Source organism: Bufo bufo, chromosome 1 (genome assembly GCF_905171765.1).
Source record: "Bufo bufo chromosome 1, aBufBuf1.1, whole genome shotgun sequence".
NCBI lineage: Eukaryota > Metazoa > Chordata > Amphibia > Anura > Bufonidae > Bufo > Bufo bufo.
The window spans coordinates 409,782,919-409,855,007 of record NC_053389.1 but is presented as its reverse complement, the minus strand read 5'-3'; positions in this window follow the sequence as shown (position 1 = coordinate 409,855,007).

The following is a 72,089-nucleotide window of genomic DNA, read 5'->3' as shown; positions in this document are numbered from 1 at the left end:
TTATCCCTGATTTCAGGCCTAGTTGCTCTTTCCTTCTCGAAGACATTGTATGGTGGGGGGTTTCCCCCACTCCCCATCGTGACACTGCCCCGACATCGGCTTGTCCCTGACTATGGTTTTGCATGATCCCTTGGTGCTCTTCATCGGTATCTTTAGTCCCCTGCAGGTCAGCAGTTGCTGAACAAAGACTTTTATAAGAGGTAGGGGCCTGGTGGTTTCTGTGCAGTGGAGTCCAGATCCCTGTAAAGGAGCTAAAGGGTGAAGACGCGAGTCATAGGGAAAACATCCTTAGGAGTAGCCCTAAATAAAATCAGTTCAGTGGCACAGAGGATCCACTTTCATTACCAGAGGGAAAGTTAACAATGTTAATGAGGACCATGGCATGGAAGATTAATGTGATTTTGTTAATAAGAAGATTAATGTCATTTTATTTATATTCTGTCTATACAGAAAGCATATGACAAAATAAGTAGCTGATTTTGTAACATTTATTTATTTTGAGAACAATGGGTTAATTAAATTTAAAGTTGGTTAAATTTAACTATTTAAGAGTGCTATCTAATGATCAAATTAAGTTACTAGTCTAATGTCATATACCATTATAACAGATTTTATTTTATTTTTTTTTCCATTGATTTTATAGTGTAAACATATGGCACTGTTCAGAGAATGTCATCATTTTTATGCAAAATGTCCCTAATAGGATAGTGCCACCATAACCTTAACAGCCTGTGCATTTGTTAATTATGCAGAGCACTAAACATCATGAGAATATGAAAAGGGATGGTGGAATTTCCTTTCTTATGAAATCCTCCATTGCTATAAATTTATAAATAAGCATTAATATATAAGTATCCTTAAAAAAAAGCTACAAGTTATCCCACAATGACAAAAATCTATAAAAAAAATAATGATAGATAGATAGATAGATATACACATATATATTGTTAATAGAATGTGAACAGTCAGCTCTGTTGGCAATAAGTTGGTCAAAAAGTGTCCCTCTGCTGGGACCCCCAAAGGTTTTCAACAATATAAATAGTGTTGAGCAAGGCAAATTATTCAAAGTGGAATTCGGTCTGAAGTTTAGGAAAACTTCGATTTGCAGCGAAGCCAAATTTCCTTGCGCTTTGTGGTAACAATTCAACTAAGGTTTTCCTAAAATGGCGGCTGCACATGTTAAAAAGTGAAAGTAAGAAGTCTGGGAACGCAAGATCACCCATAATGCCGTGCAGCCAGCCAATCCGCAGGTAGCCATTCTCTGTGATGTCACAGCCCTATAAAAGCCTCATCCCGCATGGTCTCCGACATTGTCCTGTGAGCTGAGCATAGAGAGAGACGTGACAAGCGTTCATGTGCTAGGGACAGTGTTGCCCCAATAGTCTAGTGGCCATGTTTAATCCATCCACCATGTTCTGCCATCTTGTCTTAACCCTAATATGTCACGGATGTTGTTGTAGAAACTGGAAGTCACAAATAAACAACAGACTGACTTGATCCCAAACTAAGGAACAAATGGGTAAGCCCTATAAAAGCCCTAGAGCTCTCCCTTACTGCTCAGCCCATGCAAAGATCTCTATGATAGATAATTGCATGTCCTCGTGCCTCGACTGTATGACACCTGAAAACCCTATAATAGTGAGGGGACACAACCACCGGCTCCCTGCATTCAATACGGAGGAAGCCAGGATCACCTAGAATCAAGCCAGCAGAAAAACACAAATAGAGGAAGAGACTTATCTGAGGAACCAGCAGTTGCAGCTTCTAGCAGTGAGCACAATCCAGGAAGTAGTATAAACCACACAGTGAGGCAGTATGGGAGGGGATATAAAGGGAGTCAATCAGTGTGAATAGATGACAGCTGGGGAAAGGAAAAGAGATGAGAAAGTGAAACCAAAACAAAAGAACTTCATGCAGGAGGTACAGAAGAACGTCTGTCAGAGCTTCTTAGAGCTCTGGCGGTGACATAATAATTTTAAAAGCAAAGTTTTAAAGTTAACACAAACATACACTAGCGTTATGGAGTCTGTTATGGCTTTCCGTTATAACATGGTTATAACGTAAAATAAAGGAATCCATAAGACGGAAGGACGGATCCGTTCTTCTACCCAAAGACTTGTATTATGACGGAATGCAAAACGGAAGCCTTTAAAGGATTCCGTTTTGACATTCTGTTATTTTCCGTTATAACCATGTTATAACCATGTTATAACGGAAAGTCATAATGGACTCCATAACGCTAGTGTGAACCCACCCTAACTCTGTCCTCCAACTTTGTTTACTTTGAATTCTGATGATTATGTGAGGACTGGAAAATAGCTGCAGTGCAGAATCTAACATGGTCTGATGTAGTTAATTTCCTAACTTGTCAATAAGCTATAATAGCTATCTCCATGACCCATGTGAGTCAAGCTTCCATCTCACTTAACATCACGATAAGGTAACTTACACCTACACAAGTAACATTATTGTCATTTGTGAACTAACTCGTGCATAAACTGTGTGTGCATCATATATCTGATAACCTTTATGGTTTCAGCATGATGTACAGCTTTTATTATAGTTAATTTACAATACCATATTCTGTGTTTCCTAGATGTTGAAAATCACTGAAGACTGAAACACCAGGCAAAAAACAAAACAATTCAGCCTTTGGCCATAGTCACATTGCTATTCATGTTCCTTTAGTTTCATTCATCTGAATGGTGCCATTACAGAGATTCCAGGCTGTACCCTACTAAGCTAGAGCTGATGCCTGTGCTGTTATAATAACAGAATGGTGCTGTCTTCAGTCCCCTCACAGTCAGTGGCATTCATGACCTGGGTGGCTTCTGGAAGACAGAAAGTGTTATGCTTACAAGTTTGCCATTAATTACTGCTGGCTAAAAGGGGTAGGGGTGGGATTCTTCTGGGATTGTGGTCCTTTGCTTGCTAGTGTACCTCAGTCTTTCAGTACTGGCTCCTTGTGCTGTGGGACCTGCAAATGAAGTATGGATCTCATGTTAAACCAAGTTTGCAATCACGCGGAGGCAAACAGACTGAACTGGCTGCAGTCCCTCCTGTCTCAGCTTGCCTTACTACCATTCAAGTCTGAGGGGGGTTCCTCCACCCTCACCTCTAGGCCCCTCACCCCTAAGAGACTGCACCATTTCTGTCCCCCTAGCAGGCTCAGCCCAAGCCCTATGCGCCAGCCCCACCAGAAGAAAGCCCCTGCTCCTGGCCCTGCTAACATCCCACAACCAGGACGGTCTTGTTGGGTCCAGCAGGCCAGGTCCCCATCCAAATCCTGTCTAGTGACCGCCGGCAGGTCGTGACTAGAGATGATCTAATTTTTCAAGAATTCAATTCGCTTATTCGCCGATAAAAATTATTCTTTTTGGTTAGATCTGAATTTATTTGCGGCGAATTACGTTTAAAAATGGGTATTTCCTGGCTGCAGAGAGCCATTATTGTGGTGTAGAACACTGTGCCTTGCAGTAACACTCATAGGGAGTCTGCTTTGGTAGTGAAATAATACTGTGAGTCCATATAACATGTAGCTGACAGGCGTCACACTTAGGCTGCATCCACACGTCCGTGGAACACGGACCGTGTGATACCGGCCTGGATTTTTTGCTATGGATTGGTTGCTATGACGCCGTGCGCTTCCTGCTGCCGTCGCTGTACAGTGATACACTGGTATAGATCATAGCAGCAGCAGGAAGCGCATGATGTAATAGCGTGTTCCACGGACTTGTGAATGCAGCCTTAGAATCACTGCACACTTCACTTATTTGGGCAGTGACAGGGCCAAAACTAACCAAATAAAGTATGAACTCAGCCTTACAGGTCGATGTTAGTGTCAAGAAGCGCACTCCTTTTACACCGTCGTCAGCTGATTCCACATACAGCCAGGTCCATAAATATTGGGACATTGACACAATTCTAACATTTTTGGCTCTATACACCACCACAATGGATTTGAAATGAAACAAACAAGATGTGCTTTAACTGCAGACTGTCAGCTTTAATTTGAGGGTATTTACATCCAAATCAGGTGAACGGTGTAGGAATTTCAACAGTTTGCATATGTGCCTCCCACTTGTTAAGGGACCAAAAGTAATGGGACAATTGGCTTCTCAGCTGTTCCATGGCCAAGTGTGTGTTATTCCCACATTATACCAATTACAATGAGCAGATAAAAGGTCCAGAGTTAATTTCAAGTGTGCTATTTGGAGGTGGCAGCGGCATGAGTAGGCCACAGAGTGGCATGATGCAGAGAGATTGTGGAGTTGGCAGCAGCATGAGAAGGCCACAGAGTGGCACGACGACGAGAGATTGTGGAGGTGGCAGCAGCATGAGGAGGCCACTTCAGCTCTGCACGATTTAACCACCTCAGCCCCCATGGCTTAAACACCCTGAAAGACCAGGCCACTTTTTACACTTCTGACCTACACTACTTTCACCGTTTATTGCTCGGTCATGCAACTTACCACCCAAATGAATTTTACCTCCTTTTCTTCTCACTAATAGAGATTTCATTTGGTGGTATTTCATTGCTGCTGACATTTTTACTTTTTTTGTTATTAATCGAAATTTAACGATTTTTTTGCAAAAAAATGACATTTTTCACTTTCAGTTGTAAAATTTTGCAAAAAAAACGAGATCCATATAGAAATTTTGCTCTAAATTTATTGTTCTACATGTCTTTGATAAAAAAAAAATGTTTGGGTAAAAAAAAAAATGGTTTGGGTAAAAGTTATAGCGTTTACAAACTATGGTACAAAAATGTGAATTTCTGCTTTTTGCAGCAGCTCTGACTTTCTGAGCAGCTGTCATGTTTCCTGAGGTTCTACAATGCCCAGACAGTACAAACACCCCACAAATGACCCCATTTCGGAAAGTAGACACCCTAAGGTATTCGCTGATGGGCATAGTGAGTTCATAGAACTTTTTATTTTTTGTCACAAGTTAGCGGAAAATGATGATTTTTTTTTTTTTTTTTTCTTACAAAGTCTCATATTCCACTAACTTGTGACAAAAAATAAAAAATTCTAGGAACTCGCCATGCCCCTCACGGAATACCTTGGGGTGTCTTCTTTCCAAAATAGGGTCACTTGTGGGGTAGTTATACTGCCCTGGCATTCTAGGGGCCCAAATGTGTGGTAAGGAGTTTGAAATCAAATTCTGTAAAAAATGGCCAGTGAAATCCGAAAGGTGCTCTTTGGAATGTGGGCCCCTTTGCCCACCTAGGCTGCAAAAAAGTGTCACACATCTGGTATCTTCGTATTCAGGAGAAGTTGGGGAATGTGTTTTGGGGTGTCATTTTACATATACCCATGCTGGGTGAGAGAAATATCTTGGTCAAATGCCAACTTTGTATAAAAAAATTGGAAAAGTTGTCTTTTGCCAAGATATTTCTCTCACCCAGCATGGGTATATGTAAAATGACACCGCTAAACACATTCCCCAACTTCTCCTGAATACGGAGATACCAGATGTGTGACACTTTTTTGCAGCCTAGGTGGGCAAAGGGGCCCATATTCCAAAGAGCACCTTTCGGATTTCACTGGTCATTTTTTACAGAATTTGATTTCAAACTCCTTACCACACATTTGGGCCCCTAGAATGCCAGGGCAGTCTAACTACCCTACAAGTGACCCCATTTTGGAAAGAAGACACCCCAAGGTATTCGCTGATGGGCATAGTGAGTTCATGGAAGTTTTTATTTTTTGTCACAAGTTAGTGGAATATGAGACTTTGTATGAAAAAAAAAAAAAAAAAAATCATCATTTTCCACTAACTTGCGACAAAAAATAAAAAATTCTAGGAACTTGCCATGCCCCTCACGGAATACCTTGGGGTGTCTTCTTTCCAAAATGGGGTCACTTGTGGGGTAGTTATACTGCCCTGGCATTCTAGGGGCCCAAATGTGTGGTAAGGAGTTTGAAATCAAATTCTGTAAAAAATGACCAGTGAAATCCGAAAGGTGCTCTTTGGAATATGGGCCCCTTTGCCCACCTAGGCTGCAAAAAAGTGTCACACATGTGGTATCTCCGTATTCAGGAGAAGTTGGGGAATGTGTTTTGGGGTGTCATTTTACATATACCCATGCTGGGTGAGAGAAATATCTTGGCAAAAGACAACTTTTCCCATTTTTTTATACAAAGTTTACATTTGACCAAGATATTTATCTCACCCAGCATGGGTATATGTAAAATGACACCCCAAAACACATTCCCCAACTTCTCCTGAATACGGAGATACCACATGTGTGACACTTTTTTGCAGCCTAGGTGGGCAAAGGGGCCCAAATTCCTTTTAGGAGGGCATTTTTAGACATTTGGATACCAGACTTCTTCTCACGCTTTGGGGCCCCTAAAATGCCAGGGCAGTATAAATACCCCACATGTGACCCCATTTTGGAAAGAAGACACCCCAAGGTATTCAATGAGGGGCATGGCGAGTTCATAGAAACAAAAAAATTTTGGCACAAGTTAGCGGAAATTGATTTTTGGGATTTTTTTCTCACAAAGTCTCCCTTTCCGCTAACTTGGGACAAAAATTTCAATCTTTCATGGACTCAATAAGCCCCTCAGCAAATACCTTGGGGTGTCTTCTTTCCAAAATGGGAAATTTGTGGGGTGTTTGTACTGCCCTGGCATTTGAGGGTCTCCGCAATCATTACATGTATGCCCAGCATTAGGAGTTTCTGCTATTCTCCTTATATTGAGCATACGGGTAATGAGATTTTTTTTTTTCGTTCAGCCTCTGGGCTGAAAGAAAAAAAATTAACGGCACAGATTTCTTCATTCGCATCGATCAATGTGGATGAAAAAATCTCTGCCAAAAAAAGAAAAAGGAGGGGAAAGGCGTCTGCCAGGACATAGGAGCTCCGCCCAACATCCATACCCACTTAGCTCGTATGCCCTGGCAAACCAGATTTCTCCATTCACATCAATCGATGTGGATGAATAAATCATTGCCGGGATTTTTTTTTTTTTATATATACAAAGTGTTTGCCAAAGTATATGAACACCGCCACCTCCTCAGCTCATATGCCTCGGCAAACGTATCTTTTACTGCAAAGGAGAAATCTCGTCTTGCAGCGCCGCATACACCGACTTGCGTGTAATCTGACAGCAGCGCAATGCTTCTGTCAGAATGCACATCAGTGCTGCAGCTAGTCGATCGGTTGGTCCACCTGGAAGGTAAAAAAAACAAAACAAAAAAGAAAAAACCAGGCCGCAACGCAATAACTTTATTAACTTTAGAACAGAACATATTAACTTTTTTTTTACTTTTTTAACTTTTTTACTTACCGGTAATTTTTTTTTTGTTTAGTTTTTTTTACCTTTATAGAACAAACCTCTCCTTCCCCATGGGACAATGTGCAAAGCGCAAATCGCCCAAAGATGTGGCGAAGTACATTATGCACTTTATCCCAGGTGAAAGGAGAGGTTTGCAGCAGCTGTGAGTAAAAGGGCCCTAATTGCCCTGTGTGCCTGTCCTGTGAGATGCAATCCCTATGCTAGGTGTACCTGTGTGTGGTACTTCCGGAAACACTCACCAAAGCATGGGCAGGGTGGTCAGGACAGTCAGGACAGAAATAGTGGGTGTCACGCCTTATTCCACTCCTGCTACAGACACGACATTTTTTTCGGGGTGGCGATTGGGTTGAGGTACCAGCAACGACACTGGGGAAATGTCGCTCGTGTAGACGGCTAACTACACTGGTGGATGGGGCCACGGAACCTCCTGGATACAGGAGGTTCTCGATGATCTCTTCCTGGAATTTGAGGAAGGATCCTGTTCTCCCAGCCTTACTGTAGAGAACAAAACTATTATATGCAGCCAATTGAATTAAATATACAGACACCTTCTTATACCAGCGTCTGGTGCGTCGGGAAACTAAATAGGGAGCCAACATCTGGTCATTGAAGTCCACCCCTCCCATGAGCGCATTATAGTCGTGGACTGAGAGGGGCTTTTCAATGACACGGGTTGCCCTTTCAATTTGGATTGTCGTGTCTGCGTGAATGGAGGAGAGCATGTAAACGTCACGCTTGTCTCTCCATTTCACCGCGAGCAGTTCTTCATTACACAAGGCAGCCCTCTCCCCCCTTGCAAGACGGGTGGTAACGAGCCGTTGGGGGAAGCCCACGCGACTAGTTCGCGCGGTGCCACAGGCGCAAATCCGTTCTAGAAACAAATGCCTAAAGAGGGCCACACTTGTGTAAAAATTGTCCACATAAAGATGGTACCCCTTGCCGAATAAGGGTGACACCAAGTCCCAGACTGTCTTCCCACTGCTCCCCAGGTAGTCAGGGCAACCGGCCGGCTCCAGGGTCTGATCTTTTCCCTCATAGATCCGAAATTTGTGGGTATAGCCTGTGGCCCTTTCACAGAGCTTATACAATTTGACCCAATACCGGGCACGCTTGCTTGGGATGTATTGTTTGAAGCCAAGGCGCCCGGTAAAATGTATTAGGGACTCGTCTACGCAGATGTTTTGCTCGGGGGTTTACAAATCTGCAAATTTCTGGTTGAAATGGTATATGAGGGGCCGAATTTTGTGGAGCCGGTCAAAAGCTGGGTGGCCTCTGGGACGGGAGGTGGTGTTGTCGCTAAAATGCAGAAAACGCAGGATGGTCTCAAATCGTGTCCTGGAAATAGCAGCAGAGAACATGGGCATGTGACTAATTGGGTTCGTGGACCAATATGACCGCAATTAATGCTTTTTAGTTAGACCCATGTTGAGGAGAAGGCCCAGAAAAATTTTAAGTTCGGAAACTTGGACTGGTTTCCACCGGAAAGACTGGGCATAAAAGCTTCCCGGGTTGGCGGATATAAATTGTGTGGCATACCGATTTGTTTCTGCCACGACTAAGTCCAAGAGCTCCGCAGTCAAGAACAGCTCAAAAAATCCCAGGACCGAACCGATATGAGCCGTCTCAACCCGAACTCCAGACTGGGCGGTGAAAGGGGGAACTAATGGTGCGGCTGAAGTTGGTGACTGCCAATCAGGGTTTGCCAGCACCTCAGGGATTCTAGGGCCTCTACGGGCCTGTCTGCGCGGTGGCTGCGACGGGGTAACTACTGCACGTGCCACCGTACCAGCTTCAACTGCCCTTCTGGTGCTCGCCACGTCACCATGTTGTACGGCAGTGCTGGTACTAGGTCCAGGAAGGGCTGCGCTGCTGGTGTATGCCTTACCACGTGATCCGGCAGCGACAGCCCCACTCTGCTGCTCTTGAAACGGATCCTGCATAACCTGTGGTCTAGCGACACGGGGCCGGGTACGCCTGGTTCTATCAGGGACCTCCACCTCCTCGTCCGAACTTTGGGTCAGAGAGCCACTGCTTTCCACAGGTTCATATTCTGACCCGCTAGATTCGTCAGATGAGGGTTCCCATTCCTCATCCGACTGGGTCAGAATCCTGTAAGCCTCTTCAGAAGAATACCCCCTGTTTGCCATTTGGACTACTAAATTTAGGGGTATTCCCTGAGACTACCCAAGAAAAAAAGCAAACCTGTCTTACAAAGGGGAGGCTAGAGAAGTACCAGAGGCCGCTGCGGTTGATAAAAAATATCAAAACTGATTTTTTTATCGCCGCAGTGCGTGTAAAGTGAATGTGCAGTGATCAAAAAACAAAATTTTTTTTGTCACTGCAGTGGGGCGGGTGTGGGTGAACGCACGTGTGGGCGACCGATCAGGCCTGATCGGGCAAACACTGCGTTTTGGGTGGAGGGCGAACTAAAGTGACACTAATACTATTATAGATCTGACCGTGATCAGTTTTGATCACTTACAGATACTATAAAAGTACAAATGCTGATTAGCGATACGCTAATCAGCGAATAAAAGTGACTGCGGTGCGGTGGGCTGGGCGCTAACTGACGCTAACTACCTAACCAAGGGGCCTAAACTATCCCTAAAACCTAACAGCCAATACTAGTGGGAAAAAAAAGTGACAGTTTACACTGATCACTTTTTGTCTTTCACTAAGTGATTGACGGGGGCGATCAAGGTGTTAATTTGGATGATTGGGGTGATGGAGGGTGATCTGGGGCTAAGGTGTAGTGTTGGTGGGTACTCACAGTGAAGTCTGTTCCTCTGCTGGATCCAACCGACGAAAAGGACCAGCAGAGGAGCAGAGAAGCCATATAACAGATCATATTTACTAATATGATCTGTTATCTGGCTTCTGATTTGATTTTTGAAAATCGCCAGCCTGCCAGCCAATGATCGTGGCTGGCAGGCTGGTGACAAAATACTTCTTTAACTTTTGCCGGCCCGCGATGCGCATGCGCGGGCCGGCAATGCACGAAATCTCACGTCTCGCGAGAGGACGCACCGGCGCGTCCACCCAGAGAAACAGGACCGCCGCAAAGAACTACAACTCTAATACCATGAGTTTCTGCAGAGAGATCCAGGCTATTAGGAACAACCAATAGTTTCCTTTATTGCCAGGTGGAGGTGTCGTGGCCCGGGATAACATCACTCAGTCTCTTAATTTGACCACGGCATCTGAGGGGTTAAAAGTCTGCAATCAATGTTATCACTGATTGTAGACATTAACCCTGGGTACCTACTGTCTGAAACAGCAGGCAACTAATGGCTTTAGTGCCTGCTTCAGTTCATAGCAAGCACCAACTTCAAAGACCTGACATCCACCGTACAGGTATGGGGGTTGAAGGGTTAATGGCTCTATATTTAGTTCTATTACTCAAATACAAAAACATCATTTCTTTCCGTAATATTAAAGATTGTCATCCGCTTGATAGTGTGTTGAAACATATCCCTCATATTATCCCTGTCGGAATCTTACTTCCATGCTTTTAGATAAACCATTAAGCCATTCATCAAGTGGAATACATCCAAAACAGTAGCAAAATTAATATTCACCAGCTGCAAACCCACTGGCTAAGATATTACTTTTTCAGATTTCATTTTCCCAAAACATATTAAAGAAAATTGCTACTAAAATAATATGTTACCTATAAATATGAATTACTATTATAACTAGGAAAGCAAAATAAAATGTTTGGATCTACAGTATATACAGTTAAAAGAAAAAGAACCCTTTAGAAATACCTGGATTTCTGTAATTTATTCCTAGTAAAATACAGCATGGTATGAACGTTATCTAAGTCACAATTATTGACAAACACAATCTAATTACCTAATAACACAAAAATAGTTGCACCGTTTATGTCTTTGATTGTATACATTGAATAAACATTAACAGAGTAGGGACAAAAAGGGAACCCTTGAATTCATTAGACCAGTAGATTTCCCTTTAGCAGCAATCACCTTCACCAAATTTTTCATGTTAATGAAAAAAAGGGGACATTTTTTAGCATTATGGTTTGGGCCTGCGAATGTGTTTTTTTTTTGGGTCATTACTTGTAGGATGCCTTGCATGCACAGGTCTCACCCAATGTTTCTTCAGCCTGAGTAAGGATGTAAGGACTGCTGATCTTACATTCTCCTGTAAAAAGTGTTAATACACCTTAGACTTTATTGTTCCCTCAATAATTGCAAGGCATCCAGGTCCTAGGACAGCAAAACAGGCCCAAACCATAATGCTTTCTCCACTATGCTTCACAATTAGGATGGGGTTTTAGCATTGGCGTACAGCAGTGAGGAGCAAATCGATTCTAAAAAAAATTGGATTTGTCATGATTTTCACAGACATTCTTCCACAGGAATCCATTTCACATTTAAAATTCAGTACACTACTGAGGCAAACAGGGCATAGAGGGTGAAGATAGAGAATCGCATGACCCTAGGTGGGACCCTGGCCAGAGGGTTTGGCCACAATGCTTTGCAGTCAGCATAACAGCCAATCAGGAGGGAGGATATTGGCTGGTCTATCAGGCTGTATGTTATTTGTGAAGCACAGATGCCATTATGAGCTCCACCACTGATGTGTCTGTCTGCCATGTCTCTCACAGTCTACAATTAGACACACAAGCCAGTTGTTTTAGGGTATTGCAAGAACAGTGTAGGGATTATGAGAAAGATTCATTTAGTTAGGTAGATTGAATTATTAGGAAGAAAGTAAGGATTTATTATTAGGGACAGGATAGGGTGAGTTATAGTTGTATGTCTTAGGGTCCATTTGTCATGCCCCACTCTGACGATGTGCGGAGGTCGGCCAGGATTGCAGCACGAGTTTAGTGTTTGTTTTGGAGTCGTGCTGGATCCGCCCCTCATCAGGTGCACTGGGTGGAGTCATTAGTTTAAATAGCTTCTCTGCCCAGTGCCCTGAGCGGATTATATTCATCATTGTGATCTTGGAAGCTAGGAAGGAAGGTTGGCTGTCTGCTCCAGCTCAGGAAGATAAGTGTTGTTTCTAGTTGGTTGTTTTGTGTCATCTTTCCCATCCAGGTTCTGTGCGAGCAGGCTGCTCCTAGTTCCCACTTCACCATATCAGGGAATTCAGGGTTTTGTCAGCCCAGGCACGGGGACATCTCAGATCTACCATCAAGATCTGTAGATGGGCTGAGCAGTGCAGAGAAAGAGGTCAGGGATTAGCTAGGAGGTGACCCTTCCCCTGTCTCTCGCCCAGAGCCTGGTTGGTTCGTTATCTGTCATACTGAGTGCACGCCCGCCGTGACATTATAATCCGCCATACTGTGACTGCCATCACTCAGCGCTTTTGTGATGGCGTCAATTGATGCACTGTACAAAAAAGATGGTTTGCATCTTTCTCTCAAAGGAACAAATGTACTCAGTGAACAACTCCAAGAATTTGCGAAAGAGTATTTAAACTAGGAAGGGGGGGCAAAAGAGTGAAAATAAGAGTCCAATTGCCCCCCGAAACAATGCCAGAACAGGTCAGAAGCACAGAGGTTAAGAAATGATAAGCTCAGAGTCCTTTCTACAAATACTCGCAGTTTAGGTAAAAAAATCAATGAACTTGGGTCAAAAATGGCATCTGAGAATGTAGATTTAGTGGCTGTTACGGAGACATGGTTTAATGAAAGAAATGACTGGGACATAACCATACCAGGGTACTCTTTATATAGAAGAGACAGAGAAGGCAAGAAAGGAGGAGGAGTGGCCCTGTATGTGAAAGATAGCATTAAATCTAACCTAATACAAGTTAATGAGGCCAACATAGAGTCAGTTTGGGTTACGTTGCAGTTTGCTAACCATGCAGTAACTCGTGTAGGTGTGATATATAGACCACCTGGTCAAGTTAAAGAACTAGATGATCTACTAGTTGAAGAAATAGCTAAAATGACAATGAAAGGAGAAGTTATCATTATGGGAGATTTCAATCTTCCAGATATAAACTGGAAAACCAAAATAGCAAGTTCTACCAGGAGTACAGATATTCTAAATTCCCTACTGGGGTTATCTCTACAACAAGTGGTTGAGGAGCCAACCCGGAGGGAGGCCATTTTGGATTTGGTATTCACAAATGGGGATTCGTTATATGATGTCATTGTAGGCGAAACCTTGGGATCTAGTGATCACCATTCAGTGTGGTTTAATATAAGAACTGTGAAAGAGTCCCACCACACAAAAACAAAAGTTTTAGATTTTAGAAAAACAGACTTTTCAAAAATGAAATTAGTCATAAATGAGTCCTTATCAGACTGGAACGGACTACATGGAGTCCAGGAGAAATGGGACTACTTAAAAGGTGCATTATTGAAGGCAACAGAAAATTGCATTAGACTTGTCAGTAAAAGCAAAAAAAGGAAGAGACCACTGTGGTACTCAGCAGAAGTGGCCCAAATCATTAAAAATAAAAAGCTAGCATTTTGTAATTATAAAAAAAAACAGAGCAATGAAGATAAGGAAATCTACAAGATTAGGCAGAGAGAGGCCAAGCAAGTTATAAGAACTTCTAAAGCGCAGGCAGAAGAAAAACTAGCTCAGTCTATGAAAAAAGGGGATAAGACATTCTTCAGATATATAAATGAAAAAAGGAAATTAAAACAGGGAATAACTAAATTAAAAACAAAGGACGGAAGGTATGTAGAAGAGAATAAAGGGCTAGCCGACTGCCTTAATGAATACTTCTGTTCAGTTTTTACAAAAGAAAAAGAAGGAGAAGGACCTCCACTAGAAAGGATGACTAATAAATCATTTGATGCATGTATCTTTACAGAGGAAGATGTTCTAAGTTTGCTGTCTAAGGTGAAGACAAATAAGTCACAGGGGCCTGATGAGATACACCCAAAATTATTAAAAGAGCTTAGTGGTGAGCTGGCAAAACCGCTAACAGATTTATTTAACCAATCATTAGTAACAGGAGTCGTCCCGGAAGATTGGAAATTGGCAAATGTCGTGCCCATTCACAAGAAAGGTAGTAGGGAGGAATCGAGCAACTATAGACCAGTGAGTCTGACATCAATAGTAGGCAAAATAATGGAAACCCTATTAAAGGATAGGATTGTGGAACATCTAAAATCCCATGGATTGCAAGATGAAAAACAACATGGGTTTACTTAAGGGAGATCATGTCAAACAAATCTTATAGATTTTTTTGACTGGGTGACTAAAATAATAGACGGTGGAGGTGCAGTAGACATCGCATATCTAGATTTTAGTAAGGCTTTTGACACTGTCCCACATAGAAGACTTATCAATAAACTGCAGTCATTGAGCATGGACTCCCATATTGTTGAGTGGATTAGGCAGTGGCTGAGTGACAGACAGCAGAGGGTTGTAGTCAATGGAGAACATTCAAAACAAGGTCATGTTACCAGTGGGGTTCCACAGGGATCTGTACTGGGACCAATTTTGTTTAATATCTTCATAAGTGATATTGCAAAAGGCCTCGATGGTAAGGTTTGTCTTTTTGCTGATGATACAAAGATATGTAACAGGGTTGATGTTCCTGGAGGGAAACGCCAAATGGAAAAGGATTTAGGAAAACTAGAAGAATGGTCAGAACTCTGGCAACTGAAATTTAATGTGGATAAGTGCAAGATAATGCACCTGGGGCGTAAAAACCCAAGGGCATAATATAGAATATTTGACACAGTCCTGACCTCAGTATCTGAGGAAAGGGATTTAGGAGTAATTATTTCAGAAGACTTAAAGGTGGGAAGACAATGTAATAGAGCAGCACGAAATGCCAGCAGAATGCTTGGATGTATAGGGAGAGGTATAAGCAGTAGAAAGAGTGAAGTGCTTATGCCGCTGTACAGAACACTGGTGAGACCTCACTTGGAGTATTGTGCGCAGTACTGGAGGCCATATCTCCAGAAGGATATAGATACTCTAGAGAGAGTTCAGAGAGGAGCTACTAAACTAGTACATGGATTGCAGGATAAAACTTACCAGGAAAGGTTAAAGGACCTTAACATGTATAGCTTGGAAGAAAGAAGAGACAGAGGGGATATGATAGAAACTTTTAAATACATAAAGGGAATCAACTCGGTAAAGGAGGAGAGCATATTTAAAAGAAGAAAAACTACCACAAGAGGACACAGTTTTAAATTAGAGGGGCAAAGGTTTAAAAGTAACATAAGGAAGTATTACTTTACTGAGAGAGTAGTGGATGCATGGAATAGCCTTCCTGCAGAAGTGGTAGCTGCAAATACAGTGAAGTGGTTTAAGCATGCATGGGATAGGCATATGGCTATCCTTCATATAAGATAGGGCCAGGGACTATTAATAGGATTCAGATATATTGGGCAGACTAGATGGGCCAAATGGTTCTTATCTGCCGACACATTCTATGTTTCTATGTTTCTATGGTTGACCGCATGCAGGGTTTATCCCTAGAGGTTGCGGATCTGCGTGGTACGGTCACACAGTGTCCGAGGTTTCTGGCATCAGGTACAGGTCAAATTGGTGGGGAGCCTAAAGTCGCTCTTCCTGACAGATTTACACGGAGTACGGATGATTTTTTCCGCTTTAAAGAGTCATGCAAATTGTACTTTCGACTGCGTCTATTTTCGTCAGGTAATGAGGATCAGAGGGTTGGCATCATCATGTCTCTGCTTAAAGGGGACGCTCAATCCTGGGCTTTTTCTCTGCCGCCCGGTTCTCTGGCTCTCCGGTCAGTGGAGGAATTTTTCCAGGCCCTGGGATTGATTTACGATGACCCAGATCGGGTCTCGATGGCAGAATCGAAATTGCGTAACTTACTGCAGGGTGAACATACTGCAGAGGGTTACTGTACAGAGTTTAGGAGGTGGGCTACTGAGTCGGGGTGAAACGACCCCGCGTTACGTAGTCAGTTTTGTCAGGGGTTATCTGAAAGGTTGAAGGATGCCCTGGCTTTTCATGAGTATCCGGATACTTTAGAGAATGCAATGTATTTGGCTATACGGTTGAATAGACGTATCCGAGAGAGGGGTAAGGGTCCCTCCGTGCAGGGGATCCCTCCTGCGTGTGGTTTTGTTTCTTCTTCTGCACAGGGTGATATTGCTTATAACTCTGGAGTAGCGGAGGAACCCATGCAATTGGGTCAGATTTCTTGCCATTCTGATAGTAGAGAATTATGTTACTTTTGTGGAAAGAGGGGTCATTTTTTTTTTTGTCCTCATGTTAAATCACAGGTGGAAGAGAAAAAGAAAAAGGAAAAAAAAAACTCCCTCACACTTGGTAGTATGAATGGTGTGGTGGAGCAGACAGCTATGCAAGCTCCCTGCAGTTCCCGTTTTCTCCTTTCAGCTTTGGTGGCGCTAGAGTCAAAAAATGTGTTTGTTGATGTATTCCTTGATTGTGGTGCTGGGGTAAACCTAATTGACTTTCTTTTTCTTCAAGGCCTGGGACTAAGTACTTGCACGTTAGAGAACGAGATTCGTGTTTTTGCAATTGATTCTTCCCCTCTTTCTCAAAGGAGTCTCACTCACATTGTTCATGGTATTCATTTAAGGGTGGGTGATTCACATGCTGAAATTATTTCTTGTTTTGTCATGAAGGATTTGCCAGCTCCTATTGTTTTGGGGTTACCATGGTTGACTAGACATAACCCAATTATAGACTGGCAAGCAAGACAAATCATTGGTTGGAGCGAGTTTTGTTCAGATAATTGTCTTGTCACATCTATTTCTGAAGTGTCCATTATTACGGCTTTACCTCCGTATCTCTCGGATTTTGCGGATGTCTTTTCGGAGGGTGGGGCTCAGGAATTGCCCCATCGGGACTATGATTGTCCAGTTAATCTCATTCCTGGCGCTAAGTTGCCAAAGTCTCGGCTTTACAACCTCTCTCAACCTGAAAGAGAGGTCATGCAAAAGTTTGGCAAAGGGTCATATTATACCATCTAAGTCTCCAGTGGCAGTAGGTTTGTTCTTTGTGAAGAAAAAAGATGGATCACTGAGACCGTGTTTGGATTTCCGGGAGTTGAACCGTATTACAGTCCGGGATCCATATCCCCTGCCCTTGATCTCTGATCTTTTTGATCAGATTGTTGGAGCCAAGGTGTTCTCCAAGTTGGATTTGAGAGGAGCCTACAATCTGATCAGGATCAAGGAGGGGGATGAGTGGAAAACGGCCTTCAATACGCACGAGGGTCATTTTGAGAACCTGGTGATGCCTTTTGGGTTGACGAACGCGCCAGCAGTATTTCAGCGATTCGTCAATGACATTTTTCATCACTTGGTGGGGAGGTTCGTAGTAGTTTACCTGGATGACATTTTAATTTATTCTCCTGATCTGAAGACCCATCAGGATCATGTGAGACAGGTTTTGACGATCCTTCGGGAGAATAAGTTGTATGCCAAATTGGAGAAATGTTTGTTTGCGGTGCAAGAGCTTCCATTCTTGGGATACATGCTTTCTGATTCCGGTTTTTGTATGGATCCCGAATAGGTCCGGGCGGTTCTGGAGTGGGACCGACCAGAGAATCAGAAAGCTTTGATGCGGTTCTTGGGGTTTACAAATTATTATAGGAAATTTATTTCGAATTATTCTACCCTAGTAAAACCTCTTACTGATATGACCAAGAAGGGCGCCGATGTCTCTGTCTGGTCGGATGAGGCGTTGCAGGCCTTTTCGGCTGTTAAGGAGCGTTTTGCGTCCGCTCCCATTCTGGTGCAGCCGGATGTGTCTCAACCATTCGTAGTGGAGGTTGATGCATCAGAGGTGGGGGTTGGGGCGGTGCTGTCACAGGGTTCATCTCCTGGCAAGTGGGTCCCGTGTGCCTTCTTCTCCAAGAAGCTCTCGGTTGCCAAAAGGAATTATGATGTTGGAGATAGAGAGTTGTTGGCTATCAAGTTGGCCTTTGAGGAATGGCGCCACTGGTTGGAGGGGGCATCTCACCCCGTTACGGTGTATACTGACCATAAGAATTTGGCTTACCTGCAATCTGCCAAGCGTCTGAACCCTAGGCAGGCCAGATGGTCACTGTTTTTTACCAGGTTCAATTTCGTGGTTACCTTTCGCCCAGGGGTCAAGAACGTCAAGGCAAATGCCTTATCTCGCAGCTTTCCTGGGGGAGGTGATTCAGAAGATCCGGCGCCGATTTTGGCGGATGGGGTGGTGGTCTCCGCTCTGTACCCTGAATTGGAGATGGAGGTGTTGGGAGCCCAGAAGGGGGCTCCTGGTTCTTGTCCCCCAGGGAGGTTGTTTGTTCCTGAGGGCCTACGATACAAGGTGTTCAAGGAACATCACGATACTGTTCTCGCTGGACATCCTGGTGGTAAGTCCACCTGTGATCTGGTGTCCCGGAGGTTCTGGTGGCCAGGGTTGCATAAGAGTATTGAGAATTACGTGAAAGCTTGTGAAACCTGCGCTCGGTCAAAGGTTGCTCATACTCGACCGCCTGGTTCACTTCTTCCATTGTCTATTCCATCTCATCCTTGGACGCATTTGTCTATGGACTTTATTACGGATCTGCCGAGTTCCTCCAGGAGAACAGTGATTTTGGTGGTGGTTGACCGTTTCAGTAAGATGGCTCACTTTATACCACTAACTAGTCTGCTTAACGCTAAGATTTTTGTGGATAATATTGTGAAATTGCATGGTATTCCCTCGGACGTGGTCTCTGATAGGGGCACACAGTTTGTCTCCAGGTTTTGGAGGGCGTTCTGCTCTCGACTTGGCATTCAACTTTCATTCTCTTCGGCTTTTCATCCGCAGTCGAATGGTCAGACGGAGCATACTAATCAAAACCTGGAGACCTACTTGAGGTGCTTTGTGGCTGAGAATCAGGAGGACTGGTCCTCATTCTTGTCTTTAGCAGAATTTGCGTTGAATAACCGTAGACAGGAGTCCACGGGTAAGTCGCCATTTTTTGGCGCATACGGTTTCCATCCCCAGTTTGGTACCTTCTCTGGGTCTGGTTCCTCTGGGATGCCAGAGGAGGAGAGATTCTCTTCTGCCTTATCCTCTATCTGGTGGAGGATTCAAGAGAATTTGGAGAGGATGGGTGAGAGGTATAAACAAATGGCTGACAAGAGACGTATGACTGGTCCGGACCTGTGTGTGGGTGATCTGGTGTGGTTGTCCACTAAAAATATCAAATTGAGAGTCCCATCATGGAAACTGGGTCCAAGATTTATTGGTCCGTATAAAATTTCTGCGGTGATCAATCCTGTGGCGTTTCTGCTGGATCTTCCGCAGACTTGGAGGATCCATGATGTGTTCCACAGGTCTTTACTAAAAAAATATGTGAGACCGGTGGAATCATCGCCATTGCCTCCTCCTCCTGTTCTAGTCGAGGGAAACTTGGAGTTTGAGATCTCCAGGATTCTCGAATCGAGAGTTCTTCGGGGTTCCCTTCCCTTCAGTACCTGGTGCACTGGAGGGGATACGGTCCTGAGGAGAGGATGTGGGTTCCGGCGTTGGATGTCAACGCCAGCCGACTGGTGAGGGCTTTTCATAGGTCTCATCCGGATAAGGTTGGTCCAGGGTGTCCGGAGGTCACCCGTAGAAGGGGGGGTAATGTCATGCCCCACTCTGATGATGTGCGGAGGTCGGCCAGGATTGCAGCACGAGTTTAGTGTTTGTTTTGGAGTCGTGCTGGATCCGCCCCTCATCAGGTGCACTGGGTGGAGTCATTAGTTTAAATAGCTTCTCTGCCCAGTGCCCTGAGTGGATTATATTCATCATTGTGATCTTGGAAGCTAGGAAGGAAGGTTGGCTGTCTGCTCCAGCTCAGGAAGATAAGTGTTGTTTCTAGTTGGTTGTTTTGTGTCATCTTTCCCATCCAGGTTCTGTGCGAGCAGGCTGCTCCTAGTTCCCACTTCACCATCTCAGGGAATTCAGGGTTTTGTCAGCCCAGGCACGGGGACATCTCAGATCTACCTTCAAGATCTGTAGATGGGCTGAGCAGTGCAGAGAAAGAGGTCAAGGATTAGCTAGGAGGTGACCCTTCCCCTGTCTCTCGCCCAGAGCCTGGTTGGTTCGTTATCTGTCATACTGAGTGCACGCCCGCCGTGACACCATTCACACGTCCGCAAAATGGGTCCACATCCGTTCCGCAATTTTGCGGAACAGGTGCAGACCCATTCATTTTCAATGGTGCTGGAATGTACTGTCTGCATCCGCATTTGCGGATCCAAACTTCCGTTCCGCAAAAAAATAGAACATGTCCTATTCCTATCCGCAATTGCGGACAAGAAAAGGCATTTTCTATCAGAGTGCCAGCGATGTGTGGTCCGCAAAATGTGGAACACACATTGCCGGTGTCCGTGTTTTGCGGAACCGCAAAACACATATGGACGTGTGAATGGACCCTTATAGTCAGGGCTGCTGGAGTTGTTCACAAATCACATATGTACAAACTGCTGCACTTCTGCACAGAGATTCTTAAAGAGATAGTATACTTGCTAGCAGTTTTTTCCCCCAAATCCTTTGCAACAAGCATATTTTAGTGTATCAACAGCAGCTTAATAGCATACATTTTTGTTGCACAAAGGGGACATCCAATTGTGCCTTTTGTTTTTTAAATGTGCAAATAAACGTGTCAATAGCAGTGTACCGTTTGGTCCCACTCAGGGAATGTCCTATTGCACCTGTGTAAAAAACCTATTGAATATTTTCTATGTTTATAAGTGAGCATTGCGAGAACCATATTTTAGTAAATCAACAACAGTGTATTGCATATTTTGGTCGCACCCAGGGGACTTGCTATTGCACCTATGTCATTTTTTCCCCCCAAAAAAACGTATTGCAATATTTCAACCATCTATAAGTGAGCATTGCAATAATTGTATTTTAATTCAGAACAAGCCAATGTTTCTTCTGATCCTACTGTGTGTGTGTGTGTGTGTGTGTGTGTATAAACACGTGCAGGCACCTGCCCCTGTTAATTTTTGTACCATTTGTTCAGAAGAAGTCACTGCTTCTCCCGATACTACCATGTGTGCTTAAACACCAATAGTGTTGGGCGCGAAATTTTTATCGCGAATATTGGCACTTCCCGATTTCGTGAATATTTAGAATATTAGCGATATATATTCGTAATTATGAACATTTGCTTTTTTGTTTTTGTTTTGTTTTTTTACAGTACACATTCTAGATTGTGGTCCAACTACAGTGACGAGTAATTGAGTGGAGCGCGAATATTCGTAACGCGAATATTCTTGCTATGTGAATATCGCCACTTCTAGAGGAAGAATGAGGCAAATAGGTTAGCAACATTTTCGCAAATATTTAGAATATAGAAAAATTCGTATTGACGAATATTCAATATATTTTTTTTTCACAGTACACATTACAATGATCTGTACTGTGTAAAAAAAATTGATTATCCCTCCAGATTGTGGTCCAAAGTCCTAAGGCTCCAATATTACTTACAGTGACAAGTAAGTCAGTGAAGCGCGAATATCGCCACTTCTAGAGGACACTAATCCCTCCTACTAATCTTTTAGCTTGTGGGCCAATGAGAAGGAGTCAAAAAGGTTAGCAACATCACTAACAACCAATAAGAAAGTTGCCCACCCCTTACTATATAAGATTTTTTCACAGCAGCCATTTTGTGCAGTTTCATGCGGTGTTGGTTGTGAGAGGAGCTGAATACAGTCCTTTGCTGTGCTTTTTTTTAAAGCAAATCAAAAATCTAATTGATACTGCACTGATAGTGTTAGATAGGGTAGGTTAGTGTAACAGATAGGTTCTAGTTTAGGGTATATTGATAGTTAGGTGAAAGATATAATCCATTTAGTTAATGTGAAATAGTATAGGTTAGGGAACAGTGTAGCTGTTCTAGTGCAGAGTGTAGTGTAAGATATAGTTGTAATGCAAGGCACCAACAAAACAAACCAGTGAGGATGAAGTCAAAGGGGTTTGTTAACAAAATAAACAAAGTCCAGGTAAACTTCACTTGGCAAATATCAGGCAAATAAAAAACAAAGGAAAGCCAGGAGTAGTCCCCATCCATGCATAAGTCTCTGTGCAACTTGCCAGGTAAACGGATGCGTCAAGGAAAGTCCCGAGTCCTGGGTCCCACTGGAACGAATGGAGTCCCAGCAATCTTCAGTCAGTAGCTAGCAGTACTGACCTGCACCTGGATAAGGAAATATAACAGTGGGCACTGATGGCCCTGGGAGGCCACCTTTTATGTGCCTGCTAACAAATCCCAGGGCGCCAAGTGTCCACTCCCCATAGGTCATGATCCTGCTGTGTACAAGGCTTTGGTCGGTCATTAGTCAATTAGACCAATGCCGGCCTCCTAATCTACTTTGAACTTGCAGCCAGGTGCTCTCCCATTCGAATGGAACTCTGGCACCCATTGGACCTCCAACAGGGGTGGAGTCTGGATGAAGGGGCGGAGTCAGCCGCCGATTTGAGAAGTGATACATGAAAGGTGTTCACTCCTCGAATCGATGGTGGAAGAGCAACCTTGTACGTAACTCGGTTGATCTTCTGCTTCACCTGGTATGGACCAATGAATCGAGGACCCAACTTGGAAGATGGCTGACGCAGCGGAATGTTCCGGGTGGAGACCCACACCTGATCTCGTACCTTAAACTTTTGCTCTACAGTGCGATGATGCACCCCTCAAATTAAGTTTGGTGAAGATCTGGGCCCCTGCCACCTGAGAAAACAAATCATCAATCAGAGGCAGAGGGTACCGGTTCTTCACCGTGATCCGATTGAGGGCGCGAAAATCGATGCAGGGTCTCAAGCCTCCATCCTTCTCCACTAAGAAGAACCCGGCTCCAGCGGGGGAAGTGGATGGACGAATGAAACCCTTCTCGAGATTCTCTTTAATATAATCACACTAGGCCTCAATCTGAGGCCCAGTGAGATTATATAGATGTCCCTGGGGTGGCATGGTACCTGGCAACAGATCTATGGGACAATCATATGACCTATGGGGAGGTAACACATCAGCCCCCTGTGGACTGAACATGTCCTGGAAGTGATGGTAATGCTGGGGTAATGTACTTAATACTTCTGTGGAGGCTAGTGGCAACTCAGGACATGCACCGAGTGAGGCATTCAGTATTCCACCAGCAAATATGACCTGAGCGCCAGTCCACTATCGGATTATGTAGTCTTAACCAATCCAAAATCACAGGAGTGGATGACATGTCCAGGGCAAAAAAAGGCTTAAGGTCTCCCGATGATCAGCCTCCACTGTTACCTGCATTCCGGGTGTCATCCACACGGCATGACCATCCTGGAAAGGAGATCCATCAATAGCAGTCACCGAAAGGGTAGTCTTTGGCTGGATAAGTGGGATGCCAAGTCGATGCATAAAATTCCTTGCTGTTCCAGAATCAATCAGGGCAGAAAACACATGGACATTGTCTTGTCACTGTAGTGAAATTGGTACTATCACTCGAGTTGGAGGAGGGATAATAGCACCTAGGAGGTTCTCCTCTATGCCCCCTAGGTACATTTGTTTCCCGCCGACAGGAGGGGACAGGTCTTAACGAGATGTCCTGTTTTTCCACAAAACAAGCACAGACCTTTCTGTTGGCGATGAGCTCGTTCCGCTTGTGTAAGATGGGAGGACCCAACCTCCATTGGCTCTTCTGCCAGCTTGGTAGCCCCTGGATGTGGCCGTGAAGGTGTAGAGCGAGTCGACCGTTCTACCCGCCTCTCCCGGATCCGTCTGTCAGTGTCGATTACCTGAGAGATAGCCATCTCCAATGAGACGGGAGTGGGTAAGGCTAGAAGAAGATCCCGTATTGCATCAGAAAGTCCCAACCGGAAACGTAGGCAGAGGGCTGCGTCGCCCCAGGTGGTGAAAGCTGTCCATCGCCTGAATTCCGCAACGTATTCTTCAGCAAGGTGGCAACCTTGCTGAATATGCTCGAGATGGTTCTTGGCAGTACGGGTACAATCTGGGTCGTCATAGATAACGGCCATGGCCTCAAATAAAGCTTTGACTGACAAATAGGCTGCGTGGTCCTGAGGCAAATTAAACGCCAAACATTGGGGATCTCCAATTTTTTTTGTTTTTGAGGTCAATCACCAAAGAGATAAAAGGCACATTACATCAAGTTTGTAGACATTGCTTATGCTAAATGAGATAATGATAGGTCAACTTTGGTGGAACCTGAGTTACAAAAAAGGCTGCATAGGCAAATTATGCCTGTTGAGAGGCATAAAAAAGAAAATAAACATAGCATAATGAAACAATACAGAACAATACAAAAACATAAGGGCATGATTTATGAGAAACAAGCCACGTAGCTACAGATAGGGCATAATATAGTATGTAGACAGTCAGAGACATGATGATACATAAAGATACGGAAATGGGTCAATGGAACCCTCTATATCGTTTCCAAGGGGACCAAATAGCTAGGAAAGAGGGCCGGGAATGGAGCTCCCAGTGAGAGAGTTCTTCTAATCTATAAATCTGGTCAACTTTTTGGACCCACTTTGCCACATCTGGGACTTTAGGGGAAAGCCAAGAAGATGCTACCAGAAGTCTGGCTGCAGCTAATAGTATAAGAAAGAGAGATCTTCGCCATTTGTTTAAACCTCTAAGTCCTAGGCTGAGGAGAGTTAGGTCAGGGGTGCAGGTAAGGATTGTCTGGCAAATATGGTTGCAGGTTTTTATTATTGTGCGCCTCCAGTCATTAATGGTTTGACATTTCCACCAGATATGGAAAAAAGAGTCTTTAGAAGACTGGCATCTGTTAGAGCTATTTAGAAAATAGAGAGAAATTGATTCCGGAGTCTTGTACCATCTTGTCAAAGATTTTTTGCCATTCTCTTGAATACGTATACATCTAGATATTTTGAGAGGGGTCAAAAAAGCCGTAGAAATCTCCGTAGGAGTCAAAAGACGACCCAGATCTTGCTCCCAAGTTCCGATTATTGCTGGTTTAATGAGGGATACAGGTGTTTTCAAGCAGCTATATAGAATTGAGAACTCTTTTAGGAGGTTGTTTTGCACCAAGTGTTATGTCAAACCAGGAAGACAGGGGCTGCAAAGGAGATGACCTAAGGAGGGAAATAATTTCTGAGTTAAGAAAACCCTGTAGAAACGTGAGAGCTGTGGAGTTTCCTAAACCCTTACTGAAATCTAACAGAAGTCTAGCACGTCCTTCATTATTTAGTAATTCTGATAGGGGTGTAGTTGAGAGTCTAATTGTGAGAGGACAACTCTCCTTCAGAGCATTAGGAGCTAAATCGATTATATTTCCTAGGGTGAGAAGGGGTTAGGGCGTTGTCAATTGCTTATTGTGTGAGGAGAACCAATCCCAGACTGATAATGTGCTCTGTATCATAGGATTCGGGACCTTCTGTAGTAATGGGAGGGTTTTACCAGATAGAATGAGAGAGCACGAGGGGAGGAAGGGAGAAAAGTTTTTTCCATGTGGATCCATGCTTTGTGGGGGGGAGATCTGATCCAATCTACTACTCTGGCTAGATGTATGGCTCTCATGTACATTTCTTGATTGGGAAGGCCAATTCCCCCCCCAATCGTTTAGGTTTTGTCAAAGTGTTGAAGGAGATCCTAGAACGCCGTCCCCTCCAGATGAACTTACGGATTGCTTTATTGAAAGTAATGAAAAAGGATTTCGGAATTTTAATTGGCAGAGATTGCATTAGGTATGTCAGTCTGGGCAGTACCAGCGGTGATACCATATTTTTTCTACCAAACCTGGAGAGATACGGGAGATCCAATGAGTCCATCCGGGCAACCATAGAGTGTAAGACTGGTAGGTAATTAAGTTTATATAAGTCTGCAGTGTTAGGGGAGAGCTTTATGCCTAAGTATGTAAGCTGTTGTGTGGACCAATTGAACGGAGATTGAGATTGGAGAGACCTAAGAACTGCCAGGGAGAAACCCCTATGGAGGAGTTGGGATTTAGCAGGATTGACTTTAAAATTGGAGAGGGAACCAAAGAGGTCCAGTAGGGAAAGGATAACTGGAAGGGATTTTTTCGGGTTTGTCGTGAGGATCAAGAGGTCGTCAGCAAAGGACGCCAGTTTAACATCTCGATCCCCAACACAAAGACCTAAAATGTATTTTTGTTGTCTTAAGGCTTACTACAGCGTTTCCATGACCAATACGAAAATAAAGGGAGAAAGGGGACATCCCTGTCTAGTGCCGTTTCTAATGTGGAAGCAGGGAAAAAAGATGCCATTTACTGACACAGACGCCGAGGAAGAATGATACAAAGCCGAAACCGCATTTGAGAATTGCTCTGGGATATTGAACCTGGCTAGAGTAAACAAATCATAGTAGTATTTATAAGGTTTAGAAAAGTATCAATATATTGTATCACAGAGAGAAATTACTTTTCATCTAAAACATAACTTTTACTATCATTGGTTAAAATATTACCTCATCTAGATATAATATTAGGCTAAGTCAAATAGATAGACAAGGCCTTACTTTGGACGTATCCAGGATAGTACAATCCGATATATAAAAAATTACGGCAACTTACAGTTAGATGACTGTGGACCTGGCCAGACGGTGAACGAGAGGTGAAGTCTGGGCCAGGGATAGAGGAGGGGGAGGGGAACCAAACCCCTAATGCGTCCCTCAATGTACCCCTGCCCACAGGCGGAGCACCCGCCCCAAAAGGGGCGACGACGCCTCTCGGTGGCTAAGCCCTCGCTGTCGCCTAGTATTACCCTGCCTTTGAGGATTGAAGATGTTTGTCCCTTCTTAGCAGCTTGTGCCGACGCGTTTCCCCAGTATTTGTAAAAACTCGTTCATCAGGGGACTGAGGATAAATGATCAGATCTTCACAAACTTCAATTCTAGTAGTTGTTGAATAAAAAACAAGTTGTTGCAGGTTTCACTAATGGTAATTGCCCATCTAATATTCTGGGGCAGAAAAATTATGGTAATTATTTAGCAGACCTCCTGGTGTAGTAAGGTGAGTCAGCTTTAAAATTTTAATTAGACTCTGATTTCTGTAGACGAGAAAACATTTTACTTACAAACGTAGAAAGATATCAAACAATTCTTAAGGAGAGAAAACACAGACAGTTTGTACGGGATTTGTCTGAATTCCGTGAAAAAAAACGCGCTTTTGAGTTTCTTAACATCAAGACCCAAAGCAACCCCGGCACTGACATATCCTCCACTGACCTTGAGTCTTCAGATACTGAGAGAGGTACTACTTCATTTAGGGGTAGAAATAGAGCCAGAGGCAGATGGAGGAGCGATGGCAGAAACATTATGGTAATTATATAGCAGACCTCCTGGTGTAGTAAGGTGCATAAACAGAACATCCCACATACTTATAGAAGGGGTGTATAAAGAAAGGGACTGGATAAATAAACTGTAATGATATTTATTCATGTAAAAAAAACAGGCCCCCCATTGACAATATATCAGAATGAACCAATTTCCGGTCCGATATTACGCAGGTTATTCTTAAACTAACATACTCATTTGAGAAGATCACAATAGAGTACGGTTATTATATGAAAAAAGAGGGAGACTAAATAAAACAACCGAGGGAAATCTGTTCATTTAGTCCCATGGGACACACTGTTTTGAGGCGGTATATCCACTGGGCTTCTTTGCGGAGAATTCTGTTATTCCCAGTCTCCACCCCTTGGTGACTGCCATATGACTTCAATTACCTGGAATTTGAGGGTACTCACATCACCTTCATGTACCTCAAGTACATGACGTGCGATCGGTTTGTCTCTGCGATTCCTTACATCACCTAGGTGTTTCCCAACCCGTCTCCTAAGTTTGCGTTTGGTTTTTCCAACATAACTTAAGGGACAGCTACAGGTGCATAGATAAATAATCCCTTGGGTACGACAGTTAGTAAAAGCCCGTATGGTGTATGTTATCCCTGTGCTAACACTAGTAAACACAGATTTTAGAATAAAGGGGAAACAAACACAGTCTCCACCACATTTGTAAGTTCCCGTTGGTTTGGGATTAAGCCATGTAGTGGTTCCTACTGGTTTTTGGTAATGACTGTGTACCAATCTGTCCTTTAAGGATCGTGCACAGCTATATGTGATCGCAGGTCTAAGGGGGAGCACATCTTATGTCTAGATCAGTCAGGAGAACATCCCAATATCTAATTAGGATACCCCTAACTTTCTGATTTTCATGATCAAATGTGCCGATAATTCTGATGACATTATCCCCTTTTTCAGCACTTTGAGCCTTGCTGACTAACAAGGCTTGGCGTTCAATTTTGTGTTGAAAAGCATCCCTCAAAACTTGATTGGGATATCCCCATTGTTGGAATCTCTTACACATATCGGCTGCCTGGTGATGGAATGATTCATATGAGGAACAGTTTCTTCTAACGCTAAGATATTGTCCCTTTGGGATACCGCGTTTTAAACTCTCAGGGTGATAGCTGTCCCACCGCAACAGGCTATTGGCAGCCGTTGGTTTTCTGTAAGTTTCGGTATGCAGCTCACCTTGACGCTTAGTGATACGTATATCCAAAAAGGCAATACTATCTCTGTTACTCTCATATGTGAATCTGAGACCTATATTGTTGATATTAAGGTGAGTAACAAATTCAGAGGAGTCACTGGTGCCATCCCAAATGATAAACACGTCGTCAATATATCTACTCCAGAATAATATATTCGGGGCCCATTGACGACATGGCTCATTAAACACAATGGTGTCCTTCCTAGCCCAGGAATAGATTGGCATAACTGGGTGCACAGGGGCTACCCATTGCCGTATCCCTGAGCTGGTGGAGGAACCGCGTCCAAAATATAAAGTAGTTGTGCGTCAATATAAATTCAAGTGACTGGATAACAAAATCAGAATGAGACTTGTATTGAGTCCCTCTTGTACTTAGGAAATATTATCATCTACTTGGATATTGTCGATCTTAAGTAGTAGATCCGTCGTATCTCTAATATAAGAGGGCAAGGCTGACACAAAGGGACACAAGATGTTATCAACATATGTGCTGAGACTATGGGTGATTGATACTACACCTGATACAATGGGACAGCCCAAAGGGGGGGTACCCGTTATGGATTTTCGGAAGTGAGTAGAAAGTGGGAATCTGTGGGTGTGATGGTACCAAGAATTTCATCTCATCCTTAGAAATCAAACCCTTCTCAAGGGCTTGTATAAGGATAGACTCTAAGTGGTCAGAGAACCCAGCTGTCGGATTTGATGGAAGAATGGAGTAGCATGTCCTGTCATCCAATAATTTAAGACACATATTGTGATATGTGGGATATTATCACAATATTGCCACCTTTATCAGATGGTTTGCATACAATATTTTTGTCCGATTCTAGACTTTTTAATGCATCCATCTGATCCTTACTTAGATTCATGGGCCCTTTTCTGTTAACTTCCTGTAGTTTTTCTAGTTGGTCTATCACTAATCTATTGAAAAGGTCAATAGCTGGAGTGTCCTGTGGTGGAAGCATTCTAGTACGGCCTAAGATGTGTGAAAGGACCTAAACTAGGAGTACATTCATTTTCGGTCAGGAGCGAGCTCAATGTCCAAACTCCCTCCAGATCTTCCATGGAAATACCTAATTTGATACACATCTCCTTGTCGTGGGTTTTAAAAAATGTATGCCACTTTAATTTACGGATGAAGAGACTAAGATCCTTAACCCAGTCAAAGCAAAAAAATTTAGTTGTAGGAACTAAAGAAAGACCCCTTGTTAGAAGTCTCTCCTCCTGGCTTGTCAACAGTCTGTCATTCAAGTTGATCACTTGATTGGGAAGTGGTGCTATTTGGTTTTGGCAGACTTCTGAATTGCTCCAGTATCCCTGTCTCTCAGTTGGTAGGGTAATGTATTTATCCTCCCACTTACTTCTAAAAAAAAGTACTTGGGGAAGATGTTGGAATTGGAAAGGAGGAAGGTAAAGAAGATGATGCAGAGGAGGGTGCCTGGAGTATAGGTTATCGTATTGTATTTTGTGAGAAGCCCTGATAATTGGCCGTTGGATTCATGCCCCTGTATCCTCGTTGTCCTTGTGGCCATCGCCTTCTCCCTCTGCCTCTGGCTCTATTTCTACCCCTAAATGAAGTAGTACCTCTCTCTGTATCTGAAGACTCAAGGTCATAGGAGGATATGACAGTGCCGGGGTTGCTTTGGGTCTTGATGTTAAGAAACTCAAAAGCGCGTTTTTCACGGAATTCAGACAAATCCTCTCCTTTTCTCTCCTTACGAATTGTTTGATATCTTTATATGTTTGTACGTAAAATCTTTTCTCGTCTACAGAAATCAGAGTCTGATTTAAATTTTAAAGTTGACTCACCTTACTACACCAGGAGGTCTGCTATATAATTACCATAATTTTTCTGCCCGAGAATATCAGATGGGCAATTACCATTAGTGAAACCTGCAACAACTTGTTTTTTATTCAACAACTACTAGAATTGAAGTTTGTGAAGATCTGATCATTTATCCTCAGTCCCCTGATGAACCAGTTTTTACGAATACTGTGGAAACGCGTCGGCACAAGCTGCTAAGGGACGAACATCTTCAATCCTCACAGGCAGGGTAATACTAGGCGACAGCGAGGGCTTAGCCACCGAGAGGTGGGGTCGCCCCTTTCAGGGTGTGTGCTCCGCCTGTAGGCAGGGGTACATTGAGGGACGCATTAGGGGTTTGGTTCCCCTCACCCTCCTTTATCCCCGGCCCAGACTTCACCTCTCGTTCACCGTCTGGCCAGGTCCACAGTCATCTAACTGTAAGTTGCCGTAATTTTTTTATATCGGATTGTACTATCCTGGATACGTCCAAAGTAAGGCCTTTTCTATCTATTTGACTTAGCCTAATATTAGATCTAGATGGGGTAATATTTTAACCAATGATAGTAAAAGTTATGTTTTAGATGAAAAGTCATTTCTGGCTAGAGTAAGCCTAATATACGACTAGTCAATTCTGTCAATTCTCGGCGTCTGCGCCAAGCATGACTAATGGGATCGCCTTGTGGGATGAAAAATAATGGGCATTTAAAATTTTCATTACATTGTCTTTCCCCTCTTTTTCCTTCACAAATCCTACCTGATCCGGATGGATTAAGTAGGCGAGTAGCTGATGCAGCCTGTTAGCTAACATTTTAGCCAATAGTTTGAAGTCAGTGTTTAGTAAAGAAATGGGACGGCAGTTAGAACAGGATGATGGGTCTTTTCCAGGTTTAGGGATGATCGTTATGGTGGCTCTAGTCATGTCAGCTGAAACAGGATTATTATGTAAAGCTCTGTTACAAACAGGGAGAAAATGAGGCAGGAGTGTGTCTGAAAAGGAGAGATAATAAGACAGTGGTAGACTGTCCGGCCCTGGGCATTTCCTTGTAGGGGAGGACTTAAGCGCCTCCGATAGGTCTGACAGGGTAAATGGAGAAGCAAGTGTAGCCTGTTGGACAGACGAAAGAGCCGGGAGGTTAAATGTTTTGAGAAAGGAGGAAATGTTGTGTTCTTTATTATAACGAGGGTCTGGAAGGGGTGGAGAAGGGAGATTGTAGAGGGATTCATAGTAGAGCCTAAATTGCTCTGCGATATCTTCTGATCTAAATAATGCAGAGCCCGAAGGAGCAGTGATGCTCTGGACATAATTTGCAAGCCTTCTAAGCTTGATTCTCTGCATTTGAAATTTTCTTGTCTCCATGGCGAAGAACTTTTGTTGGGATGATAAGTAGAACCTAGCAGAACGTTCATTAAGTAGGTTCTTCAGTTCCGATTTAAGGGATGTCAGTTCAGACAGATAGAGCTGAAGCAGAGAAATTTTGTGGGTTTTTTCTACAGAGTTAATCCGTGACAGGAGGGAATTTAGCTTTTTTTCCAGATTCTCTCTTTAGAAAGGAGCAGAGACTGAAATTTGACCCCTGATATAAACTTTATGTGCGTCCCAAAGTACATTGGGGGAAATGGAGGGGGACTGGTTAAGGGAGAAATATTCTTTCAGGAGAGATGATAATTGATTTTTGTGAAGTTCATTACCCAGAATGGACTCGTTGAACCTCCAGTAAGACGATCTACCCGGTCCGGGGGGAGGACGGAGGGTGCAAAAGATGGGTGCATGGTCGGAAAGTGTCATAACCCCTATTTGAGCTGAGGAACAGAGTGGCAGATGTTCCTTCGACACCTGTATATAGTCAATTCTGCTGTAAGAGTTGTTAGCTGGGGAGTAAAAAGAATGAAAATTAATCACTAGAAATGGCGGGGTAACCTAAAAAAGTAACTTTTAATAGTCAATGATAAAATAATATGCCCAAAAAAATATTGTCAAGTTTAAAAAACATGCATGCATCAAAATTCATGCACCACCATGTAGTAAAGGATAGAGGCAAATGTAAGATGTACACACTTGCTAAGGGGGTCAGATGTAGAAACACAGAGAAACAGTTAAAGAGGGAGACGGATGATGGGTTTCTTCCCCTATATCTCCCTATGTCCTAGCTCAAATTGAACCCCTCACTAGATGTCCCTTTGTGTCCCTTAGGTGCAGTAACAATGACTGCCCAGCTTCTTCAGAAACAAACAGGCGACACACACCAGGGTACACACAGAAAGTACTCAAAATAAAGCGTCCTGACGCATTTCACTGGCAATGAGCCAGATCATCAGGGGACCGGTGACACCAAAAGGTACTCACAGTAAACAGACAGTACAAAAAACCAATCCAGGCCACTTTCTGGTATAATGAAGCGCACAAGGAATTATCAGTATTGCATTGCTTTAGGCAGATACTTAGCTCCCCATGTGTTTGATGTCCATGACCCAGGCAGAAGGTGTGTCTGCGTTGCCCATTTCCCCTCCCCACCACCAAGTAGAGAGGAGACGAGTCAGACAGCTCACAGGGGCGGAGCTATGGAAGTATGGGAGGCTTCGTGCTGGGCTGACTCAAGCCTCCCTCTATCAACCATTCATAGTAAAATTGATAACCAAAAGGTCCGTCACTTCTATAGGGTCAAAGAAGGTGCGACCAGGATATTAAAGCAGCAGGTTAAATAGGCATAGTACCAGTGAGGAGAATTAATGCTCTATGGCTCATAATGGCTAAAAAAGGGTCAGACATGCGAATTGTCACCAATGCATTCTCCCTACCCCCCACTAGGGAGGTAAGGAACACATCTTCTTAGATTATAGCGACATGTGGGGATTTTTACCCTTATTTATATTCAGAACGTCACGAGATTGATCCTTGTGTATGTTACGAGCATACCGCAACTTGAATAAAATGTGAGGTTAATCTAGAAGATCTACAAGATACTACTGCTAGTGGGAACTTTTTTAGAGATAAACTGTACTACAGTATGTGACAGAGTGTAACAGAATTAGCCAAAGAGGCCTACAGGATATTAATGCTAGTGGCGAGGATTTAGATAATCAGCGGGACATTCTTGTTGGCTCAATATAGCACACAAATGAGAGTTGCTCATTGAGGCAACTTGGTTGAACAGTTCTCAGTTCGAATATCCACCATGCCTCCCTTTGCAGTGTTTTCCTGTCCCAATCCCCTCCTCTCTTCAGGGGGAAAATTAGTTCCCTATGTATCTCCACTAAGGAAGGTCAGAAATCCACCGGGGTTGATCCGTATTGGGTGCATAGGCATTGACGAAGGTATAAAGCGTCTGGCCAACACGACCTTTCAGGATAATATAACGACCATCTGGGTCTTGAATATGGTTAAGATATGTGAAGGGAATGCCCCTGCGAAACCCAATACTGACTCCCCGTGAAGCAGCGCCATTTGCACCGCAATGGTACCATGTTGGGAATTTAGAAAAGAAAAGGTTGGGGTAATTGTTATGTTTGTGGGTGATTGAGTCAGCACAACCCTATATGCAGGTGCACATCGCTATGGCGAAATACATATACAAACGCAAAAAACAAATGCAATAGCACTCTGCAACCAGCATTCTGCCCTGCCTCTATGCTGGATGAGGCATTGGTGTACATTTTGGCCAAAGCGTAATAAGCCACTCACCACGTCAAGGTCGCCTCTATAGAGTGGTCCCTAACACTAGTTCCTACCTGTTTATGGGCCATGACAGCCACACAAAGTCCAGGGAATGCAGGTGCAGCATGCACGCCAAGCACACTCTGCTTTTAACCCCGTCCGGTGCCATTACAGCTTTCATCGTATCCAGGGATGCAAGTACCAACATGCATGCTGAGCCCACTATATACTTCTCCTGGAGCCAAATGGCTACTGGTAGGTGCTATATAAGCAGACTCCGTTTTATACTGACTTTAAAATCAGCCTCCAGGACAGATTGACTGGTCAGGTGTGCATGACTGCATGGAGATCGCCACGCCTCCAATATATACTACAAAGAAAAAATGTGGGTGATTGAGTCAGCACAACCCTATATGCAGGTGCACATCGCTATGGCGAAATACATATACAAACGCAAAATACAAATGCAATAGCACTCTGCAACCAGCATTCTGCCCTGCCTCTATGCTGGATGAGGCATTGGTGTACATTTTGGCCAAAGCGTAATAAGCCACTCACCACGTCAAGGTCGCCTCTATAAAGTGGTCCCTAACACTAGTTCCTACCTGTTTATGGGCCATGACAGCCACACAAAGTCATCTCGCGTGAGCCGAGATTTCCTGTGAACGCGCACTCACAGGAGCGGATCCGCACATTGCCAGAACTATTGCGGACAAGAATAGGACATGTTCTATAGGCTCTACAAAAAACGCAGTGTTCGCCCGATCAGGCCTGATCTTGTGCGCACACTTGCGTTCAGTCCGCCCCACCGCAGTGACATAATTATTTTTTTTCTGATCACTGCAAAAACACCGTAAAATCGCAGCGGCGCTATAAAGATCACTTTTGAGGGGCATGGCGAGTTCATAGAAGATTTTTTTTTTGGCACAAGTTAGCGGAAATTGATTATTATTTTAGTTGTTTTTTGTTTTTTATTACAAAGTCTCATATTCCACTAACTTGTGACAAAAAATAAAATCTTACATGAACTCACCATACCCCTCACGGAATCCAAATGCGTAAAAATGCCCTGTGAAATCCTAAAGGTATTCATTGGAATTTGGGCCCCTTTGCGCATCTTGGATGCAAAAAAGTGTCACACATGTGGTATCGCCATACTCAGGAGAAGTAGGGCAATATGTTTTGGGGTGTATTTTTACATATACCCATGCTGGGTGAGAGAAATATCTCTGTAAATTGACAACTTTGTATTGTAAAAATTCCAATGAGTACCTTTTAGGAGGGCATTTTTAGACATTTGGATTCCAGACTTCTTGTCACGCTTTAGGGCCCCTAAAATGCCAGGGCAGAATAAATACCCCACAAGAGACCCCATTTTGGAAAGAAGACACCCCAAGGTATTCCGTAAGGGGCATGGCGAGTTCATGTAAAATTTTATTTTTTGTCACAAGTTAGTGGAATATGAGACTTTGTAAGGAAAAAAAATATATCATTTTCCGCTAACTTGTGCAAAAAAAAAAAACTTCTATGAACTCGCCATGCCCCTCACGGAATACCTTGGGGTGTCTTCTTTCCAAAATGGGGTCACTTGTGGGGTATTTATACTGCCCTGGTATTTTAGGGGCCCTAAAGCGTGAGAAGTAGTTTGGAATTCAAATGCGTAAAAATGCCCTGTGAAATCCTAAAGGTACTCATTGGAATTTGGGCCCCTTTGCGCACCTAGGCTGCAAAAAAGTGTCACACATGTGGTATCGCCGTACTCAGAAGAAGTAGGGCAATGTGTTTTGGGGTGTATTTTTACATATACCCATACTGTGTGTGATCAATATCTCTGTAAATGACAACTTTTTAATTTTTTTTATACAAAGTTGTCAATTTACAGAGATATTTCTCTCACCCAGCATGGGTATATGTAAAAATACACCCCAAAACACATTTCCCTACTTCTTCTGAGTACGGCGATACCACATGTGTGGTACACTTTTTTGCAGCCTAGGTGCGTAAAAGGGCCTAAAGTCCAAGGAGTACCTTTAGGCTTTACAGGGTTGCTCACAATTTAGCCCCGCCCAAAATGCCAGAACAGTAAACACACCCCACAAATGACCCCATTTCGGAAAGTAGACACTCCAAGGTATTCACTGAGGGGCATAGTGAGTCCGTGGGAGATTTTTTATTTTTTTTGCCAGAAGTTAGCAGAAATGGAAACTTTATATTTTTTTTCTCTTGTGAAAAAAAATTAAATCATACATGAACTCACAATGCCCCTCCGCGAATACTTTGTGGTGTCTTCTTTCTAAAATGAGGTCATTTGGGGGGGTATTTTAGGGGCCCTAAAGCGTGAGAAGAAGTCTGGAATCCAAATGCCTAAAAATGCCCTCCTAAAAGGTACTCATTGGAATTTGGGCCCCTTTGCGCACCTAGGCTGCAAAAAAGTGTCACACATGTGGTATTGCCGTACTCAGGAGAAGAAGGGCAATGTGGTTTGGGGTGTATTTTTACATATACCTATGGTGGGTGAGAGAAATATCTCTGTAAATTGACAACTTTGTATAAAAAAATGTAAAAAGTTGTCATTCACAGAGATATTTCTCACACACAGTATGGGTATATGTAGAAATACACCCCAAAACACATTGCCCTACTTCTCCTGAGTACGGCAATACCACATGAGTGACACTTTTTTGCAGCCAAGATGCGCAAAGGGGCCCAAATTCCAATGAGTACCTTTAGGATTTCACAGGGCATTTTAACGCATTTGGATTCCAAACTACTTGTCACTCTTTAGGGCCCCTAAAATGCCAGGGCAGTATAAATACCCAACAAGTGACCCCATTTTAGAAAGAAGACACCCCAAGGTATTCCGTGAGGGGTATGGTGAGTTCATGTAAAATTAAATTTTTTGTCACAAGTTAGTGGAATATGAGACTTTGTAAGAAAAAATAAGTAAATTCCATTTCCGCTAACTTGTGACAAAAAATAAAAACTTCCATGAACTCACTATGCCCATCAGCGAATACCTTTGGGTGTCTACTTTCCGAAATGGGGTCATTTGTGGGGTGTTTCTACTGTCTGGGCATTGTAGAACCTCAGGAAACATGACAGGTGCTCAGAAAGTAAAAGTGCGTATTAATTTTTTTGCACCAAACCAATAAATATACACTTATTGCATTTTTTTTTTTATCAAAGACATGTAGAACAATAAATTTAGAGAAAAATTTATATAGAAATGTAGTTTTATTTGAAAAATTTTACAACTGAAAGTGAATTTTTGATTAATATAAAAAAAAGTTAAAATGTCAGCAGCAATGAAATACCACCAAATGAAAGCTCTATTAGTGAGAAGAAAAGGAGGTAAAATTAATTTGGGTGGTAAGTTGTATGACCGAGCAATAAACCGTGAAAGTAGTGTAGTGCAGAATTGTAAAAAGTGGTCTGGTCATTAAGGGGGTTAAAGCTAGGGGGGCTGAGGTGGTTAAAGACCAGACTTACACTGTACATGCATGGCGGAGGTCAAGAAGGGATTAATATACTATATCTGCCCCAATATCCTAGAATATGTTCCTCACGACTAGAGTTGAGCGAACACCTGGATGTTCGGGTTCGAGAAGTTCGGCTGAACTTCCCGGAAATGTTCGGGTTCGGGATCCGAACCCGAACCGAACTTCGTCCCGAACCCGAACCCCATTGAAGTCAATGGGGACCCGAACTTTTGGGCACTAAAAAGGCTGTAAAACAGCCCAGGGGCTAGAGGGCTGCAAAATGACCCAATATCAATTGGACAGAGGTCCCATAGCAGAGAATCTGGCTTCACGTCAGCAGAGAATCAGTCTCTTCATGCCATAGCAAAGAATCTGGCTTCATGTCAGCAGAGAATCAGTCTCTTCATGCCATAGCAGAGAATCTGGCTTCATGTCACCCACCACTGGAAGAGGCCACGGTCACATATTTAGGCCCCGTCACCCAGACAGAGGAGAGCGGTCCCGTAACAGAGAATCTGGCCTTATGTCAGCGCAGAATCTGTCTTCATGTCATAGCAGAGAATCAGGCTTCACGTCACCCACCACTGGAACAGGCCACTGTCACAAATTTAGGCCCAGGCAGAGGAGAGAGGTCGCGTAACAGAGAATCTGGCCTTATGTCAGCACAGAATCTATCTTCATGTCATAGCAGAGAATCAGGCTTCACGTCACCCACCACTGGAACAGGCCACTGTCACACATATAGACCCAGGCAGAGGAGAGAGGTCCCGTAACAGAGAATCTGGCCTTATGTCAGCGCAGAATCTGTCTTCATGTCATAGCAGAGAATCAGGCTTCACGTCACCCACCACTGGAACAGGCCACTGTCACACATTTAGGCCCAGGCAGAGGAGAGAGGTCCCGTAACAGAGAATCTGGCCTTATGTCAGCGCAGAATCTGTCTTCATGTCATAGCAGAGAATCAGGCTTCACGTCACCCACCACTGGAACAGGCCACTGTCACATACTTAGGCCCAGGCACCCAGGCAGAGGAGAGAGGTCCCGTAACAGAGAATCTGGCCTTATGTCAGCGCAGAATCTGTCTTCATGTCATAGCAGAGAATCAGGCTTCACGTCACCCACCACTGGAACAGGCCACTGTCACACATTTAGGCCCAGGCACCCAGGCAGAGGAGAGAGGTCCCGTAACAGAGAATCTGGCCTTATGTCAGCGCAGAATCTGTCTTCATGTCATAGCAGAGAATCAAGCTTCACGTCACCCACCACTGGAACAGGCCACTGTCACACATTTAGGCCCAGGCACCCAGGCAGAGGAGAGAGGTCCCGTAACAGAGAATCTGGCCTTATGTCAGCACAGAATCTGTCTTCATGTCATAGCAGAGAATCAGGCTTCACGTCACCCACCACTGGAACAGGCCACTGTCACACATTTAGGCCCAGGCACCCAGGCAGAGGAGAGAGGTCCCGTAACAGAGAATCTGGCCTTATGTCAGCGCAGAATCTGTCTTCATGTCATAGCAGAGAATCAGGCTTCACGTCACCCACCACTGGAACAGGCCACTGTCACACATTTAGGCCCAGGCACCCAGGCAGAGGAGAGAGGTCCCGTAACAGAGAATCTGGCCTTATGTCAGCGCAGAATCAGTCTTCATGTCATAGCAGAGAATCAGGCTTCACGTCACCCACCACTAGAACAGGCCACTGTCACATATTTAGGCCCAGGCACCCAGGCAGAGGAGAGAGGTCGCGTAACAGAGAATCTGGCTTCATGTCAGCACAGAATAAGTCTTCATGTCATAGCAGAGAATCAGGCTTCACGTCACCCACCACTGGAACAGGCCACTGTCACACATTTAGGCCCCGGCACCCAGACAGAGGAGAGGTTCATTCAACTTTGGGTTGCCCCGCAATATAATGGTAAAATGAAATTAAAAATAGTATTGAATGAGGAAGTGCCCTGGAGTAGAATAATATATTGTTAAGGGGAGGTAGTTAATATCTAATCTGCACAAGGGATGGACAGGTCCTGTGGGATCCATGCCTGGTTCATTTTTATGAACGTCAGCTTGTCCACATTGGCTGTAGACAGGCGGCTGCGTTTGTCTGTAATGACGCCCCCTGCCGTGCTGAATACACGTTCAGACAAAACGCTGGCCGCCGGGCAGGCCAGCACCTCCAAAGCATAAAAGGTTAGCTCTGGCCACGTGGACAATTTGGAGACCCAGAAGTTGAATGGGGCCGAACCATCAGTCAGTATGTGGAGGGGTGTGCACAGGTACTGTTCCACCATGTTAGTGAAATGTTGCCTCCTGCTAACACGTTCCGTATCAGGTGGTGGTGCAGTTAGCTGTGGCGTGGTGACAAAACTTTTCCACATCTCTGCCATGCTAACCCTGCCCTCAGAGGAGCTGGCCGTGACACAGCTGCTTTGCCGACCTCTTGCTCCTCCTCTGCCTTCGCCTTGGGCTTCCACTGGTTCCCCTGTGACATTTGGAAATGCTCTCAGTAGCGCGTCTACCAACGTGCGCTTGTACTCGCGCATCTTCCTATCACGCTCCAGTGTAGGAAGTAAGGTGGGCACATTGTCTTTGTACCGGGGATCCAGCAGGGTGGCAACCCAGTAGTCCGCACACGTTAAAATGTGGGCAACTCTGCTGTCGTTGCGCAGGCACTGCAGCATGTAGTCGCTCATGTGTGCCAGGCTGCCCAGAGGTAAGGACAAGCTGTCCTCTGTGGGAGGCGTATCGTCATCGTCCTGAGTTTCCCCCCAGCCACGCACCAGTGATGGGCCCGAGCTGCTTTGGGTGCAACCCCGCTGTGAACATGCTTCATCCTCATCCTCCTCCACCTCCTCCTCATCCTCGTCCTCCTCGTCCTCCAGTAGTGGGCCCTGTCTGGCCACATTTGTACCTGGCCTCTGGTGTTGCAACAAACCTCCCTCTGAGTCACTTCGAAGAGACTGGCCTGAAAGTGCTAAAAATGACCCCTCTTCCTCCTCTTCCTCCTGGGCCACCTCCTCTTCCATCATCGCACTAAGTGTTTTCTCAAGGAGACATAGAAGTGGTATTGTAACGCTGATAACGGCGTCATCGCCACTGGCCATGTTGGTGGAGTACTCGAAACATTGCAACAGGGCACACAGGTCTCGCATGGAGGCCCAGTCATTGGTGGTGAAGTGTGTCTGATCCGCAGTGCGACTGACCCGTGCGTGCTGCAGCTGAAACTCCACTATGGCCTGCTGCTGCTCGCACAGTCTGTCCAGCATATGCAAGGTGGAGTTCCACCTGGTGGGTACGTCGCATATGAGGCGGTGAGCGGGAAGGCCGAAGTTACGCTGTAGCGCAGACAGGAGAGCAGCGGCAGGGTGTGAACGCCGGAAGCGCGAACAGACAGCCCGCACTTTATGCAGCAGCTCTGACATGTCGGGGTAGTTGCGAATGAATTTCTGCACCACCAAATTCAGCACATGCGCCAGGCAAGGGATGTGCGTCAAACCGGCTAGTCCCAGAGCTGCAACGAGATTTCGCCCATTATCGCACACCACCAGGCCGGGCTTGAGGCTCACCGGCAGCAACCACTCGTCGGTCTGTTGTTCTATACCCCGCCACAACTCCTGTGCGGTGTGGGGCCTGTCCCCCAAACATATGAGTTTCAGAATGGCCTGCTGACGTTTACCCCGGGCTGTGCTGAAGTTGGTGGTGAAGGTGTGTGGCTGACTGGATGAGCAGGTGGAAGAAGAGGAGGAGGAAGCTGAGTAGGAGGAGGAGACAGGAGACAGGAGGCAAAGAATGTTGCCCTGCGATCCTTGGCGGCGGAAGGACGTGCGCCAAACAGCTCTCCGCCTGGGGCCCAGCCGCCACTACATTTACCCAGTGTGCAGTTAGGGAGATATAGCGTCCCTGGCCGTGCTTACTGGTCCACGTATCTGTGGTTAGGTGGACCTTGCCACAGATGGCGTTGCGCAGTGCACACTTGATTTTATCGGACACTTGTTTGTGCAGGGAAGGCACGGCTCTCTTGGAGAAGTAGTGGCGGCTGGGAACAACATACTGTGGGACAGCAAGTGACATGAGCTGTTTGAAGCTGTGTGTGTCCACCAGCCTAAATTACAGCATTTCATAGGCCAGTAGTTTAGAAATGCTGGCATTCAGGGCCAGGGATCGAGGGTGGCTAGGTGGGAATTTACGCTTTCTCTCAAATGTTTGTGAGATGGAGAGCTGAACGCTGCCGTGTGACATGGTTGAGATGCTTGGTGATGCAGGTGGTGGTGTTGGTGGTACATCCCATGTTTGCTGGGCGGCAGGTGCCAACGTTCCTCCAGAGGCAGAGGAAGAGGCCGAGGCGGCGGCAGCAGCAGCAGAAGAGGCCGAGGCGGCGGCAGCAGCAGAAGAGGCCGAGCCGGCAGCAGCAGAAGAGGCAGCAGGGGGAGCCTGAGTGACTTCCTTGTTTTTAAGGTGTTTACTCCACTGCAGTTCATGCTTTGCATGCAGGTGCCTGGTCATGCAGGTTGTGCTAAGGTTCAGAACGTTAATGCCTCGCTTCAGGCTCTGATGGTACAGCGTGCAAACCACTCGGGTCTTGTCGTCAGCACATTGTTTGAAGAAGTGCCATGCCAGGGAACTCCTTGAAGCTGCTTTTGGGGTGCTCGGTCCCAGATGGCGGCGGTCAGTAGCAGGCGGAGTCTCTTGGCGGCGGGTGTTCTGATTTTGCCCACTGCTTTCTCTTTTGCTACACTGTTGGCTCGGTCTCACCACTGCCTCTTCCTCCGAACTGTGAAAGTCAGTGGCACGACCTTCATTCCATGTGGGGTCTAGGACCTCATCGTCCCCTGCATCGTCTTCCACCCAGTCTTGATCCCTGACCTCCTGTTCAGTCTGCACACTGCAGAAAGACGCAGCAGTTGGCACCTGTGTTTCGTCATCATCAGAGACGTGCTGAGGTGGTATTCCCATGTCCTCATCATCAGGAAACATAAGTGGTTGTGCGTTAGTGCATTCTATCTCTTCCACCCCTGGTGAAGAGCTAGGTGGATGCCCTTGGGAAACCCTGGCAGCAGAGTCTTCAAACAGCATAAGAGACTGCTGCATAACTTGAGGCTCAGACAGTTTCCCTGATATGCATGGGGGTGATGTGACAGACTGATGGGCTTGGTTTTCATGCGCCATGTGTGCGCTTTCTGCAGAAGACTGGGTGGGAGATAATGTGAACGTGCTGGATGCACTGTCGGCCACCCAATTGACTAATGCTTGTACCTGCTCAGGCCTTAACATCCTTAGAACGGCATTGGGCCCCACCAAATATGGCTGTAAATTCTGGCGGCTACTGGGACCTGAGGTAGTTGGTACACTAGGACGTGTGGCTGTGGCAGAACGGCCACGTCCTCTCCCAGCACCAGAGGGTCCACTAACACCACCACGACCATGTCCGCGTCCGCGTCCCTTATTAGATGTTTTCCTCATTGTTCCCGTTCACCACAATTTTGAGAATGGCAAATTTGGGAATAGTTTTTCAACCCAGAACAAAAATTGTGCTTTTACGGTCACTACAAATAACTGACCAGCTAAAACAGTACAGATTTGGTTGAATAGAAATGTGAGGCCTGTTTTTTTTTTGCGCTGTGTGACAGGTATAGGTTTAATCAAAGAATTAGACTTGTATCTGCACGGTAGCGTGTGTCTTAGGTTTTTCTGAATGACACTATCAGCACCTTCAATGTAAGATATCCTTTTTGGGATAGATTTCAAGTAGGCCTCATATAGCAGAAACTATTTATTTTGAGAATGGCAAATTTGGGAATATTTTTTCAACCCAGAACAAAAAGTGTGCTTTTACGGTCACTACAAATAACTTGACCAGCTAAAACAGTACAGATTTGGTTGAATAGAAATGTGAGGCCTGTTTTTTTTTTGCGCTGTGTGACAGGTATAGGTTTAATCACAGAATTAGACTTCTATCTGCACGGTAGCATGTGTCTTAGGTTTTTCTGAATGACACTATCAGCACCTTCAATGTAAGATATCCTTTTTGGGATAGATTTCAAGTAGGCCTCATATACCAGAAACTAGTTATTTTGAGAATGGCAAATTTGGGAATAGTTTTTCAACCCAGAACAAAAAGTCTGCTTTTACGGTCACTACAAATAACTTGACCAGCTAAAACAGTACAGATTTGGTTGAATAGAAATGTCAGGTCTATTTTTTAGGCGCTGGTTGACAGGCTCAACTTGCCCCTGATGTAGTATATGGCCAAAAAATAACCACACTGTTGATGGTTAAATGCACTTGGGTGACACAGGCTCAGCCTGCACCAGATGTAGTATATGGCCAAAAAATAACCAGACTGTTGATGGTTAAATGCACTTCGGTGACACAGGCTCAGCCTGCAGCTGATGTAGTATATGGCCAAAAAATAACCAGACTGTTGATGGTTAAATGCACTTCGGTGACACAGGCTTAGCCTGCAGCTGATGTAGGATATAGCACAAAATAACCACACTATTGATGGTTAAATACACTTGGTGATAGCTTGTGCTGGCGCACCACAAGTCACAAAATGGCCGCCGATCACCCCAGAAAAAAAGTGAACTAAAAACGCTCTGGGCAGCCTCAAAAAAGTGAGCAAGTCAATATTAGCACTTCAATGATCCACAGCTGCATATCGATCACAGAATGAAGTCTTTTGGAGGAGTTAATCTGCCTAATCTCGCCCTAACGTCGCAGCTGCAACCTCTCCCTATGCTTGAATCAGCAGAGTGACGTGCAGAGCAACGTGACCCAAGCTTATATAGAGGCTGGGTCACATGCTGCACTGGCCAATCACAGCCATGCCAATAGTAGGCAAGGCTGTGATGGCCTCTTGGGGCAAGTAGTATGACGCTTGTTGATTGGCTGCTTTGCAGCCTTTCAAAAAGCGCCAAGAAAGCGCCGAACACCGAACCCGAACCCGGACTTTTACGAAAATGTTCGGGTTCGGGTCCGTGTCACGGACACCCCAAAATTCGGTACGAACCCGAACTATACAGTTCGGGTTCGCTCATCCCTACTCACGACAACTCTTTTCTTGAATTGTAATCCTAGATTACCGGAATAACTTTTTTACAAATATAACATAGTAACCCCTGAGGTACTCCACTAGTGACAATGACCCAATCTGATTGTGTACCATTTATAACCACCCTCTGTTTTCTATCACTGAGCCAGTTACTTACCCACATACAGACATTTTCTCCCAGTCCAAGCATTCTTATTTAATATACTAACCTTTTATGCGGTACAGTATTCATCAACATAATTCACGTAGAGTGTTCCAGTTGAATCTGTTGAAAAGTATAAATTACAGTATATCGCTACACAACAAAACCTCAAGAAATCTATCTGAACAAGACATAGTGCAGTTCTCTCACTTCTTTAGACTTTACCAAATTTGAGGGCACTTTTTAACAGACATACAATACTAGCAACTGTATCCTCTTTAATTAAAGATTACTCCAGGCAAAAGCTAAAAATTCATCCTTGGTCATGGAGCTGTACATGATCCAAAATTTTCATTCATCTAAATGTTTCTATTACAGGGATTCCCTGCTGTCCCCCACTAGGCCACAGCTGAAGACTGTGCTGCCATAATAAAAGATCAGTGCTGTCCTGAGCCAATAAAGAGGCAGTATAAGGGGCTGTTTACATCATGTTTTTGCCCCCTGTTCAATATATACATTGGAAAAAAGGATGCTAAAGCATATTATATTACAATTTTCCATCCTACAGAGTCCATATGAACATATGTGTTTAAGGAAAATTTGTTTTACAGTAAAAACCTTATGGTGATGGATGTCCCTGTATGACCATGAGTCTGAGACATCTTGTTAAGATATTAGTCCATTAATCGTGGGATAAAAACATGATGTGAAGACGGCCTAAGAAATATACGCACACAGCATCACATAATGTTACAAATAGAGATGGCCTTACGGTTCCCCCAGCGGTCGTTTCACTGCGAACTTTGCTCGTTCGCGGTTCGTCGAACATGCGATCATATGGCGATGTCCGCCAGCGCCATATTCTTTTGCATTATGCCAAACTTTGACCTATGACACATCCATCAGGTGGGACAGGACAGCCAATTGAGACGTTTCAGCACATGGACACACCCCCTACCCTATAAATAAACCCAATCTGGCAGCCATTTTACATTCTGTTTTTTGCCAGTGTAGGGAGAGGTTGCTGTGTGGAGCAGGGACAGACAGGGACACAAAATGCTAGCTAATATGGCCACAAAAGTCATTTTAAGGACTAGTATAGGTGTGCTATCGATAGGTGTGATATACTTATAATATACTTTCTAACATAGAAAGTATATTATAGTGCATTTGTATTGTGCAGCAGTTGTGCTGCGATACTGCAGCCAGATAGAGGGACAAACATTTTTGAAATAACTAATTGCAACTTGTGTGATATACCTGTTGCCCCCCCGCCCCCAAAAAAAGGGGTGTGAAATACCTATAATATACCTTCTAACATAGAAAGTATATTATAGTGCATTTGTATTGTGCAGCAGTTGTGTGCGGTTCTGCTGCGATACTGCAGCTATACAGAGGGACAAACGCTATTGTAACAACTAATTGCAACTGGCGTGATATAGCAGTTACCCCCAAAAAGCTGATTGAGGCAGGGGTGTGATATGCCTATATTATACTTTCTAGATAGTGCATTTGTATTGTGCAGCATTTGTGTGCGGTTCTGCTGAGATACCGAAGCTATACAGAGGGACAAACGCTATTGGAACAACTAGTTGCAACTGGTGTGATATAGAAGTTGCCCCCCATAAAAACTGATTGAGGCAGGGGTGTGATATACCTATAATATACTTTCTATATAGTTTATTTGTATTGTTCAGCATTTGTGTGCGGTTCTGCTGAGATACCACAGCCATAAAGAAGGACAAACGCTATTGAAACAACTAATTGCAACTGTTGTGATATAGCAGTTGCCCCCCCCCCCAAAAAAAAAACGATTAAGGCAGGGGTGTGATATACCTATAATACAGGGAGTGCAGAATTATTAGGCAAATGAGTATTTTGACCACATCATCCTCTTTATGCATGTTGTCTTACTCCAAGCTGTATAGGCTCGAAAGCCTACTACCAATTAAGCATATTAGGTGATGTGCATCTCTGTAATGAGAAGGGGTGTGGTCTAATGACATCAACACCCTATATTAGGTGTGCATAATTATTAGGCAACTTCCTTTCCTTTGGCAAAATGGGTCAAAAGAAGGACTTGACAGGCTCAGAAAAGTCAAAAATAGTGAGATATCTTGCAGAGGGATGCAGCACTCTTAAAATTGCAAAGCTTCTGAAGCGTGATCATCGAACAATCAAGCGTTTCATTCAAAATAGTCAACAGGGTCGCAAGAAGCGTGTGGAAAAACCAAGGCGCAAAATAACTGCCCATGAACTGAGAAAAGTCAAGCGTGCAGCTGCCAAGATGCCACTTGCCACCAGTTTGGCCATATTTCAGAGCTGCAACATCACTGGAGTGCCCAAAAGCACAAGGTGTGCAATACTCAGAGACATGGCCAAGGTAAGAAAGGCTGAAAGACGACCACCACTGAACAAGACACACAAGCTGAAAAGTCAAGACTGGGCCAAGAAATATCTCAAGACTGATTTTTCTAAGGTTTTATGGACTGATGAAATGAGAGTGAGTCTTGATGGGCCAGATGGATGGGCCCGTGGCTGGATTGGTAAAGGGCAGAGAGCTCCAGTCCGACTCAGACGCCAGCAAGGTGGAGGTGGAGTACTGGTTTGGGCTGGTATCATCAAAGATGAGCTTGTGGGGCCTTTTCGGGTTGAGGATGGAGTCAAGCTCAACTCCCAGTCCTACTGCCAGTTTCTGGAAGACACCTTCTTCAAGCAGTGGTACAGGAAGAAGTCTGCATCCTTCAAGAAAAACATGATTTTCATGCAGGACAATGCTCCATCACACGCGTCCAAGTACTCCACAGCGTGGCTGGCAAGAAAGGGTATAAAAGAAGAAAATCTAATGACATGGCCTCCTTGTTCACCTGATCTGAACCCCATTGAGAACCTGTGGTCCATCATCAAATGTGAGATTTACAAGGAGGGAAAACAGTACACCTCTCTGAACAGTGTCTGGGAGGCTGTGGTTGCTGCTGCACGCAATGTTGATGGTGAACAGATCAAAACACTGACAGAATCCATGGATGGCAGGCTTTTGAGTGTCCTTGCAAAGAAAGGTGGCTATATTGGTCACTGATTTGTTTTTGAATGTCAGAAATGTATATTTGTGAATGTTGAGATGTTATATTGGTTTCACTGGTAAAAATAAATAATTGAAATGGGTATATATATGTTTTTTGTTAAGTTGCCTAATAATTATGCACAGTAATAGTCACCTGCACACACAGATATCCCCCTAAAATAGCTAAAACTAAAAACAAACTAAAAACTACTTCCAAAAATATTCAGCTTTGATATTAATGAGTTTTTTGGGTTCATTGAGAACATGGTTGTTGTTCAATAATAAAATTAATCCTCAAAAATACAACTTGCTTAATAATTCTGCACTCCCTGTATAATTTCTATATAGTGCTGTCACGACCATGGTTATGGTCGTGACTTCTGGATCCGCATGCAGTTGCCTGCGGTTTGGTTTTATTGTCAACCACATGGTGAGGGCTGCTGTTATGTTGCCTCACATGTGGTTGCCGCTGGCAACATGTTTGTACTTGGCAGTATAGCAGCCTGAGCTGTTGCTAGGCAGCTAGCTGTCAAGTGCATGCGGTTACACCTGGTTCGGTGTGTGTGTGTGTATGTCTGCACTTTCCATGTTTGGTGTGCACGGGGTTGTTTGTGTGTTCACTTCCCCTTTAAGTTGCTGTCTTCCCTTGTCTGGTGTGAGAAGGGTTAATTCCCTTCCTGGACTGTGAGCACTGAGTGTGTCTGTGTGGGTGTGGCTACTTGGGCCTATATAGCCTCTGCTGAGAGCAGTAGTCAGAGGGGTACTTCAGCCATGGTCTGCTGGAGTCATCCTCATACCTTTATACCATCTGCCAGTGTGAGCCACCCTTGTGGTCATAGCAAATGTTACGTGATGTTTAGTCGATGTTGTTTTCCTTCTGTTATTTAATGCAGCTATGGATCTGGGTTCCTGTCTGTATGTGTGTTGGCTGTGTCCTTTTAAGTATGGTGTGGATGTCAGCGTGTCAGCACAGGGATCCAGTCAGCAAGGCTGTGGCAGGTAGGTGGAACTAGTGCAGTTCACCTGCCATATCCATAGGTCTGTTTTTGTATCCCTTTTCCTTGCAGCTTGGCCATCTTAGACTCCTGTTTCTCCGCGTCCAGGAGGAACGGGCTGTCTACCCAGCTCCTAGCTCAGGGATCTGCGGAGGGTTAGAAGGGATCCGAGGTTCCTGAGCATGAGCCCTCCTACCTTCAAGGTTGGCTCATGCAGCTAGGAGTCAGGGTCAGATTAGGGATGCGATAGGAGGTGACCTGCTCCCTAATTCTGTGGTCCTGGCCAAGTAGCGACTTACCATCTCCTGGCATCACACGGCTGAGGGTTTCCCCCATCCTCAGCCGTGACAAGTGCATTTGTATTGTGCAGCATTTGTGTGCGGTTCTGCTAAGATATCACAGCTATACAGAAGGACAAACGCTATTGGCACAACTAATTGCAACTGGTGGGATATACCAGTTCCCCCCCCCCCCCAAAAAAAAAAAAAAACTGAGGCAGGGGTTTGATATACTGTACCTATATTATCATTTCTATATAGTGCATTTGTATTGTGCAGCATTTGTGTGCGGTTCTGCTGAGATACCACAACTGTACAGAGGGACAAACGCTATTGGAACAACTAATTACAACTGGTGTGATATACCAGTTGCCCCCCCAAAAAACTGATTGAGGCAGAGGTGTGATATAGCTATAATATAATTTCTATGTAGTGCATTTGTATTGTGTTCTGCTGAGATACCGAAGCAATACAGAGGGACAAACGCTATTGGTACAATTAATTCCAACTGGTGTGATATTCCAGTTGCCCCCAAAAAAAACTGATTGAGGCAGAGGTGTGATATACCTATAATATACTTTTTATATACACTGCGTGCAGAATTATTAGGCAAATGAGTATTTTGACCACATCATCCTCTTTATGCATGTTGTCTTACTCCAAGCTGTATAGGCTCGAAAGCCTACTACCAATTAAGCATATTAGGTGATGTGCATCTCTGTAATGAGAAGGGGTGTGGTCTAATGACATCAACACCCTATATTAGGTGTGCATAATTATTAGGCAACTTCCTTTCCTTTGGCAAAATGGGTCAAAAGAAGGACTTGACAGGCTCAGAAAAGTCAAAAATAGTGAGATATCTTGCAGAGGGATGCAGCACTCTTAAAATTGCAAAGCTTCTGAAGCGTGATCATCGAACAATCAAGCGTTTCATTCAAAATAGTCAACAGGGTCGCAAGAAGCGTGTGGAAAAACCAAGGCGCAAAATAACTGCCCATGAACTGAGAAAAGTCAAGCGTGCAGCTGCCAAGATGCCACTTGCCACCAGTTTGGCCATATTTCAGAGCTGCAACATCACTGGAGTGCCCAAAAGCACAAGGTGTGCAATACTCAGAGACATGGCCAAGGTAAGAAAGGCTGAAAGACGACCACCACTGAACAAGACACACAAGCTGAAACGTCAAGACTGGGCCAAGAAATATCTCAAGACTGATTTTTCTAAGGTTTTATGGACTGATGAAATGAGAGTGAGTCTTGATGGGCCAGATGGATGGGCCCGTGGCTGGATTGGTAAAGGGCAGAGAGCTCCAGTCCGACTCAGACGCCAGCAAGGTGGAGGTGGAGTACTGGTTTGGGCTGGTATCATCAAAGATGAGCTTGTGGGGCCTTTTCGGGTTGAGGATGGAGTCAAGCTCAACTCCCAGTCCTACTGCCAGTTTCTGGAAGACACCTTCTTCAAGCAGTGGTACAGGAAGAAGTCTGCATCCTTCAAGAAAAACATTATTTTCATGCAGGACAATGCTCCATCACACGCGTCCAAGTACTCCACAGCGTGGCTGGCAAGAAAGGGTATAAAAGAAGAAAATCTAATGACATGGCCTCCTTGTTCACCTGATCTGAACCCCATTGAGAACCTGTGGTCCATCATCAAATGTGAGATTTACAAGGAGGGAAAACAGTACACATCTCTGAACAGTGTCTGGGAGGCTGTGGTTGCTGCTGCACGCAATGTTGATGGTGAACAGATCCAAACACTGACAGAATCCATGGATGGCAGGCTTTTGAGTGTCCTTGCAAAGAAAGGTGGCTATATTGGTCACTGATTTGTTTTTGTTTTTGAATGTCAGAAATGTATATTTGTGAATGTTGAGATGTTATATTGGTTTCACTGTTAAAAATAAATAATTGAAATGGGTATATATTTGTTTTTTGTTAAGTTGCCTAATAATTATGCACAGTAATAGTCACCAGCACACACAGATATCCCCCTAAAATAGCTAAAACTAAAAACAAACTAAAAACTACTTCCAAAAATATTCAGCTTTGATATTAATGAGTTTTTTGGGTTCATTGAGAACATGGTTGTTGTTCAATAATAAAATTAATCCTCAAAAATACAACTTGCCTAATAATTCTGCACTCCCTGTAGTGCATTTGTATTATGCAGCATTTGTGTGCGGTTCTGCTGAGATACCGCAGCTATACAGAGGGACAAACGCTATTGGAACAGCTAATTGCAACTGGTGTGATATGCCTGTTGTCTCAAAGTAAACTGATTAAGGGGTTCTATATACCTGCTTCCACAAATACTGCTCTTCTATAAGGAATTTGTCACAGGGTCATTTTGAAAATGACAGGCAGAGGAAGAGGCAGGCCATTCCACAGGGGTGGTAGGGGTCGGGCAGGTGCACCAGGCCGGAGCCTAAGTGGGAAGCTGGAGAAGGTGCATGCGATTACGTCAAAGGACGCACTAGAGTAGGTTGAGTGGCTCACTCAGCCTTACGCTTCTGCACTCCCCTCATCCTCTGTATCAGCACCCTCCTCACTCTCTGCTGTGTGCACCCCCAAAGACCCCACTACAACCACCACCATAGCGCCTCTACTCAAGTCAGAGGAATTATTTTCCCATCCATTCCCAGAACTTAGAAGCCATTCTATGACGACAGTACCCTTATCAGCCCAAGGAGGGTGGTCCTCGCTGTTGCTATAAAACAAAAATCAAACTCCAACACGTGTCCACAATGATTTTACCGCTGCAGGTCCCAGAAGTGAAGTGGGCTCAGTTCACAAAGTCAATATGCGTTTTTGTAGGACCACGCGACTAACTCCTTTTCTTCTGAGACGAACCATTCACTCATATAAATACAAATAGAGCATCAGATTTTCCAATAATCCTCCTCCCACAACAGATCCTGCAAAAACAAACGCACTAATAGTGAGGCACTGTGAATGCTTCTTACACACGCTTATAGCTGGTATACTCACAAGCGCAGGTGGGAGTCAGGCACATCAAAACCAGTATGTTCATCTAAGATTCTTCAGAGTATTTTTCTTCAGTGGTTATTCTCTAGAGCATAAAACACTCAAATAGTGAAGATAGAACCGCTGTTTACTTTTTTTTGGAAATTCTTTTAAAATACTCACAAGGATAAGTTGATATAAAGCCCATAAAAGAATTCACAGCAATGTGCTCCTGCCAGACCCGGGTTTCGCTTCAAGCTTCATCAGGGGCGTCTCGCTGTTGCTGCCTACTCAGAGATCTCTAATGTCAGTGGTGGGGAAGGGGATGATGACATGTCGATGGATGTCACATTGGTGCCCATAAGAGAGGAAGAGGAGGGGAGTTTAGAGGGAGAGATGGAGCAGCAGAGAGGGAGGAGAAGGGGGAGAAGCAGGCAGAACTCGCAGTGCACAGGAGGCAAAAAGTAGACTGTAAACGTACCTGGAGCGAGCCATCCACCATGCACGCCGCTCCACGCTGGCACATGGTTTTTCAGGTTCCCCTGCCATTAAAGTGAATGGGGCCCGCCGCGAACTTGGATGTTCGTCCATCACTAGTTACAAACCTCCCAGTGTTCATGGGGTTAGGGTAAAGTAAAAAAAATGTATAACTATCTCAGGAATATATCTGTCAGGCTCCAGAAAAAAACTCTACAGATTTGTTTAATGAACCCCACAATTGATCTACACATACAAAGAGGGCGGACTCACAGTGCAGATATATCGGAATTCAAAGAATACATACTATTGATATTCAGGTAGCCATATACATACTACCTTTTTCAACCGAGGGATACTTCACGTATCCATGGCCGCTTAGGGATATGAAATATGCCTTTAACGTGACACTAGCTGATCAGACTAAAGTTAGCCTTTCATTAAGACCCCTAGGGGACTGGGACCGGTCAGAGATCTATAATGTCAGTGGTGGGGAAGGGGATGATGACATGTCGATGGATGTCACATTGGTGCCCATAAGAGAGGAAGAGGAGGGGAGTTTAGAGGGAGAGATGGAGCAGCAGAGAGGGAGGAGAAGGGGGAGAAGCAGGCAGAACTCGCAGTGCACAGGAGGCAAAAAGTAGACTGTAAACGTACCTGGAGCGAGCCATCCACCATGCACGCCGCTCCCAGGACGCTGGCACATGGTTTTTCAGGTTCCCCTGCCATTAAAGTGAATGGGGCCCGCCGCGAACTTGGATGTTCGTCCATCACTAGTTACAAACCTCCCAGTGTTCATGGGGTTAGGGTAAAGTAAAAAAAATGTATAACTATCTCAGGAATATATCTGTCAGGCTCCATGATTATTATTTCTTACTGTCAGTTCTATATTTTCTACTCAGTGGGAGGGGCTTAGTTGTGTATAGCCCTTTGACATCTATGATATTAGTCAATGAATGGGTCCCGTTATTTAAACAAAAATATTTAGAAAAATAATAAAGAACCCTTAAAACTATGGATTTTATTAATTCCTTTAAAAAGACCTATACTGGTCAAACAATACACATATAACCCTAGATGAGATAGAAAAGGGTCCAGGATTTGGTAGATGATAGGAATTCAAACGTGCCCAGGGACAGTACTATCCCTGTTAAGTTCCTGAATGATCCTCAGCCCAGAGGCATCACCTGATGGTGGTGACCCTCCGTCCCCGTACCTATCCTGGATTACCCTAATTAGCCCTAAAAGAAGTACCCTGTCACCCCGACTCGTTTCCTCCATTCATAAGGTTCATCAGGGGGCACATAAGACGGGTGCTCACACACAACAAAAAAGTGGGCTAGTGAATAGATGTGGGGCTCGTGGATACATATATACCTGTAGTGGGATTGGTCCACTCAAGGGATGATACCTAGAAAGGAAAAGCATGACTAAGCGTTACACTAACGAGTGGGAGATTCAGTAATAAAACGCAAGGCTGCTATTTGAAAATTGATAAATAAAATTAGCACTTACATATATATGTTCCGCTGACAGGCGTCCAGACCCACCGAGGTCCAGGATATCTACGGACCTGTGGTGTGCTAAGAGACGCCGGTTTAAATAGCCAGGCTGCGCCACGCTTGTGATTGCCAGCGTCATCCATTGCGCAATGGCACCATGCTGGCCCTACTTCCGGTTCCAGTTGTGTTCCATTGCTGGAACGCAGCAAATGGAACGCATATCCGGCTCCGGTTGCGTTTCAACGTCCAGCGCTGGGAAAAACTTCTCCCAGAGGTTGCAGATGCACCAGATAACCTCCATTATCCGGATGTAGATAGGTGGGCTAAAACTGGCCAAAAGAGGCTGCAATGATAATAAGTTAAGAATATATATCAGCATGACATATAGGAGAAAAATTGTTGTGCCAAAACACTACAGATTTGTTTAATGAACCCCACAATTGATCTACACATACAAAGAGGGCGGACTCACAGTGCAGATATATCGGAATTCAAAGAATACATACTATTGATATTCAGGTAGCCATATACATACTACCTTTTTCAACCGAGGGATACTTCACGTATCCATGGCCGCTTAGGGATATGAAATATGCCTTTAACGTGACACTAGCTGATCAGACTAAAGTTAGCCTTTCATTAAGACCCCTAGGGGACTGGGACCGGAAGCGGTAAATCCTTTCCGCCTCCTTTTGAAGAATTTTCCGATCCCAATCCCCCTTTCTCAGTGGTTGCGGGATTGTTTCCAATACTGAAAAGCGTAACACCCTTTGGTCACCTGAATGTTTTTCATCCACGTGTTCGGCAATGGGGGGTCTCTCTTTTTATTAAGAACATCGTTGACATGTTCACAGACCCTCCTCCTGAACTCACAGCTTGTTTTGCCAATCTAGTCCAGCGGACAAGGGCATTGACAGATATATATGACCCCCCTGGTCTTGCAATTTACAAAGTCTCTAAACGAATATGTGTAATGTGTAACTGAACACATGATCGTTTTGGCCATTGAAATAAAGTTACAGGCCTTACATCCTCCACACCTCATACACTCCAATAGGTTTCCTGGAAAGCCAAGTCTCCTTGGTGGGAAGAGCCACATAGTGGCTACGGGTCAATCGGTCCCGGAGACTTCTGCCTTTTCTATAGGTGACGCTAGGGTGTTTTGTAATGGCCTCCCTGAGATCAGAGTCCATCAGTAGAATGGGCCAATATTTTTTGAGAATGTCCTTGATTTATTGGCACTATCAAATGTTGAAATCAGACTGATACAGGTATTATCCGGCCAAGCTGTTCTAGGGATGTCACGTTAAAGGCATATTTCATATCCCTAAGCGGCCATGGATACGTGAATTATCCCTCGGTTGAAAAAGTTAGTATGTATCCAGCTACCTAAATATCAATAGTATGTATTCTTTGACTCCCGATATATCGGGAGGGTGAGTCCGCCCTCCTTGTATGTGTAGATCAATTGTGGGGTTCATTAGACAAATCTGTAGTGTTTTGGCACAACTATTTTTCTCCTATATGTCATGCTGCTATATATTCTTAACTTATTATCATTGCAGCCCCTTTTGGCCAGTTTTAGCCCACCTACCATCTACAGGGTGGGCCATTTATATGGATACACCTTAATAAAATGGGAATGGTTGGTGATATTAACTTCCTGTTTGTGGCACATTAGTATATGTGAGGGGGGAAACTTTTCAAGATGGGTGGTGACCATGGCGGACATTTTGAAGTCGGCCATTTTGAATCCAACTTTTGTTTTTTTTAATAGGAAGAGGGTCATGTGACACATCAAACTTATTGGGAATTTCACACGAAAAACAATGGTGTGCTTGGTTTTAACGTAACTTTATTCTTTCATGAGTTATTTACAAGTTTCTCTTTGTTTACAGCCATTGACATGTCGCCGAGGTTAACACGTGAGGAGCAGATAGAAATTGTGTTGATGTCTGGTGAACGCAGTAACCGGGTCATTGCAGCAGATTTCAGTGCAAGACACCCAACGAGACCACCCATCTCCCATGCTACAGTTAGCAAACTGCTTGCTAAGTTTCGTGAAACTGGTTCAGTGTTGGATTTGCCAAAATGTGGACGCATGAAATCTGTCTCTAATGAAGAAACATCAGTGGCTGTCCAAGCTTCATTCAGCAAGAGCCCACAGCGTAGCACTCGCCGCATGTCACTGGAGAGTGGCATTAGTCTAACATCCCTTTGGCGGATATTAGCTACTCACAAATGGCACCCTTACAAACTCCAGCTACTGCAGCATCTCAATGAGGATGACCCAGATCGGCGCACTGAATTTGCAGAATGGGCAAAACAAAAATTGGAACAGGACCCTCAGTTTACGCAGAAGATTTTGTTCAGTGATGAGGCAAACTTTTATGTGAATCGTGAAGTTAACAAACAAAACCACCGCTAATGGCCATTCTTCATCAATGGAAACCTCAAGGCCACTGGATATGCGAAATTGCTACAGGATGATGTGTTTCCCTCTTTATGCACTGAAGCTGGCTTGTTCCCTGAGTTTTTCCAGCAAGATGGTGCACCACCACATTATGGGTGTCAGGTCCGAGCATTCCTAGATGAACAGTTTCCTGGAAAGTGGATTGGTCATCGTGGGCCAGTTGAATGGCCCCCAAGGTCTCCCGATCTGACCCCCTTAGACTTTTATCTTTGGGGTTATCTGAAGGCAATTGTCTATGCTGTGAAGATACGAGATGTGCAGCACCTGAAACTACGGATACTGGAAGCCTGTGCTAGCATTTCTCCTACGGTGCTGCTATCAGTGTGTGAAGAGTGGGAGAAGAGGGTTGCATTGACAATCCAACACAATGGGCAGCACATTGAACACATTTTATAAGTGGTCAGAAACTTGTAAATAACTCATGAAAGAATAAAGTTACGTTAAAACCAAGCACACCATTGTTTTTCTTGTGAAATTCCCAATAAGTTTGATGTGTCACATGACCGTCTTCCTATTGAAAAAACAAAAGTTGGATTCAAAATGGCCGACTTCAAAATGGCCACCATGGTCACCACCCATCTTGAAAAGTTTCCTCCCTCACATATACTAATGTGCCACAAACAGGAAGTTAATATCACCAACCATTCCCATTTTATTAAGGTGTATCCATATAAATGGCCCACCCTGTACTTCCGGATAATGGAGGTTATCTGGTACATCTGCAACCTCTGGGAGAGGTTTTTCCCAGCGCTGGACGTTGAAACGCAACCGGAGCCGGATATGCGTTCCATTGATGGAGCACAACTGGAACCGGAAGTAGGGCCAGCATGGTGCCGGCGCGCAATGGATGACACTGGCAATCACAAGCGTGGCGCAGTCTGGCTATTTAAACCGGCATCTCTTAGCACACCACAGGTCCGTAGATAGCCTGTCAGCGGAACATATATATCTAAGTGCTACTTTTATTTATCAATTTTCAAATAGCAGGCTTTTGTTTTATTACTGAATCTCCCACTCGTTAGTGTAACGCTTAGTCATGCTTTTCCTTTCTAGGTATCATCTCTTGAGTGGACCAATCCCACTATAGGTATATATGTATCCACGAGCCCCACATCTATTCACTAGCCCACTTTTTTGTTGTGTGTGAGCACCCATCTTATGTGCCCCCTGATGAACCTTATGAATGGGGGAAACGCGTCGGGGTGACAGGGTACTTCTTTTAGGGCTAACTAGGGTAATCCAGGATAGGTACGGGGACGGAGAGTCACCACCATCAGGTGATGCCTCTGGGCTGAGGATTAATCAGGAACTTAACAGGGATAGTACTGTCCCTGGGCACAATTGAATTCCTATCATCTACCAAATCCTGGACCCTTTTCTATCTCATCTAGGCTTATATGTATATTGTTTGACCAGTATAGGTCTTTTTAAAGGAATTAATAAAATCCATAGTTTTAAGGGTTCTTAAGCAGAGTATAGCAGAGTATGGAGTCATGGAGATAGCAGCCACTTGTTACTGCAATGTGGAAAATATGTTATAATCAGAAATAAAAAAGAGTAAAAAGCCTGAGCAATATAAAAGTAGGAAAATAATATAACACCCATGTGATGGCTGATTTTTCTTTTTTGACCCGAGTGATCATTATACTGATGAAGGACTAACTTCTAAACTGCTATGAAAAGTTCAGCCTTATAATAAGGAGCCATGTAGAAAAAAGATGGCTGCACCCCATACTTTAAAGGGGTTTTCTGGGACAAAATATTGATGGCCTATCTTTAGGACAGATCTGTAATATCAGATCACTGGGGATCTGACACTCAACACCACAGCCAACAAGCTAGATGACATGCAATTGGGTGAACAAGTGGTGCTGTCCCTTCAAATGGCTGTTCTGTGGGGGTGACTGGGAGTCAAGCCATCACCAATATGATTATTATGACCTATTCTCAATATGCTGATTTATTTATTGTACCTCTGAATGCGCACCTATAGTACATTAAGATAATAAAGAGTTAAATTAAATGGAAATTAACAGTCCTACCCTACAGCAACCTAAACCAGAGTATTATTAAGTGCTAATATGCTTTGCCCTCTGTCTAGATTAATTGGTTGGCAGTGATACAAAATATAAGATCTTTGGGGCACATTTATCAAGACAGGCGGGGGCGGCAAAAAGTCGCAGATTGCGGCTCAAAGGACCTTAATTTTGGACCGAATTTATGCATTTTTCTGTTTAATAAATAACACCTTTTGTTTGTCATTGGCTTTGCTACAGTCTGTATCATCAAGCGTGGGAGCTGTAAACTGAAGGCCATTCATTTTAAGATTTTATCCCCTGAAAAGTCCTTATCATCTTTCACAAGTTAGATGATAATTATTGGATTGTGGGAAGTCTGTCTGCAGTGAACACCAGTGATCGTTGAAAATGAGGGGTCCACAAGTACCCTTCATCAATGGAGTGGCTGTGCACATGTAGTCCACCCATCAATTCAATTCAATTGCACTTCCTTGACATTCAGAGAGGGAACTTGGGAACCCATTGATCTTAGGATTACTGGAAGCTACAGTGGACAGACCCCCCCCCCCCCCCCCCCCCCCCGTCCCATCCCCTTCACACAAAATTTGATATTTATGGTATTAGGCATCATGCAGATAGTTAATAAATAGTTTTTGTGGGATAAGTCCTTTAATTCTTTAGGACCATCTCATTTAAAGTGTATATCTCTCATATTGGATATGCTATACTATATCAGTGACTGCACAGTCTGTGTGACCTTAATTGCAGCACTATGCTGGGAACAAACGCCAGATTCTCTGCTCTTTATCTTAAAATCATCTTTCATCTCCTGCCTCCCAATTGCTTTATCTCCATGTTTTCACATCAACTGATAAATGCTTGAAAAGAAATATAACCCTGCTGTTAGTAACCACTGACAACCAAGGGGTTATTGTTAGATAAGACTATTACTGAAAGTTATTCTTTCCTAGCTTCAGTAAAGCAATTCATCAGGGAATGATTTTGTTGAAAGGTGCTATTGTATTGAACATGATAGTGACTTTATGATGTCACAGAAACCTCGTTAAAGCTACTTACCTGTCAAAGGTAAATTGCTCAAAATAGATGAACATTTTCATATCACGTTGAAAAATTATGTGTACGACTGACATTCCTCCAAAAGATTTTACAGTATGAACCTTAACAACACAAATAGTTATTCATATTAGCACTGAAAATGAATATTAATACCTAAATGCATCCCATAAACAGTGGTATCTATAGCATTGTTATACTTTAAATTTGCTGCCTATACTCCATTCAGGCCCCTGGATTATATTTTAAGACGATTTAGGCTACCTGCCCATGTCGCGGATTCCACATGTTTTTTCTTGCAGAAATACAGTAGTAGTAAAGTTAAAGGGCTTCTGTCACCCCCCATTTAGCAATTTTCAGTATTGGACATTAGCTATTTGCTAATGTCAGTTGAGTCCATATATATCAATTTTACCTCTCTCTGTGCTGTAATTTCTTTAAAAATCGTACTTTTATAATATGCTAATTACTTCACTACCAGCAAGTTGGGCGATTACTTGCTGGTAGCCGCCGCATCCTCGGACTATAAACACGCCCCCTCCTCCACTTGATAGACAGGGCCAGCGAGCGCTCTCCTCCTCCCACTGGCCCTGTCTGCCCATGAAATCCCGTGCCTGCGCCGTACTGGTCCTCATTCGCCGCAGGAGCTCTGAGAGAAGGACGCTCTCTTGCCCGCTCCTTCCTCAGTGCGCCTGCGCCGATGACATCAGCCTACACCCAGAAAAGAAGCGATGCCGGCAGACTGCCCGAACCCCTGAGGACGCCAAGTGTTTGGCGAAACATGTCGGGGGGCAGAGTGTGATAGTGTGTGTTTTTTAGACAGCATGTGTCTGTGGTCAGCGATAGTGACTATCATGCAAATTACTTAGGATAGGGAGGCCCGCTAAGAGTGTACGCTCCATAGACTCCTAGTTCAAGCACACTGTGAGAAAAACTGTGTCAGCACAAGTTAATTGGCATTAACCATATAGAGGAGGGGAGCCAGTTAGGCAGGAAACAAATGAGAGCCTCTTAACCAGCCTTGCACCGTGACAAGGTAGTGCTATTACTAGTGATCACACCTGAAGCATCAAGTTCACAGACACAGCTGAGGATTTTAAACGTTAGTCTTGAGTAGCAACATTTTATTAAAGAAAATAAACGTTATGTTTTATACAGGTCAATATCCACACGTGTAAATCAAGAGACAATTATTGGTCCATGTGACCATTTGTAAATATGCTTAGAGTACTGTGTCTCAACACGTAGTGATGGGTCAGCTCTGAACATTAATGTTTTGGTGGCAAACTCATGAATTTCTGCAAGCTACATGCTACAGAAAATTTCTACCATCAAATTTGCCACATGTGAAATAACAGACTCTCTGCCTTCTTTCGGAATAATAAATAAAAAAGTAACTGGGACAGCCTCTTTAAAGGATATACAATATGTATCTGCATTATTTAGTTATCTTTTCAAGATTTTATATCAGACTGCTTTTGACGTTGCATGATCTGGCTATACAGCGATGAAAAATTTGCATTAACAAGGTTTTCAGTATTTGATTGGTAGGGGTCGGACAACTGGGAACCCCGCCGATCAGCTGTTTGAGAAGGCATCAGTGCTTGCAGTGGCTCCGTGACCTATTCACAGCTTTCCCTTGGTGTTGTGAAGTCACGTTCATTGGTCACGCGGCCTAGGTGCAGGTACTTCAGGTGCATTGAAGTAAATGTGGTTGAGCTGCGATACTACTATATGTAGTAAATGTACAGTGCTGTGCATGGTGAGCTGAGAGAAGGCTGTTGTGCTAATGCACGCATGGGTGCCTTCTCAAACAGCTGATCGGCGGGGGTCCCAGTTGTCTGACCCCCACCAATCAAATACTGAAATACTTGATAATGCAAATTTTTCCTCGCTGTGTAGCCAGATCATGCAACCTCAAAAGCAGTCTGATATAAAATCTTGAAAAGATAACGAAATAATGCAGATACATATTGTATATCCTTTAACCTGCTCAGGACCACCGTACGCAGGATTGCATCTTTGCGGCGGTCCTGTTACTCTGGGTGGACGCGCCGGTGCGTCCTCTCGCGAGACGCGAGATTTCGGGCAAAGCCGGCCCGCGCATGCACATCGCGGGCCGGCAAAATTTAAAAGACAAGTTCGTCATCAACCTGCCAGCCAATGATCGTCGCTGGCAGGTTGATGATTTTCAAAAAATCGAATCAGAAGCCATCTAACACCTTATATTTATAAATATAAGGTGTTAAATGGCTTCTGTGCTCCTCTGCTGGTCCTTTTCGTCGGTTGGTTCCAGCAGAGGAGCACACATCACTGTGAGTAGCCACCAACACCCCACTTAGCCCCCAGATCACCCTCCATCACCCCAATTAACCCCTTGATCGCCCCTGTCAATCACCTAGTGAAAGAGAAAAAAGTGATCAGTGTAAACTGTCACTTTTTTTTTTTCACTGGTATTGATTTATAGTTTTAGGATAGTTTAGGTCCCTTGGTTAGGTAGTTAGCATCGGTTAGCGCCCAGCCCACCGCACCGCAGTCACTAATTCGCTGATTAGCGTATCGCTAATCAGCTTTTGTACTTTTATAGTATCTGTAAGTGATCAAAACTGATCACAGTAAGATCTATAATTGTATTAGTGTCACCTTAGCTTGCCCTCCACCCAAAATGCAGTGTTTGCCCGATCAGGTCTGATCGGTCGCCCACACGTGAGTTCACCCACACCCGCCCCGCCGCAGTGACAAAAAACTTTTTGTTTTTTGATCACTGCACAATCACTTTACAAGCGCTGCGGCGATAAAAAAAATCAGTTTTGATATTTTTTATCAATCGCAGTGGCCTCCGGTACTTCGCTAGCCTCCCCTTTGTAAGACAGGCTTGCTTTTTTTCTTGGGTAGTCTCAGGGAATACCCCTAAATTTAGTAGTCCAAATGGCAAACAGGGGGTATTCTTCTGAAGAGGCCTACAGGCTTCTGACCCAGTCGGATGAGGAATGGGAACCCTCATCTGACGAATCTAGCGGGTCAGAATATGAACCTGTAGAAAGCAGTGGCAGTCTGACCCAAAGTTCGGACGAGGAGGTTGAGGTCCCTGATAGCAGCAGGCGTACCCAGCCCCTTGTTGCTAGACCACAGGTTGCGCAGGATCCGTTTCAAGGGCAGCAAAGTGGGGCTGGCGCTGTCGGATTACGTGGTGAGGCATACACCAGCAGCGCAGCCCATCCTGGACCTAGTACCAGCACTGCCGTACAACATGGTGAAGTGGCGAGCACCAGAAGGGCAGTTGAAGCTGGTACGGTGGCACGTGCAGTAGTTACCCCGTCGCAGCCACCGCACAGACAGGCCCGTAGAGCCCCTAGAATCCCTGAGGTGCTGGCAAACCCTGATTGGCAGTCACCAACTTCAGCCACACCATTAGTTCCCCCTTTCACCGCCCAGTCTGGAGTTCGGGTTGAGACGGCTCAGATCGGTTCGGCCCTGGGTCTTTTTTGAGCTGTTCTTTACTGCGGAGCTCTTGGACTTAGTCGTGGCAGAAACAAATCGGTATGCCACTCAATTTATATCCGCCAACCCGGGAAGCTCTTATGCCCAGTCTTTCCGGTGGAAACCAGTCCAAGTTTCCGAAATGAAAATTTTTCTGGGCCTTCTCCTGAACATGGGTCTAACCAAAAAGCATGAATTGCGGTCATATTGGTCCACGAACCCGATTCATCACATGCCCATGTTCTCTGCTGCTAAGTCCAGGACACGTTTTGAGACCATCCTGTGTTTCCTGCACTTTAGCGACAACACAACCTCCCGTCCCAGATGCCACCCAGCTTTTGACCGGCTCCACAAAATTCGGCCCCTCATAGACCACTTCAACCAGAAATTTGCAGATTTGTATACCCCTGAGCAAAACATCTGCGTAGACGAGTCCCTAATACATTTTACCGGGCGCCTTGGCTTCAAACAATACATCCCAAGCAAGCGTGCCCGGTATGGGGTCAAATTGTATAAGCTCTGTGAAAGGGCCACAGGCTATACCCACAAATTTCGGATCTATGAGGGAAAAGATCAGACCCTGGAGCCGGTCGGTTGCCCTGACTACCTGGGGAGCAGTGGGAAGACAGTCTGGGACTTGGTGTCACCCTTATTTGGCAAGGGGTACCATCTTTATGTGGACAATTTCTACACAAGTGTGCCCCTATTCAGGCATTTGTTCCTAGGACAGATTGGCTGCTGTGGCACCGTGCGACCTAGTCACCGGGGCTTCCCCCAACGGCTCGTTACCACCCGTCTTGCAAGGGGGGAGAGGGCTGCCTTGTGTAACGAAGAACTGCTCGCGGTGAAATGGAGAGACAAGCGTGACGTTTACATGCTCTCCTCCATTCACGCAGACACGACAATCCAAATTGAACGGGCAACCAGTGTCATTGAAAAGCCCCTCTGTGTCCACGACTATAATGCGCTCATGGGAGGGGTGGACTTCAATGACCAGATGTTGGCTCCCTATTTAGTTTCCCGACGCACCAGACGCTGGTATAAGAAGGTGTCTGTATATTTAATTCAATTGGCTGCATATAATAGTTTTGTTCTCTACAGTAAGGCTGGGAGAACAGGATCCTTCCTCAAATTTCAGGAAGAGATCATCGCGAACCTCCTGTATCCAGGAGGTTCCGTGGCCCCAACCACCAGTGTAGTGAGCCGTCTACACGAGCGACATTTCCCCAGTGTCGTTGCTGGTACCTTAAACCGACCGCCACCCCGAAAAAAATGTCGTGTCTGTAGCAGGAGTGGAATAAGGTGTGACACCCGCTATTTCTGTCCTGACTGTCCTGACCACCCTGCCCTATGCTTTGGAGAGTGTTTCCGGAAGTACCACACACATGTACACTTAGCATAGGGATTGCATCTCACAGGACAGGCACACAGGGCTATTAGGGCCCTTTTACTCACAGCTGCTGCAAACCTCTCTTTTCTCCTGGGATAAAGTGCATAATGTACTTCGCCACATCTTTGGGCGATTTGCGCTTTGCACATTGTCCCATGGGGAAGGAGAGGTTTGTCCTAAAAAGGTAAAAAAAAAAAAAAAAAAAAACACCAGTAAGCAAAAAAGTTAACTTTCAGTTCAAAAAGTAAAAAAAAAGTTTATATGTTCTGTTCAAAAGTTATTATAAAGTTAATAAAATTTCTTGCGTTGCGGCCTGGTCTTTTCTTTTTTTTTTCTTTTTTTTTTTACCTTCCAGGTGGACCAACCGATCGACTAGCTGCAGCACTGATGTGCATTCTGATAGAAGCATTGCGCTGCTGTCAGATTACACACAAGTCGGTGTATGCGGCGCTGCAAGACGAGATTTCTCCTCTGCAGTAAAAGATACGTTTGCCGAGGCATGTGAGCTGAGGAGGCGGCGGTGTTCATATACTTTGGCAAACACTTTGTATATATAAAAAAAAAAAAAAAAGGATTTTTGGCCGGAGAGAAAAATGCAATATGCTTCGTTTTTTCTCTATCCAAATACCATAAAGGGGCTGAACTGAAGACATCTTGATGCATCCTGAACGGATTGCTTTCAATTTAGAATGCATTAGGATAAAACTGATCAGGATTTTTACGGTATTGAGCCCCTAGGACGGAACTTAATAACGTAAAACTATGATGCAAGTGTGAAAGTACACTTAGTAAATGCCATATACAGTGGATATAAAAAGTCTACACACCCCTATTAAAATGTCAGGTTTCTGTGCTGTAAAAAAATGAGACAAAGATAAATAATTTCAGAACTTTTTCCACCTTTAATGTGACCTATAAACTGTGCTACTCAATTGAAAAACAAACTGAAATCTTTTAGGAGGAGTGAAGAAAACAAAAAAAACCTTAAATAATGTGGTTGCATAAGTGTGCACACCCTTTTATAACTGGGGATCTAGCTGTGTTCAGAATTAAGCAATCACATTCATAATAATGTTAAATAGGAGTCAACATACACCTGCCATCATTTAAAGTGCTTCTGATTAACCCCAAATAAAGTTCAGCTGCTCTAGTTGGTCTTTCCTGAAATTTTCTTAGTCGCATCCCACAGCAAAAGCCATGGTCCACAGAGAGCTTCCAAAGCATCAGAGGGATCTCATTGTTAAAAGGTATCAGTCAGGAGAAGGGTACAAAAGAATTTCCAAGGCATTAGATATACCATGGAACACAGTGAAGACAGTCATTATCAAGTGGAGAAAATATGGCACAACAGTGGCATTACCAAGAACTGGAAGTCCCTCTAAAATTTATGAAAAGACGAGAAGAAAACTGGTCTGGGAGGCTACCAAGAGGCCTACAGCAACATTAAAGGAGCTGCAGGAATATCTGGCAAGTACTGGCTGTGTGGTACATGTGACAACAATCTCCCGTATTCTTCATATGTCTGGGCTATGGGGTAGAGTGGCAAGACGAAAGCCTTTTCTTATGAAGAAAAACATCCAAGCCAGGCTACATTTTTCAAAAACACATTTGAAGTATCCCAAAAGCATGTGGGAAAAGGTGTTATGGTCTGATGAAACCAAGGTTGAACTTTTTGGCCATAATTCCAAAAGATATGTTTGGCGCAAAAACAACACTGCACATCACCAAAAGAACACCATACCCACAGTGAAGCATGGTGGTGGCAGCATCATGCTTTGGGGCTGTTTTTCTTCAGCTGGAACTGGGGCCTTAGTTAATCTAGAAGGAATAATGAACAGTTCCAAATACCAGTCAATATTGGCACAAAACCTTCAGGCTTCTGCTAGAAAGCTGAACATGTAGAGGAACTTCATCGTTCAGCATGACAATGACCCAAAGCATACATCCAAATCAACCAAGGAATGGCTTCACCAGAATGAAGATTAAAGTTTTGGAATGACCCTGCCAGAGCCCGGACCTGAATCCGATTGAAAATCTGTGGGGTGATCTGAAGAGGGCTGTGCACAGGAGATGCCCTCTCAATCTGACAGATTTGGAGTGTTTTTGCAAAGATGAGTGGGCAAATCTTGCCAAGTCAAAATGTGCCATGCTGATAGACTCATACTCAAAAAGACTGAGTGCTGTAATAAAATCAAAAGGTGCATCAACAAAGTATTAGTTTAAGGGTGTGCACACATATGCAACCATATTATTTAATTTTTATATTTTTTCTTCCCTCTACCTAAAAGATTTCAGTTTGTTTTTCAATTGAGTTGTACAGTTGGAGGTGGAAAAGGTTCTGAAATTATTTACCTTTGTCTCATTTTTTTACATTACAGAAACATGACATTTTAACAGGGGTGTGTAGAATTTTTATATCCACTGTAGTTATCTTACATAGACATTGGTCATAAGTAGCCAGAAAGTGGTCAAGCCTATACATATTTTTCTTGTTTCATTCTCAGCAGGGTTGATGAAAAAAACAGGTTTCTTTAAGTCTTACCTATCACCTCTACTATACTGCCTTACTGACAGCAGCATAGTATAGTTAGAGACCTGCTGATTTCAGAGACCCACCATTTCCAGTAGGCTGTCATCTCTGCGCTAGCATACAGTACTGACAGGCCAAACCTTGCAGCACATGCCAGTGCTGCAAGGAATATAAGTCTTGAAAAAAGACAACTGAGGGGAGATCTAATTAATATGTATAAATATATCAGGGGTCAGTACAGAGATCTATCCCATCATCTATTTATCCCCAGGACTGTGACTGTAACGAGGGGACATCCTCTGCGTCTGGAGGAAAGAAGGTTTGTACACAAACATAGAAAAGGATTCTTTATGGTAAGAGCAGTGAGACTATGGAACTCTCTGCCTGAGGAGGTGGTTATGGTGAGTACAATAAAGGAATTCAAGAGGGGCCTGGATGTATTTCTGGAGTGTAATAATATTACAGGATATCTACTAGAGAGGGGTCGTTGATCCAGGGAGTTATTCTGATTGCCTGATTGGAGTCGGGAAGGAATTTTTTATTCCCCTAAAGTGGGGAAAATTGGCTTCTACCTCACAGGGTTTTTTTTTTGCCTTCCTCTGGATCAACTTGCAGGATGACAGGCCGAACTGGATGGACAAATGTCTTTTTTCGGCCTTATGTACTATGTTACTATGTAAGAATAGGACATGTTCTAGAATTAGCATGAACTAAAATTTAGATGCGGACATTTTATGGCAACCCTGCTCAATGTTGTGTGTGCTTCATCTTCGACTTTGCATTCATAATTCAGTTAAAAATATAGATGATCTAAAAATGTAGCTTTAGAAATAATGGCTTTGGATATCTAATTACTTTAATTGGGTCTTGGGTAATAGTAAAATGGTTTCTTGAAATATGAGTATCACCTTCCTGCTCTCGTCTCTTTTGCTTCCTATAAATGATCTTTACGGTAGTCTGTAAGTCCCAGATTTTTAATAGACCAAACTACATACAATGGATGTCTATGATTTAATTAGCTCTCTGCACACATAGGTGTTGTGATTTACACTATTGCTTATGTAATCTAATTTAATCATATATTACAAACTGATGTAGACCAGCATCCTTTCCACTTCAATGGCTTCCACTGTGCCAAGCAATATTTACATTACAAGAACAATACAATTATGAGCCCCATACTGCTTTAATAAAACAATCTGGCCTAGAGCCCAGTCAAACAGATGGCATTGCAGATTAGAGCTGAATGCCAGCGGAAGCCACAATGAGATTTATATCTGTTCACTGCAATAGTTGTAGAAGAATCAGTCTCTTCCTTATCCTTGGGATTTTGTTTCTGCTGTGGGCAAAATCAAAACTAGTACTGGAATGCCGCAACAAATTGAACCACAGAATAATCATAATCCATGATGTAGCCTGGTGCTAATAACTAAAGTCTTTACTGTAAAACATGGTCTGGCAATAAACAAAAGAATATGCTTCTGTACATATGATCCATTCATTTCTAAGGACATATCAAAAACAGCCCAGCAAGCTGCATGTTATAGTTTTACAACAGCTGGAGCTACAAAGGTTGATGACTTCTGATCATTCATCTGATAATGCTGTTCAGAATTACTATTAGCAAAGGGAGAGAAAGAGAATGATGCTCATTTCAATAAATTACAGTAGCTACCTTGGTGGTCTTTTGCTTCCTCCTTCCATTTTTAATGAGCTACAATCAATTTAGCTTTGCTAAAACGAATAAACATAAAATGGAGGAGATACTATTATAAGGTGCAGCCAGATTACTGTGATGGGTCACACTTATTCAATCACAAAATTTGTAAGCAATCAGCGCAGACCCAGTAATACTTAATTTAAAAATCCCAATCTGTTAAGAAAATAGTAATGGATTTACTCATACATCCCCAATTACAACATGGTATAATGAACAGATTGGAATGCAGGCATACACTGCTAATTATTCCATTTATTATAAAACATTGTAATTGGAGAAGTAAAGAAGATAGTGTACTATTAGATTAAAAAAGCAACATAGTTTGCAAAGCTGCAAAAGACAGAGATATTAAAGACTAGTGAATTTGTTTTGTTTCTGAATAAGCAATTTATTTTAAAAAAATTCCCAGAGATCTACACAAAAAAAGTTTTTTTTTTTTCAAAAGGAATAAAAACGCTGAGTGTTTTTATTCCTAGAGATATCTAGCATAGCTAATAGAGCAAAGACAACAATTCGCTTTTCTAATTGAGAGGCCTTGGGGTGACCTCTGGGTTTCTACTAATTATTTATGGAGACCACTTAGTATATTTGAGGACTGTAGAGTAAGCAGCGCTTCTCTTGGTTTCTGGGGAAAATATATGCAAATTGGTATGTATAACACCTACTGGCATTAGATAGAATTATCTTTCTTACCCTTATTGTCAGGGAAGCTAATTTGTATATATTTGGGTTTTGGGAAATATATTCAAATTTCCTGACACAATAAAAAAGGTAATCTGATGCCAGCTGATGTTAGGGAGGTCCCCCAAAGTCTCTCAGCTAGAAAACCTGATTCTATCTACTTTGCTCTGATATATTTTTTGGTGGTAGCCTCAAACTATTCAATCAGTGGTTTTTTTTCATAATAAGATTTTCCCCTGTCGCTAGCCTCAAACTGTTCAATCAGTGCATTTTTAATGATAAGATTTTTTTTTTATCTATTGCCATGCATGTGTACCCACATATGTGCACATATATTAAGACTGGCACTTTAGATGGCTGGTGGTGGATCTCCGAAGTTATGAAGAGGCACAATCAACAGTTGCACTGCCATCGGTGCCTGAAATATACCTAATCTAGGCGTATTTCAGATTAGTAAATGACCCCCATAATGTTTCTCTGCAAGCCAGTCTCCTTTTCAAAAGGAAATAAAAACTGAATGCCTCATACCATGAACCCAGCTCTTTCTGGATAACTACCCTTTAACAAAGCAGAGCAAAGAAAATCTTCTTGGTTAACTGAGAGGCCTTGGTTGATAAAAATTATATGAATATTAGCACATCTTACATCTGCTAGCATCAGATAGGCTTAGCTAATTTGAAAGCTAACATGAATATCTTTCTCAATAACCTAGAAGAGCCATGACCGGCCTACAATACTCCCCACACTGACTCTGCATACTAGGTGCTCTCAATAATGAGAAAAAGCACCCCCTAGACAATGCATATATATTGTCCAGAAACCCAGAGTAAGTGCCAATTTTCCTCATCTTAAGGGAAAAAATATTTTCTGACTCCAAATCTGGCAATCAGAATAACTCCTTGGATCAACAGCCCTTCTCCATAAATATATCTAAATATAATAGCTATAATTTAAAATATTGTCACTCTCAAGAAATGTTTCCAGGCCCCTTTTGAACTTTTTTAGTGAGTTCACCATCATCCTTCTCTGGCAGAGAGTTCTATTGTGTAGAAGGAACCTTCTTTTCTCTAGATGTAGAGGATGTCCCCTTTTTACTGTCACATTATTAGTTGTAATTAGATCATGGGAGATATTTCTGTATTGACTTCTGATATATTTATACATATTAGATCTCCCCTCTGATGTATTTTTTCTAAACTAAATGCATAGCATGATTGAATGTTATAGTCACCTAGTGTCACAATGTAGGGGGAGGGCAGGAACACCAGAATGACAACAGAAGGAAAATGACCAGGAACTAGGCCTCAAGGCTAGGGAAAGGAAAAAGGTGACCACCTAAGGAAACCCTAAACCTAGCCCTAACTCCTGTCAGCATGAATAGACATTGAAGGTGGGAATATTCATACACCAGAAACCTACGCCCTAATAACCTCGGACAGCCCTAGGATTAGTGACAGAGTCTGAGACTACTGGTTCCTTCCCAGATGAATGAACCAGCATCTCCCTAAGGCCTAGTAAACAACGAGAAAATGTGAGCAACAAAATACAAAGAGAAGTACACTTATCTTCAATAGATAATGGATGAGCAGGAATTCAGATAAAGACCACACACAAGCTCTTCCAACTCCAGGCAGAGAATATCAACCGCATGGTATAAAGTTTGAGTGTAACACCCCAGAGTTGTGTTACTACACGCCTCTACCGCGCTACTATCTTCTAAGAGCTTTATACCGTCATCAGATATGATTTTGCTTATGTCCTCCACAAATGTGCATACAAATCCATGTTAAATGTAATTGTTCCTGTAATTATCCTGATTACCAGTAGGTGGCAGCAAACATATTGGCAGAGAGATAGTCTCAATGTGATGGTAGTTCAGAGTGGAACAATCCTGTTCTATTCTATCCACCTTCTGGAGAGAGGTGGGCTATGGGAAGACAGCAAGGACCTAGTCTCGGCTGAGACTTGGCCATATTCCCAGTCTGAGCACCTTCAGCTCAGCTGGATGAGAAAAGCAGAAAACTACAGACAAACTCCAGAATTCCAGGAAGAAAGCATTCCCTGAGAATCCATCTGAGAGATAAGTCCAGAGACCTAAGAGAAGCTATTCTTTCCTCAGTTAGTCTGTACCCCACACAGCAGAGGTCAGATTTAACCACTACAGGACCGCCGTACGCAGGATTGCGTCTTTGCAGCGGCCCTGTTATTCTGAGTGGACACGCCGGCGTGTCCTCTCGCGAGATGCGAGATTTCCTGTGAACGCGCACACACAGGCGCGCGCGCTCACAGGAACCAGAGGTAAACTAGCTGATCTGCAGCCTGCCAGCGGCGATCGTTCGCTGGCAGGCTGTAGATGCAATTATTATTATTTTTTTATTTTCAAATAAGAAAACAATACATGGTACATAATAAGAAGCAAGGCGCCTAACATGACACATTCAAAGGTGCACCTACAGTACATGTAGTACATTGTTAATGCCATGAAGTTCCAAGTACAAAGCAGTAAGGAAAGAAGGTTCATAAATGTGAGCGCATAAGGGTTAAGCATTCTTTTAGTTATCTAAACCT